The sequence below is a fragment of the Dreissena polymorpha genome, chromosome 1, assembly GCF_020536995.1.
Source record: "Dreissena polymorpha isolate Duluth1 chromosome 1, UMN_Dpol_1.0, whole genome shotgun sequence".
In the NCBI taxonomy this organism is placed as follows: domain Eukaryota; kingdom Metazoa; phylum Mollusca; class Bivalvia; order Myida; family Dreissenidae; genus Dreissena; species Dreissena polymorpha.
In genome coordinates, this window is record NC_068355.1 from 151,518,967 (window position 1) to 151,591,055 (window position 72,089).

The 72,089-nt window shown below is 34.1% G+C and overlaps 1 protein-coding gene across 6 annotated transcripts; it reads left to right on the forward strand.

The window, feature by feature from the left end:
* The first annotated feature begins 7,964 nt into the window (after positions 1 to 7,964).
* Positions 7,965 to 25,259, forward strand: LOC127856105 (uncharacterized). 6 transcript variants are annotated; one of them, XM_052392096.1, is made up of 7 exons: positions 7,965 to 8,066; positions 20,852 to 21,037; positions 21,741 to 21,940; positions 23,022 to 23,186; positions 23,621 to 23,792; positions 24,177 to 24,365; positions 24,498 to 25,259. In XM_052392096.1, the coding sequence occupies exons 1-7, from the start codon at positions 8,036 to 8,038 to the stop codon at positions 24,821 to 24,823; spliced, it is 1,269 nt and encodes a 422-aa protein (XP_052248056.1). In that variant the 5' UTR covers positions 7,965 to 8,035; the 3' UTR covers positions 24,824 to 25,259. The 6 variants fall into 6 exon arrangements, with proteins under 6 accessions (XP_052248056.1, XP_052248064.1, XP_052248073.1 ...); XM_052392104.1 differs by having other exon boundaries at positions 7,968 to 8,066; positions 24,180 to 24,365; XM_052392113.1 differs by lacking the exon at positions 7,965 to 8,066 and adding an exon at positions 8,223 to 8,362.
* The last annotated feature ends 46,830 nt before the right edge of the window (positions 25,260 to 72,089 follow it).

Here is a 72,089-nt window from a genome sequence, read left to right on the forward strand (position 1 = left end):
AGCACACTTGTCATTCCCGTTACGATAATAACATTCCTATAACATTTAAAAAAATATTTTTAAAAATCTCGTTATCAATGTGCATATGCTGTTTTTTAATGTTTTTAATCAAGTTCTTACTTTTTTGGAAAACTTATGTCCAGTTAAATAGTTTTTATTTAAAACGCATGCATAGTTACCATCTTGATTAAAATAATAAACTAATATTCTATAAAATGATCATTGTTGGAAAAAATCTTAATGTTCACACAATCATTGCTATTTAATCGAAACATTTTTCCATGCGAAATTAATTTGGAAAAGATTACTCCGTTCCGGTAATGATATTTTGTTGTGCAAGTAGGGTTTAATCAATTTATGCTGAATATATCGAATGCAAGTTTGCGAAGTTTAGAACACCGGAAACGTAAGCCTTGTCGAACGCTGCATATGTTCGTGCTAAGCGATACAATCTATTATCTGTTCGACACTACCATCGTATTCTATTTTAACATTATTTGACTAGTAGTAGTTGTTTGCACATTTATTAATAAAACATTTTTTATTGATAAGAAAACTTTGAAAATGAAGAATTTCAAAACGTTATTTAACTGTGCATATTTGCTTATTTCAGCATTTGCGGGAATAAAGCTTTGTCTATCCCATGATTGTGTTATGTGGAAACACAAGCAGAAAAAGACAAGCGCTAATATATCAGTCCGTTGGCCGGTGTCTGTTGGCACTGGCATCATGATACTGTGCGAGCAATTTGCATCAGTACCTAAAAAGCATGTCTTGACTGGATGGAAACTGTTGCAGTCCCTACCACAAAAGCATCTCAAGTGACGGGGTTGTATTGTGTATCGTTTAGTTACACATATCTGAAATCATACCAGTGAAATTATAAAAAGATCGTATATCGTAATATATGCAACAGTTGTATAGTGTATATGTTTGGATGCATGCATGTGAAACTCCGGATTCTATTTCAACAGTTTCTGATTCAACCTTCGATGATTCAAATCTAATGTTAAAATAAAATCATTTTCTTTTTCTATGGAATCAATTACGCGCAACGAAATACCCAATACTCATTTATACACACTAGAGTCCCATTCAAGAAAGCTGTCTATGAGTAGATTGAACCCGGTACCTCACCACATTAAATCATGCCTTGTACATATCTGATTCATATTAATTGTTTTCGGTACGGTCTTGATTTTTATTTCAATGAGTTGCATGATTACTTTCTTTTCGAATCCCCTTTCCTTAAAAAACATAAAAAATGTTGATACTCTATTAAACTTCTTAACCGGATGCCTTGATGTTTTTCAATGTTTTGATCGAACATTGTGTACGGTGTGTTTCCCCTGGATGCCGGTCTTTTGTTTGTATTGTGCTCTCTGTTATGACTACTTTTCAAACAGTTCGATTACAAAATCAATAAAAGTCGTTTGAAAAAAATTGACACATATCTTTTTCTCCCTTTTAACTTCAGCCTTGTCCACAGTCTACCAAAAACTACGCGAAGTAGCGTGATTACACTTAAGAGATCCCAAACAAATTGTTTGTGTGTGTCAATACTGACCACATATCAGTACGAAAGGCAGCCTTGATGTGTTGCGGGCCGACTCAGACTCTGTAAGATCGAGATAAAGGGCATAATGATCCAACTTACCTGAAAAAAAAAAGATTTTATTTTAAGAAGAGCATTTTCTAGTAGAACACGTGGGGATCTTGTCACGGGTTTGATACGGAATAACAAACAATAAACTAAAGGAGCTTGGTGCAGAATAATTTTTATTATTAAGTTAAATTCTCATTCAATTATGTAACTGCTGTCAGGTGGATTCCTTCAACGATGGACAGAGCATGTAAGCTCAGTAAAAATGAGTGCACTGGCAACAAATATAGAGAAAACCTGTTGTGATCGAGCGATATTTTAAAAATCGAAATAAGGTGATAGAGGAAATCGGTTTGTCTGACAAGCCGCAGTTAATTTATAATGTGATGATACCGGCATTCTACCAGAGCACCGCGCTCTAAACATTATTGCTCTGATAAATGGAAAATCCCAGTCTGTATCATCCCCACGGCTCCCCCGCACGCCAACACCACCTTTAATAGGATGCGCAAACACCGCGGTAATCACATTAACCCATATTTCATAAACAAAGGGAAACGAAAGAACGTATTCCGAAACAAATGCAATTTGCTGGGGACCATGATTATTTTGCTTGAATCGGAATTGTCGAATGCAGCTGCAATTGTTTCATTCAGTAACACTTTCTCCCAAACGTCTGGTAAATCGCTAACGAAACGCAGTCGATATTACTCAAATACGACCGACACTCAAGCGACACATTAAAGCAGATAATTGATTGGTCAGTAGAATACAACGTAATTCTATTTATTTTACCAGCGCGCATTTCACACCTTTTACAACCACTTCCAATGGGTATGATTATAAAGAATGTGCCTCTTTCATGAAAACAAACATGGAATGTCTGAGTTGAAATATGAAATGACGGAAATTGCTTGTAAAGCGTACCTCCGTGGCATGTGCCTTCCAATATTACGTCTGCCTTTAAAACGCCGGAATATTTGCCGTAGATGAAAACACGATGGAACGGGAGACATTATTCCCCTGTGAAGCATTCACATACACGAAAAGAAGATTAAAGCAATTTAATAGGGAAAGGATGATGTCAAAGCATATCAAAAAAAGAAAATTGAAACGATCGGGAACTCTCCCAGGAAAGCCTGCAGTTGTGCGTGTACGTGTGCCACAATTGAAAAACTACATAAAACATAGCAACGCCTGTTTAAACCTAAACCCAACACGAATTCATCGTGCATGGAATCATTGTCGCAGCATGATAAGAGAGAAGTAAACATGCATAACACAAGAAAGGGAAAGAAGATCCATGCAACTCAAAGCCATCAACCAACAGACTTACTGCAAAGGGAAACGAATCTGGTGATGAGAGCATTCACGTGATGAGAAAGTGTGCTTTGTCTGTTGACAGTTTTATCGCCAAAAAATGTACAACAGACACACGTGAAAATAGTAACATGGGCATATTGTAATAATGTTCCCGCTGCGTTCATTTTAGTGTTCGACACTTACGGAAGTCCGGTAGTCCGAGACTCGTGGAAATGAGACTCGGACTCCTTGTGTTTGAGTCAAGGTAACCAGTCGGACTCCTTCAAAATCGTCTTAGAATTATATACAAAATCCCTTCGTTTGCTTATTTGTTTCGCAAAATCAGAATGTATGCACAAAGCAAAAATTTACTCCGACTAGTTATTGTCGATCACTGTCCATAAAAACTTGTAGTTGCATTTGTTTATTTTCACATTTAAATTCTAATAATTTAAAATTCATACTCTACATATCGTAGAAGGAAGTTTTTAATACCAAGTCATGACTTCACACTTCAACCACTGCTTGAGAGATGTAAGAGTTCTTCTTAACAAGGAAGATTTTAGACAGCTGGTCTATTGATAGTGAACAGTGTTCAATCAAAACTAAGTGATGTCGGAAGCATATAAAAAAACAAGAACAATACCATTATTTGGACTATGCACTTGAATAAGTACTTTTTTTCTTTGCTACGAAAACCCCAGTCTGTTCAACAAGTTTGTTGTCAGATGATGTATTGTGTATACTTATTATTGTATTGTTATGATAAACATACTTTGTCAATTTTATAGTGTACATGTATGTATGCAAAAAATTGCATTTAAACAGATTTAATCCAACGACTTGGAACGCAAAGGACCCCAGTACATTAATAAAATCGTTGAATAAAAACCCTGAACACTGTGCTTTGTCATAGCTTACACACATGTACCCTTATTAGATCAAATGAACACAACCTGCTTATAGTGAGCGTTTGTGATTACATTTTGCTCATTGTTAATCATCGTTTCTGCATTGCCTGTTGTCAAAATGTACATTGATAACAGTCTAGAGAATATATGTATTTCCAATATTCACGAAACATTGTAAGAATTCGGTCTAAATTACAATTGGGTAAATTACAAAACTGCGTTCAAAAACTAGGCTGCAATGTCAAATTAAATAAAAAGTTTCAGAACTTTCCAGAAGTTACATATTTACCCAATCCTCACGAAACTTGATCAGAATGCACATTCTAATGTTATGGTTCAGGTTTACTAAAAACAAAATATATCTTTAAAAACGATATACGGCGTTGATTGTGGTTTGAGTTTGTGAAAGGTAAAGAGTTCAAAAAATGAGATCAAGGATAGCGAATGTCTTTTTCTGTGCAGTTCTTAGCTTGATCACACGCAGTACGGGATGTTACGCTGAGTTTTCGCGGCTTATTTTACATAATTACATATTGCTGGTTATATACCTATAGATTCAAAACAGAAAACCAAAAGAAGAATGGAAGTTAAATTTAAACATATGAGTCAACCGGCCACACGCGAAGTATCCGTACATATTTTAAATATTTATACGCGCGTTCTTCGAACAAACCTGTTTTAGTGGTTTGTCGGGCATTGCTATTTGATTCGATTATTAACAGTATCAAGAATCATCGTGCTCATGCTTAATGCATTAGGCAATATGGTGGAATAATTCTGGTTAAATTAATTAAAAATAATATTTATCATGGTATTGTTGAAAACACATAAAGAATATATTATTGCCATACCATAATTATATCGCTGAATATCTTCATTAAACATCTTTTGTGGTCTAAAGAAAAAATCTCAGTTCACCTAGTTCACGGATAGCGTCTATATTATATAACGAACTGGCCACGAACTCAGGTCAGCACATAAGCGTCTTCGAAGACGCAGCGATGACCTGTAAATAAACCCTGATACCTCGCGGGTTGAAATGCAATGCATTTAAGTGAGGCCACGCTTCCACTGCTCTTTATACTTTTACATGTTAACATGTTGATAGGAATATGAAAGTCAGTACTAAAATGAGAACATAGCCTTTAAGTAAAAACGCTGTTGCCTCTGAAAATAAAAGGTGGACGCACAAACTGTATTGATGTCAAAGTTGAGTGTAAAATTGTTCTATCTATTAAGCCTTTTCATTAGAGATAAAATTGTTTCATGCTGAACACGCAGTAAATCATTGTGTTACAAAGACGCGGACATGTTTCCAATGTTCTGATGGTATGCTCAAATCAGCCTATGGGATAACTGAAGTGTATTCATTCTGAACTAGCCGCGGGAAATTTTATTTGAATTTTATTGGACAGTTACAAAGGTCAGGTAAGGTGAAAAGCTGGCGTATACAGCTCACGCCGAAAAATGAGTGCCAGTGGGCTAAGACATTTTCCTTATGTGCGTGTTAAGAAACTTTGTTAACAATCTAGAAGTCAAATGTTTTGCTAAATCATAATGAAACTATCAAAACATTTGCACTCATGACATTTCAACTGAATTCAAAATTGATTGTGTCCGTTCGAAATGACGACTTAAGGGGAAAGAAGTTTAGGAAGGGATTATATAGAAGTCATTCTTGTTGATCGTTCGGTTCGTCCGCAGTTTTAAAAACGTTTTCTGAAATAATCCGTTTGGTTGAAAATTGGCCCCTCCCTGAGGGTTCTTGCTGTATATGTTTGGAGCAAACACTTTAAAAATGTATTCTCTGAAACCGCAAGGCCAAGAGTTTTGGTTTTTGGCATCTATCATTTTATTCTGGTCCTCTAAGGTTTTTTTTTATAAATATCATCCCTTTTGTAAAAACTGGCCCATTGATGATGAAATGAATGAAGACTTACATATTTGAAAAAAAAATCTCACAAAACGATAGGGCAGGGAATTAATTGTTGTTTAACATCGTATCCTGGTCCTGTAACAACTCATCCCTCTTTGGTTAAAATTGACCCCTCTCTATGGTTTACTTGTTTAAATATATATATTTAGTGAAAACATTTTAAGTCTTCTTCTCTGCATCAGCAGTGCCAAGAGGCGTGGTATTTGGAATTTTACAAAGCCCGGGACTCAAGTTATTTATGAAGACTTGTGTAGTTAATAGCGCAAGGGTCAAGGATTTAATATTTGGTGTATAACTTAAAATAGTTGTCCTCTTGTTTTCTTATTAGTTCTCTCAACTAATGTGTCTGGGGTCAAAACTAACAACACGGAAGTCTGTTGGACTCTTTCACAATCATATTTGAATTATTTAAAAAAAATGTATCGTTTCTCGAGATAAGAATGTCTGCACTTTTAAATATCCGAAAAGTGTGCCATTCATCATTCTGCTGAAACACATCGACAAAACAAAACAATCCGAAATTATTTATTTTGGTTTCTAGTCGCATTGCTTGCGAGGAGTGGTAATGGGAACTATCGAGCTCTGAAACAACTCGGTCCCTTTTTTATCAGATATTGCGCTTAAAAATAGCTTTCGCTAAAGAGTGTCTAATCACTATAAAAACACGTCAACATACTCGTTATTGTTTGCACACTGCTTGTTTTACGGTCCCAATGCAACGAATATGGGAACGACTGTGAATCAGTTGTGCGTTAATATCCCCATGTTACTAGCAATCGATAATTACAGGGGCTTTGTTGCAGTTTGGTGGCTTTGTTATATTATGTTAAATATCATGGGGAAAATGTAAAAAGCAATGGGCTGTTACGACCAATCCCGAGGATCAACAAGCAGTCATATATATACATGCATTATAGAAAATATTATTGTTTAAACTTACAATAATTAACTTGAATATTAATAACATATGTTAAATAATATTTTTTCAATCTTAAATAACAAATGACAACAACTATTGAACATCAGTCACTTTGACCTTCGATTTGAAGCCAAACATGAAAAAGGATGTATCAATTTTTGGTAAACATTTGTTATAACCCCCAAAACTACGGTATATAAAAAGTGTCATAAATTTTGGACTACATGAAGAATGATCGGACTCCTTAATATCAGAAAAGGGAGTCCAAAGAACTCCTTACTCAAAATAGTTAGTGCCGAACACTGCATTTGAGATTTTGTCATAAAAACTGTCATTAGAGGTGGTACTTTTTATGCCCCCATTGTTAATATACTGACCCTAGAGTTACATTTACGTTATATAGTTCTTGTTTCTTTATTGTGATTTTTTTAATTTAAACATCAGAATAATAGATAACGTTTTCTTCTAAGATATTATTTTCTCTGATTCTATTGACTTTCATTAAAATCGTATTTAAAGACAATTTTAATGAGAACTATAAACATTTTTTTCAGTGATGCATAATCGAGTTAGTATTACAAAAACAACAATGGGCCGTAAAGTAACGTTAGTTTTGATTATGCGCGACTTTATTACTTGATGATTTCATATGAAAAAATGGCACACATTAAAATTTAAGTGTATTTCCTGAACACTGGACGTTGTTTAGCTATTTCCAGCTAGTGTATACACTTTATCTACACCTCTGACTACAGACAACAGAGTTCATAATTCATTTTTATATTTACAAATGTTCTTCAAACGTTCTGTTTTGGACAGTTCGTTCACGAAAGTCAACTAAAACAACATATACATTTTTTTTAAACTAATATTCTGGAAAACAGACATCATTTATTTTATACACATTCCATGGCCTCGCTATCAAACACAGTGCACGATCTTATAGGGGACTTCTGTGTGACCCAGACTACGATTTACACGAATGTGTATAGGTACGTTACTCCATAATAGTAAAGCAAACTGATTCAATCGATTGTTGTTAAACAACAAACAAATATCAACGAATACATCACTTTTAGGTTTTGTTTACTGTGTTTTAACTATAATAAATGCGTTTGAAGTTTAAGATGCACGAATGTGTAGGTTTAGAGGACAGGGATTTGTGTTTGCGTTCTTGAAAATTCGAAAATGATATTTACTTACTGTACAATGAATTAAAACAACACACACGTTAAAACGGGGTAAACAAATAACGTTTAATAACTGTTATCATTCGGAATCCACCTTTGTTTTCGCGCATTTCTTGAACATGTACTGAATACTGCCTGTCCTGTTTACGTAGCTTGGTGATACCGCATCTTCAAATGGTATATTTTGATTTAAAATATCAAAAACGTAAGTTTGTTCTTTTCTTATATTGTTTGGAAGAAATTAAGTTGTACACTAGCAAACCTTTTACAGTAAACTTCGAGTAGTAAACTATTGCAAAATGTACTGACTTGGTTTCTTATTGCGGGTAACTACCTTTAATGTTTATGTAGAGCAAGATACGAAGTGTTTGTTATATCACATTGAACCATCAGCAAGATAGGATTGCTTGTAAACGGTGAATGAGTATCAACCGTTTTATGACTAATCGTATAAAGTTCGCAAGTGAATAAAGCGTTGTATTGAGATCGCTCAGGAGAAAGGTATGATTTTATGAATTACTTGTATAATCATTAACTTTATTTTAAATTTGGTGCTTACCCGTGTCTATTGTTAGAGTAGACATACCATTAAACCAAATGAAAGTACATGAATACATATTTATATGTTGTTTCACTTCAAAATGCTGTGGTGGACATGGTCGTACTTACATGCTCTACAAAATCGAGTTTGTTATGTCATTTAACTATGTATCCGATCGTAGTGTTTTAATTTATCAAACATAATGAATGTTTTATACATTCATTGCGTTAAACAGAGGATATAAACTAGCCGAATAATCAAAAGATTTTGCGATATATCGAGTGCACGTCCATGTACTATGGAACATCGGCAAGGACAAAGTAAACACATGCGATGGAAGGAACTGCACTTGTTCGCTATTTGATGCAGAACTTTCTTATCAGTAAAGTTAAAAACTTTAAGTAATGTTAAATTAAAAAAATAAACATATTCACATTAATAAGTAATTGTTTCATGCTCTAATAATTCACAGTCTACATATTGCACGCAATTCCAGTAGGGTAAAAACGGTTACATGAGCAAAATGTGTGTTCTATACACTGCGGCTAATGTTTCAATAACAATACTGGAAGCTAAATCAAAATACCTGTTTTTGTTGATTTGTTGTGACAAAATGTACATTAACTTTGCATTGTTTTTTTTTTCTTTTATTGTTAGATGCGATTTGACTTATTGTAAAAATCATTATATTTAACTTCATAATAAAACAATCTTAAACATGTGACTAACTAAATAACTGTGTTATTGTTTAAGTAACTGTCAATCGAAGATACTACTTGCAGTGTAAAGATCGACTTCATGATTACTATTCATGGCTTTATGTTCTTTTTGTGAATGCTGAATAGCTTCACGAACCATTTACTGCAATAATGTGACCTAGAAATTTGACTTATGTGATCTGTATCTTTGAAACCACATCGCTCACACTAACTACTGGCTCTCTTGGTAAAAAACTATCTTGAATTAAACATGTATATCATTTGATTCGCATACAAGTCTTTAATATATTCAATTGTTTAGGTAATCTGTACAAATGCATGATCCAATCACATTAACCTTTGAAATATTGGTCTCAAAATCGATAGGATTTTGCTTGATTGACAAGAATTTACTCGTATATTATGCTAGGTTAAAAAGTTCTCCAAATATTGTTTGGAAACGGTTTTCACATGATAAGATTATGTTACATTGAACTATAAATAGTTGACCTTGAAATTCTGTCTTGCTTCTAGAATATCTAGGATATTTGTTTGTATTATCGCAGGTCAAAGCGTCATCTTGGTACATTGTGGACGCAAATTGATCTGTTAATAGTAAAGCGTAATCGTTACAATCCCATTGATCTGTCACCAATTGACATCGAAGTTGTTAGAGGTCTACATGTCCTCACAAGCAAACGGATCCCCATTGTTGTATAGGAATATGCTGTGATAAAGTGTTAAACTAATTTTGATGATTAAAGCCACTACGACCTTGACCTTTGGCCTAGGGACCTCGAACATCTTCGTTTTCTTCCAGTTATCGGCATTCAAATTATTTTAGTTCAAAGCACTTCGTCTACATAGAGTGAAACCTCTACAAACACAAGCTTGCTGTACACCTCAGTTTTTGAGAAAAGCGAGCTCTCAGCCAAAAGTAGTAGCAAGAACAAAAGCACTCAGCGAAAATTAAAACCTGATAAAAAAAACATGTCAACTTTCGTCACTAATGCGAAAAACGAAAATCGCGATTCAAGTAGAATATCAATAGAAAAACGTCTTGAAGAAATTCTAAAATCGCAAAACGCAGCTTTAGAGAATAAACAGCAATGTGACATCATTAACCACGAATACGCAAACAACACCGAGCAGTATAGCCGACGGAATAACATCAGAATAGCCGGTGTTCCAGAGGACCAGGACCGTCAATCCTCGGTGTCTGTGACACAAAAATTCGTCACGCTTGTCAATTCGCATTTGGGAATCCCAATTCAGCCTTATGACGTAGACATAGCGCACAGGCTCGGAAAATTCAGACCCAACTCAAATCGGACCTTACGAAACTCAATGCAGAGGTACTGGCATCCGTGCGACTAAAGCAGACTGACAGCGTTGAAAAGTCGTGGTCTTTCGAAGGAAAAATGTTTACGTTGTTTAAAGGAAATCAAAATGCAACGCAAATTAAACACTCGGAGTTCAAAAGCATGTTTGGAAAAGCATTGGTCAAAAAAATCGTACGCCGAGTGTGTTGAAAACCCCGATAGTCAAAGAAACAGAGTACCAACAAACCATAAATAGTTTGTAGAAACTGTGCACCGGTTTATTATATTTTTCCATCACATCCATGTATGGAGTATGTCTTTCAAAAATTAATACTGATTTATTGGGCCTTAATTAACATTTATTTTGGCATGATAATATACAATATACAATAATATAAAATAATATATAATTATATTTAATACAATAATATACAATTATATACAGTAAAGTAAACTTAATATTATAAAATTATAATAATTAATGGAGTATGCTCCAATTATGTCTTTCAGAAATTAATACTAATTTATTGGGTATAAATTAACATATATTTTGGCAAAATAATATACAAAAGCGTTAAATATAATACTATAAAATAAAAATAAAAAAAAACGTTTAATCGATACATAAAATACTGTGTCTTTTGTTTCAAGTCTAGCTACGCACATGCTTAAGAATTTTTCTTCTGCTAACACGGTTTCGTCCCTTGTTAATAAAAATATCATGGTATACATGTAAATAAAGCTTCATTTATAGGCCTTAATCTTAAACATTAATGTCCGCTTTGTTGGCAAAACGCTGTTTACTTACAGAGGTTTGTTTTATCTTGATGTTGACTTTTGTTCTATATCTTCGTTATGCTGGCTCTTAGTTTTTTAATTTGGATCAGTGGGAATATTACCTGTCTATTTTACTTTTCTAATGTCAAAGTAGTCAAAAAATCAACTCTACCTCAGTCATATAATAGTTTAATAATAATATTGTAATAAGAGATGCTGAACCAACATAAACTGATTACCTATATTCCTTCTGATATTCCTGTTAACTGATTTATAATAAAAAAGTGAGTTTTATATTAAGAATGTTCAAATAATTTTCAAATATGTTCATTGTTGTGGGTTATATTGTAACACATAAATAACCAAAATAATGTATATAATAAACTTGATTTGTGTTTCTATAAATTGCCTGTTTGTTTACATATCATGCCGAGTGTTCTTGACAACACTTTGCTATCCTAATACTATCCTCTATGCATACATGTATTATGTTTTTGTATTTTTGAAACTGACTATGCAAACAAATTTGATAATCTGATTTTCATTGCTATCCTTACATAATCCTTTATGCATATGATGTTTTTTTAGTACAAACTTAATGTTTATTTATATGCATGTTTTCATGTGTTTGTTTGCTGAAACTGAATATGCAAACAAATTTGATGATCTGATTTTCATTGCTATCCTTACACAATCCTTTATGCATATGATGTTTTTTTAGTGCAGACACTCTGTTTATATATATGCATGTGTTCATGTAATTGTTTGCTGAAACTGAATATGCAAACAAATTTGATGATCTGATTTTCATCAGAGCAGTAATTGTTGGGCACTTGGCAGTCAGGTTTATACATTTTGTTATTCATGTAATTAAACAATAAGTTTCCCATCATGCAAGTACTGTTTTAAGATTTGTGTGTGTGTGTGTTTGTGTAAAAAAACAATACTTATTTTTTGTGTAAATATTATATTATTATCTGCATTGTAGTGGTAACAATTATACTCATACATCATCTAATGTATGTAACAATAAATTCAGGGAAATTACTTAGTTAAGACAAATCAACACATTTGGAAAGATCCATGTATATGACCATGTAATGTATGATGACCGTATTCATAAATACTATGTCTCCATGAACAGGCTCCAAAATTTATATTAATCTGTTTATTGTAAATCTTTATTTCAATACCAAATCATTCAGTGTCCCTTTTAATAAATAATGTATGCACTTAGATACCTTCCATAAAAATGGTTCCATTTAAGGTGTTATTGTGATGAAATATTAAGGTTTGAAGGTATTAGAAGTGGTAAAGTTAAGATCATCTGTTTTATTTTCATTAAATACTATTCATCTAGAAATTATTTCATCATACTTCAAAACAATGGCTTCATTTTAGCTTTCACATGAAGCGTTTTTTAAGTATTTTTTATTATTTAGCTGTATTATTTAGCTGTTAAATTAAATTTCACTGTTTGATTAAACATAATTGGCCAGAGTATCTTTTTCTTATGTATACTAGCTACACATTTATTAAAGAAATGTGTTTTCTTGTGAAATTATTGTTTTTGTCTGAAAGAGTATACTATTATATTTAAAACAAACACCAGAAATAATAAATGGCTTATAAAATTGTATTTAGGCAACAAAAGTAGCATTGTTGTCACACTTAAGCTTTGTCAGTAAAATGAATGTCATTATATTTCTTGCAAAAACTAATCAAGGCATTTTTACAAATATATTAATGCAAAATAATCAATAGTATCTACATTTTTAGCTCATCTATTTTTTGAAAAAAAAATATGAGCTATTGTCATCACCTTGGCGTCGGCATTGGCGTCTGCGTCGGCGTCAGCATCCGGTTAAGTTTTGCGTTTAGGTCCACTTTTCTCAGAAAGCATCAATGCTATTGCATTCAAACTTGGTACACTTACTTACTATCATGAGGGGACTGGGCAGGCAAAGTTAGATAACTCTGGCGTGCATTTTGACTCAATTATGTGCCCTTTTTATACTTAGAAAATTGAAAATTTTGGTTAAGTTTTGCGTTTAGGTCCACTTTTTTCAGAAAGTATCAATGCTATTGCATTCAAACTTGGTACACTTACTTACTATCATGAGGGGACTGGGCAGGCAAAGTTAGATAACTCTGGCGTGCATTTTGACAGAATTATGTGCCCTTTTTATACTTAGAAAATTGAAAATTTTGGTTAAGTTTTGTGTTTAGGTCCATTTTATTCCTTAAGTATCAAAGCTATTGCTTTCATACTTGAAACACTTACTAACTATCATAAGGGGACTGTGCAGGCAAAGTAATGTAACTCTGACTGGCATTTTGACAGAATTATGAGCCCTTTATACTTAGAAAATTGAAAGTTTGGCTAAGTTTTGTGTTTTGGTCCACTTTACTCCTAAAGTATCATATATATTGCTTTCATACTTGGAACACTCGCAAACTATCATAAGGGTACAGTAAAAGGACAAGTTGCATAACTCTGGATGTCATTTTTACGGAATTATGGCCCTTTTTTGACTTTGAATATATGGTTAAATTTTGTGTTTCGATCCACTTTACTTCTTAAGTATCAAGGCTATTGCTTTCAAACTTCAAATACTTTCACGCTATCAGGAGGTTACTGTACCTGCCAAGTTGAATTTTACCTTTACCTTTGAATGGCCTTGACTCTCAAGGTCAAATTATTAAATTTTGCTAAAATTGCCATAACTTCTTTATTTATGATTAGATTTGATTGATACTTTGACAAAACTACTCTTACCTGACATACCACAATAGACTCCACCCAAACCATCGCCCGTGCCCCCCCCCCTTCCCCCCCGAATCCCCCCCTATTTTTTTTTTTAAGATCATCTCACAAATGACCACCACACCCTCACACTATACCCCCCCACCCCACCCCCTCCCCAAATTTTTTTTTTAAACGGGTAAAAAACAAAACAATTTATTTTTATTATTTTATGTTTGAAATGCCGTCCAACCATCGCACCCAAGAATCCCCCCCACCCCCCCCTCCCCCCACCCCCACCCGAATCCCCCCCTAAATTGTTTCTTTTTTTTTTTTTCTTTTTTTTTAAGATCATCTTACAAATTACCACCACACCCTCACACTATACCCCCCCACCTCACCCCCCCCCCCCCCATTTTTTTTTAAACGGTTAAAAAACACAAATATTTATTTTTATTATTTTATGTTTGAAATACCGTCCAACCATCGCACCCAAGAATCCCCACCCCCCCCCCCCGATTTTTGTTCCTTTTTTCGCATTTTTTGAAGATAATGTAATAAATGTCCACACCCCCACACAATGCACCCCTCTTCACTCCACCTCTCCCTCCTTTGTGATTGAAAATGAGAGTCCCTTCACCTTTAAAAAGAAAATAGATGAGCGGTATGCACCCGCAAGGCGGTGCTCTTGTTTACTTATGCAACCATCTCTATAAAAAGCAAAGACCTATCAATATACATGTATATTGATAGGTGTTTGATAAAAAGCATGTGTAATTGTTTCATTAAAAATCAGAGTCTAAAATAGATTTTGCTATTTCTACTGTTAGTTTCCATCAAATAAAACTTTAATTATACCTTTTATGCTTCTGATTATGTCTATCATATGTAAGCCTGATTCTATTTGTTTGTCTAAAAACTATTTACCGGCTTTTTGATAAACACTGCTGTTGTATATGACCCTGTGTAAGGCATACAACCACAATTTAATGACTAGCTTTAGTTACCTTATTCAATTTCGACTGTAATTTCCAATAACAATTCTAAATAATTAATGTAACTTCCTGGTGTATAAGAACAATTTTATCATAATTAAATCCTTATCAAATTATGCTATTTCTGCGTTAGAGTTTTGATAAGATGCAATGTATTATAGTGGCATGCTTATCATGCTTATGATTATGTTTATTTTATGTCTGTCTGATAACATTTGTGCAGTATAATAAATATGTTTGTCTGCTTCGTTATAATCACAGATGTTGTATATGTCATTGTCCAAAACATAAAACCAATTTTTGTTTAACCAGCTTCATTTTTTATATTCGCTTATAAACTCTTAAATATTATACATTTACTTTTTGAAAAATAAAATAATTCAAATAATAATTAATTAATTTGTAACATCTACTTCTAAATATTGTTAGAAATTATACGATCGCTAAGCAATAAAACATTAATTTTCGAATATGAAACGTCCTAAGTTAACTTTACACCGAATTGCATATGTTCTGTTTTATTCTTGTAATGTTTAGCCTAACGGCTGTATCATATATTGTATTAGTTTAAACCTATTTATTTTAGCTCGATTGCATTGAAATCCTAAGGCTTATATAAACGCTCTCGAGTGTCCGTTTCCTGGGCCTATAATGTATTCAGTTTCCATTTTATGTTTGTTTATTGATTGTTTATACTTTTTAGTCGCTTCCGTTCCTGATATGGTGATCCTTATAATTGTGTGCAAACCATGTTACTTGCTTCTACATTTAACTATAGTTAACTTCTTCATACTTCTTGATAATGTGTTCCCTTAAAATATTATCTTTAAACTGCAGAGGCATTCAATGGTAAAAAGAAAAGACTTCAAGTATTTCAATATCTAAAAGATACAAATTGTGACATATTCTGTATTCAAGATACGCATTTTGTTTCCGATCAATATAATTCTATTTATTCAGAATAGGGGGCGGAATGTTTTATGAGTCATGGCTCTTCCAACTCCCGTTGTGTTGCAATTTTACTTTCAAAGAAACTTGATTACAAAGTACATAACTTTTATAATGGAATAAGGACATTATATTTTGCTCGATTTAAATCTGTCTGAAAAAGGTCCAGATCGGTGAAAAAACATGGCCGCCAGTGGGCGGGGCATTTTTCTCTATATGTATATAGTGAAAACATGTGAACACTCTAGAAGTCACATTTTTGGCCCAATTTTCATGAAATTTGGTCAGAACATTTGTTTCCTTGATACGAGAGTTGAGTTAAAAAATGGTTCTGGTCAGTTGAATAACATGGCTGCCGGGGGGGACAGTTTTGTTATATTTATATTGTAACAAAAGCTTGTGAACACTCTAGAAGACACATTTTTATCCAATCATCATGAAACTTGGTGAAATGATTGGTTTTATATATATATCTCAGATGAGTTCGCAAATGGTCCCGATCGGTCAAAAAACATGGCCGCAAGGGAGGGGGGCAGTTTTCCTTATGTGACTAGAGAGAAACCTTGTGATCGAACACTATAGAAGTCTCATTTTGTGCCTAATCATCGTGAAACTTAGTCAGTACATTGGTTTTATTGATTTCTCGGACAAGTTGGAAAATGGCTCAGATCGGTGAAACACACTTTTTAGCTCACCTGATTGCTCAGGTGAGGTTTTAGAATTGGTCTATGTGCGCCGTCCGTTCGTCCACATTTGGTTTGTAAACACTCTAGCATTCACACTTCTCAAGCATTCTTGATGAAAGTTGCTGAAAGATCTCAGTCAAGTTTGATAATGAGCAAAATCACAATTAATGCCATAATTATTGCCCTTAGATTGTCCAAATTTTCATTATATTAGACAAAATCCTTGTAAACACTCTAGAGGTCACAATTTTGTTTCAGATTTTATGAATCTTGGTCAAATATTTATTTTTGTAAGCAAAGTTTGATGTTTGGTAAGGGGGGTCAACTGAAAATATAGGTCACCAGGTAAAATCTTACAAAAACAAAAACACTCCATACGCCAGAGCTTTGGTTCAATAATGATAAAACTTGACCAGGATGTTTGTATGGACAATATCTAGGTCAAGTTTGACGTTTGGTAAAGATTAAATGAACCGACACCTCTCAGGTGAGCGAACTAGGGCCATCTTGGCCCTCTTGTTTGACAATATTTTCGCGAAAATTGACACAATTGGTAATGGCGCTTTCTTTATTTGTGGGGACTTTAATTTAGTATTGGACCCAACTCGTGATTATGATAATTATAAAACTGTTGATAATAAAAGTGCACGTCAAACGATTTTTAAGTATACTGAAGAACGCAATCTTTCCGATCCTTACAGAGTTAACTATCCGGCTTTAAAACGATATACATGGAGACGAACAATTCTTTTACAACAAGCTAGGCTGGATTTTTTCCTTTTATTACCGCTTCTATTACCAGTATTCATCGATGTTAATATTCTGCCAAACTTCCAATCCGATCACTCAATTGTAATTATGTCTTTACAATTTACTAACTTTAAACATGGCAAAGGTCTATTGAAGCATAATAACAATCTCCTAAGCGACATAGAGTACTTAAACACTATTTATAAAAACAATACGAAATTCAACAACAATATATAGTCCCTGTTTACAATTTCGACAACATGGCTGATATAAATGATCAGGATTTATAATTCATGATTGACGATTAACTTTTTTGGATACTTTACTCATGGAAATAAGGGGCAAATCGATATCTTACAGCTCATATAAAAAGAAATCGACTAACAATCGTGAACAACCTTAAAATCTAAGAACTAGAACAAAGTATCAATTATGAAAATGCTCAACATGTAAATATTGTAAAATCCGTACTTAAAAACATATATGATGAAAAATTAAAAGGGTCCGTTTTTAGGTCGAGAGCTGAGTCGATTCACAACGGTGAAAAAAACTCAAAACTTTTTTGTAACGTTGAAAAATATATTTTTACTACAAAAACTATCACCAACTTTATTAATGAAGAAGGAATTGCATTTGTAAACGAATCAGATATTCTAAAAGAACCCGCAATATTCTACAAAAATCATTACCATTCTCAAGAAAAAAAACTTTGACGATGAAGACTTTAATAATTATGTAAATGACTTAGAAATACCCAAACTTTCATTTGAACAATTAAATAGTTTAGAAGGACTTATCACATTAAAAGAGGCGTCTACTGTTTTCAAAAATATGGCAAATAATAAAAGTCCTGGTTCACCCGGTTTTACTACTGATTTTTAAGGCATTTTGGCAAAAATTAGGCACCTTTGTTTGCAGAGCCTTAAATCACGCTTTTATTAGTGGAAACTTATCCGTAACTCAAACACAAGGTATTATTACCTGTATTCCTGAAGGTGATAAACCTCGACAGTTTTTGCAAAACTGGCGACCAATAACGCTATTAAATACTGTATACAAAATCGGATCTGAATGCATTGCAAACAGGTTGAAACTATGCATAAATAAATTAATTAGCAACGATCAAACTGGATTTATCAAGGGTAGGTGCATAGGAGAGAACAACTGACTCATTAATGACATTCTTAATTACACATATAAAAATGACATTCCGGGTCTGCTGTTGCTCATTCATTTTTAAAAGGCATTCGACTCTTTTTCATATGCATTTGTAAATCGGACTCTTTCATGGTTTTATTTTGGTCCTGACATAATAAAATGGTTTAATGTATTGTATAAAGACGGAATATCAGCGGTTACGAAATGTGGATATTTTTATCAGATTTTCTCCTATAAAACTTTGATGCAGACAGGGAGATCCGCTCATTTGTTACATTTTCATATTTTGCGCTGAAATATTGTCTATTAAACTAAGGTCTAACCCTAAAGGAATCAAAATTAATGACATAGAATACAAACTGTCACAATTTGCCGATGACACTTCTATACTTCTGGATGGCTCTGCAAAATCACTTAATGAAACTTTAGATGGTTCGTAACTCTTTTCACACTACTCAGACTTAAAAATTAATTTCGACAAAACTAAAGTAGTCTGGATAGGTAAAAACAAGTTTAGCTCCAAAAGCATCAAAACTAGATGGAAATTAAATTGAAACCAACAAACATTTGTCATCCTTGGCTTAAAATTTCACGTTGACCAGAAAAAAGAACTTAATTACGTTGACGAAATAGTTAAAATAAAAGCCTTGCTCAAAAAATTGGTCTAGAAAGATTTTAACGCCGATAGGAAGAATTCAAGTTACTAAAACTTTATGTGGAACGGAAAAACACGAATTAGTAAACAGATTTTGATAAAAGATTATAGAGAAGGAGGTTTAAAGTTGATAGATTTGTTTTCCTTGGTTAGTTCTCTTAAGTCTGCATTGATCGGTAGACTTGTCACTGGAAATGGTAAATGGAATCATATTGTTAATACAATGATTGATTTTCAAAAATTGTATAACTGTGGCAGTCACTATCCTGAAAACTTAATTAACAGGATACAGAATGAATATTGGATGGATACATTGAAATCATTTGTTGAACAGAAAAAACTTCTAAAAATCAGCTTTTGCTTCAGATATCTTCTATAATCAAGAAATAACAATTGGTAACAAAAGTGTATTTTTTAAATCATGGTTTGAAAAAGGCATCCATGTTGTTGGGAACTTGATACGCAATGCTGAACTCTTAACTTTTTTTAAATTTTAATGACTTTTGCCAAGTTTACCACTTCTAACCAAATTATTTGCTTTTCCAAGGCATTATTAATTCAGTGACAAGATACGAGAAACTGAATTGCCCTACTGACAACTGCTTTATAAAGCCGTTTATCCCGACAAGCCTACGGTCCATCCTAATTAAAACAAAGGGTTCAAAACCAATGTATGATATTTTTACCAAAAAATGAGTCCTCTCCAGCATGTTTAAATAAACGGTCAACTATTTGTAATTGTATTAAAACAAAAGATTGGTTAAATATCTTTTCTATGCCTTTTCATATTACACGAGATACCAATTTACAGTGGTTTCAATATAAAATTGCACACAGAATCATAGGTACGATCTCCTTCTTATTCAAAATTCGATATGCAACAACAGCAAACTTCAACTTTTGTCAAACTGAATGTGAAGCAATAGAACATATTTTTGGGGAATGTAAGCATGTAAATAAGTTGATAACAGATTTGTTTTCTGGATGAAATCTTTATTCAAATTGCCTGAATATACCTCCCTTTCTATTGGGACATGCAAATGCAAATGGACCCTTAAATTTTATATTTGTTTGATCAAAATGTTTATTTACAATTGTAAAATATATATATATATATATATATACCCTCTATTAAAGCAGCTAAATCATACCTGCCCTTGCATTACCACGTATTAAATGAAATTTACTGAGTTAATAATTTGCATCAAAGTTAAGATATGGATTTATTGAAAGCTCTTTTGCAGTAGCCGTGATAAGGGATTTAGATTTCGTGTACATGTATTGTCAATTATTTGCTAAGCAAATATTTCTTGTATTATAATGAAGAAGTTACTGATGATCAAATGTTGAAAATTTGTTATAGTATGTATATATTGCTTGAAAACCATGTACTGTGTGGAGTGGGATGCCCCCGACCCTCAAACAAAATTGGTTGTCACAAAAAGTTCGCTAAAAATGTTATTGAGTGATAATCTACCTTATTACAAAATTTTATTTTGATTGGTAAATAAATGACTTCCTTGATGAAAAGCAGTTTTCTTTTCATTAAAATATAAATATCGTCATAACTCTTCATCTGTAAGAAACTTACGATAGGATTGAAAATTTAAATTAAAAAAAAAAGAGTTTCCGTCTATCAAAATTTTAAAATATTAGTTTTTTTATCAAAGCTGTTCATAGATCACTCTTAGAAATATGTATCCTCGTTTTATAGCACGTGTTTCCAGTATGACCAAGAAAGCACTAATTGTGGTAAATAAAGTTGTGAAAAATTACACGGATAGGAATGGTGCAACAAAAGATATGAAGCAGATGTGTTGGATGTTTGGGGAACTTGGGTTCGATGTGATTCCGCGTTTGGACCTTAAAGCCCGTGAGATAGAAGAGGAACTACGAAAAGGTACACATTTTTTTAGTAACAATCTTTATATCAGTAATGAATCATTCACTGCACATTTATACATAACATTTGAATTAAATAAACTTAATTGGATGACATTCTATAAAATCATATATTGATATTAATCAATACTAATATAAACTCTTGCAAAACACATGATCCATGCAAGCTTTTTTGCAGCATCCGTGTCGGATTAAAAATATTTTTTCCTGACAATGTGTATCGCATTTATTTAACAATTTAGGGTCTTAACGGTTTTTGCGTTTACAAAAACATATACATGTTAATAATCGCAGCTTTCGTCCGTCTGACCGAGGCTTTTTTTCAATATTTAATATGAAGGGTATTCTTTTCAATTCCATATTGTGTGAATATTATCATACTTTGGTGTGTACTTAAAATAAACACGGCTTTGCTGTCAACGTCTCCGCGGGGTCAAGAAACCCTTTTGAGCATGTGTGCAGTATTCTCCAAAATCTACGGCAGCCGGCAATTTCACTGGTTACATTCAATCGGCTACTTTTCCCCCAAAATAGCAATTGAAACTGCACAAAAACACCCATTTATTGCATAGTCGCCGGCTACTTTGAAAATATTTTTGGAAATTTGTCTAGAAAACACTGATTTGTGTATCGCAATCACTGCGTTTCGAAATTGATATCAATTATCAGTATAAAAAGAAATGATTATCTGAATGTTTTAGCGTGTTCCAAACCCTGCGACTGCTTTGTGTTTGTGATAAGCTCACATGGTCAAGAGGTTCTCGTGCCTGGGACATCAAACGTGTACGTGTATGACCAGACCGTTTTGGGATCGGACGGAGAGGCTGTCTCTGTAGATGCTCTTTTCAAATGCATGGATAACGAAGTGCTGAAAGGAATCCCAAAGTTGTGCTTTATTCAGGTAATTACAAACATAGTTCAGGTATTCTGACTTTGAACAGGAATACATGTGTACTAAACTATTGGTAGCAGTAAATCGAAGAAGGCTAATACACAATCGTGTGGATGCATTTGATGTAAACACATATATGTGCATGAAAATAACAGCTGATTATGCGTATCTATTTAGTTAAAAACTAATCAAATTAATATGTTTGATAACACAAACAATAAATGACGTTCCATAAATGTCACGAACCAGTGTAATTATTCCGTGATATAATAATGTAGACCTTTCCATAAAAGCAAAGCCCCCATTCATTTCAAGGGCCATTCGTTGCACTGAGAGTTACTGTTGTTTATTTCGATGCTAATTATTAGTTTGCATTTTGTTATGTTGACGTTCGAACGTGCTCTTTGCGGATGGAATATACAGTGTACGAACGTAATTAACTAACTCGCTTTTACTGAAGATGTATACACGATGTATCACGAATAATTATGAAGGAATTCGTAATTATTTGACCGATTCATTTCGGTTTTGTTGATTTAGGATTTCAAAAAGGTTTATAAATTAAAATAAAGTACAGCATTTCGAGGGTTTAACTATAAATTACATTTCTGTTAAAAATAGTGTCATATTAAGTCGTTTTAGAATCACATATATCAAATGTGACACGGTGAATACGAAAAGCAGTTGGCAGTGTACATATGCTACCTTTTCACTTACTAGAATAGTAGACATTCCAAATATAAGTAGCTGAAAATGTCTGCAAACTTCTTACGCACTGTTTTCAGTATATTTGCATTTCTTTGTTTCTTTCAACAAAATATATATACACATATACAAGGTGCGACTGAATATAAAATTATTCATCATGTGTATTCCAAGTTTGATTACCATATTTTGGATACTTTTCATGTTAGAGTATTATAAAGTATCAATGTATTTTAACAAACAGTCACCCGACCTTTGGCGTCTGGCGAAATAATAAAGAATGTTATGCCGATATGTCATGATCCGAAATTTATTTTTAACTGCTCGCATTAACGTTGTAGCAAAACATTTGTATTAAACAATATGCTCTACTTTTTTTTCCAAGGCATGCCGGTCAAAAGCACAAATACAAATGTCATCGAGCGCAGATAAAGTTAAAGCAGAACTTCAAAGGCTCGATGAGGGTATTCCTGTAATGGTATCTCAACCGACAATGACGGGGAGACGTATCACACATCAGTTGGATCAGTTGGATTGTAAAACAACGCAGGTAACTGTTTCCATTAGAGAATATCCTTTCAAGCATAACAGAGTGGGCATCTGTTGTGTATTAATACATTATTATAACATCAAAACGTTCACATGGACATATAATTGAACTAGTTTTCACTAGTTGTTATTAACCTCTCCGCATACTGATTTGCCCAAGATGCAGAGCTTTTATAATAAGTTTTCTTTCTTTCAAATGAACTCGAATTAGTTCACAGACTGAAGGCACTCATGTGCTCTTGCGCAACACTTCCGTTCAGAAAAATGAAAGAAAATACTTGATTTCGTTGAAAATTCCTTACCACGACAAACGAACAATATCATCCCGGAAAATAAATCCAAATTTAAATAAGCTCTGTCGCAGACTTGATTTTATTCAACGTCTCAATACTTTAATGTTTAAAAGTAATGTGAAACGTATGTATTTGTTTATAGGACGATTGTTCACTGTCGCGAAATTATGAGCTGCAACGCTGGTACGACGATTCTGTTATTGACATGTTAAATACGGAGTCCTACACTGATGAGAATAGAGACGAATTCAATGACGTTACAGCAGCCGTTGGCGATGCCACTGCCATTACCGAATCCAGAATTCGGTTGATAGGTTGGTTGAGTATCCAACATTAATTCAACAGCCAATCGATTATATAGTTTACAATTGTATATAATATTATATATGCTGGGTTCAGGTGATTGCTTTATTGTACTGAATTAGTTGCATACATGTAACTGTATAAAAATAATTCTGATAAAAATGCTTTCAGTATTAAACCTTTATAAGTGAAAATTTTAAAATTGGTGTTGTTAAAAATACATAACGCTTTTTGTGATAAATCATGTTTTGACCATTTCAACGGCGATATCAAGTTCGCCGACATGCATTGAAAAGTTACGAACAGAAATGTAATATTTCAAAATTCCAAACAAAGCATTTGAAGGTTTAATTATATATTTTAAACTGTCCGTCTTATCAAATCATTGTTCTAAGCAGACAACGACAATCCTTTCAATCTGACTGATTCTGATGACGAAGACACTGACGATAAAATAGATGCAGGCGGAAGTGCAGGGGGTGCAACAGGTGGAGGCGATTTTAACGCTATGCCCGAGCTTCCTGTCGATGTTGCCCCAGTAAACTGTCCCAGGGGTTGCCTTGTCATGTACTCGGTTCAACCGCGTACGTAGTTTTGTTCTTCAGTAGATTATCAACACAAACATTACTCATAATTGATATTCATCATCTGGCACACCATTTAAGTTGTAAGAAAATTAATTAATGAAATCAAACTAAAACATTTTTTATCTTTAGATAAGTACGCTCTACGAAGTGCAACCAGTGGTTCGCGGATGCTTCACTTCATGTTCCTCAAACGTAAGGAACTAAAGAAGCAGGATGGAAACGTTCTAGCTTATTTGACTTCTGTTGCGAGGGCCATGGCAAACCATACAAGCAACTTCAAAATCGAGAATGATGTAAAAGAGGTGAAGATATGTGGAACAATATACCACCGACTGACAACCGATGTGATTATGAAAGCTCCAAGCCAACCGACGAAACAAATGTTTGCTTTCAAGGCAGCGTTCAAGAGATACATGGATGCAATCAATCGCAAGATGAATTTGGCACGCTTTTAACATTGTTAACATTGTGGGACTTGGTGAAGTAATAATTTAGAATTGTATAGTGCGTTGGTTTAAATTAATGCGTGTTTTACGTATAAGTAGACGATATTTATTTTTGATAATATTGGTTTAAACAAATATAATGTTATTTGTCTAGATCAGATAGGGAAAACAGTAAAATTGTGTAAATATTATTATTCAATCAAGCATAAACATATTCACTTTAAACACATAAAATTAACGTATACTTCAATAATAATTAAGACATTCATGAAAAATGTATAACCTATTAACGACAGTGTATTATTATTATATTGAGTTGCATTGGATGACTATAAGTTAACGGCTCATTATGCCCACGAAAGAGGTTATGTTTTTATTCCGTTGCATTGTGTGCTTGTTTATCTGTTAATTGGTAATTCTAAAATAATAAAAGCAAGTGCCTGTAGACGTTTTTCTTTGTTGATGATGAAATGGTTACATAATGTGGATTGCAAGAATCCAATTGCTGTTGTTGTTTTTATTGCGATGTTGTATCTGAGCTACCACGTCTAATACATCTTGCACGGTGCATATTTCTTCATTGTTAGTAGTCATCAATTTTGCATTCGTAAAATTAAAATGGTGAAAGGCAATTAAGAAAGTTAACCCCGTTAATCTAAACAATATCTAGTTCTATGCTTATGGATTAATATCAGGCCATTTCGACGTTTGTTTTCGGCGACGGTTTCATGGAATTATTACTTATAATAGTATTTATTGTTTTATAAAAACGAAATAATTATTAAATATCTTAAATGAATCAATTTTAGATGAAACTGGTTTTTCATTTTATCATCATGTGCTTTCACTTTGGATTATTCAAACTGCCAAATTCAGCACACCAATTCATATTTCAAAAAGATAAAATAATAAATATATAATTATTGTGAATACCATATGGTCTGCAAGTTACTCCAGGATACTCCTATTATTTTTTTCACATTCCCGGACATTTGGGGCATATAAACAGAAATTAAAATGAAAGGATATTAAAACATTTCTACAACTTACTACAATTAACTTTGATAATATTCACGAAAGTGGACTTCACAAGAATATCTTGCATCTTAAACATTGATCAGACGGGCGAACAATGCGATTCTAAACAAGTTTTATCCTTTCATAAACAAAATAAACTTTATGACCCACATTACTTTAGGTGTTATAACTATATCGAGTATACGCTTATTAACTATCTAAATTGACTAACTGTTAAACAGATGCCTTCGTATGTCATATTTGGTCTATATCGCGCACATTGAAACTTTGCTTACAAGGATAAAATATTGTTATTGTAAATAACTGTGGACTGAATTTGGCGACTATATTGATGTAAATGCATAGTTCTTTTTCGTTAAAGAGGTTTCTTGGTATTCTATTGTTGATCTTAACTTCCTTAATGCGAATAATTTATACTTTACCGTGTTAAAGGAAGTGTGAACGTTTTTCACAAGTATATGTTGTCTTGCTATTTAGAAAATCCACTTTACGTTGTAAACATATCTGACTTAAAGGTATCCGTTTGTCCACCCTTTTTTTGTTCGTTGTTCCAATATTTTTATCTACTCATCGCAATTACTTTGTAATTTAAGCTTGATTCAATATTATACAGTCACAAATTTTAATACGTTTCGTCTAGGGAGACCCTGACATGAAAGAAACTGCTCAAAAGTTGGCATTAACCTTGGTTTCGCGTGCCTGCCATACAGTATTAGCAAACTATATATTTATTCAAAGGTATTCGAAGATGTTACAGAAGGCAAACGGATGATGGGAATCCGTAATCCCCTTCTCCTTCGTTACGGAGGATTAAACACGTTTCAGACATTGAAGTTATGAGTGCCAACTCGTTGCATAATACTCGTAGGCCGTTTAAGGCATGCATACAATTAATTTGTGAAGGATATGATAATGTGTTGCTGAAATGATGGTACATGCAATAATATAGTTGCCAGAATATGTTCACATGTAAGACACAATTGCACACAAATTCATTGCAATACATCAATTCATATTCGAGTTATTGAGAGGGAACTTTTTTATATGTGAGCATCAGTTACTACCCCAAACAGCAATCCAAGCAAGTTTGTATATAAGCTTTGTAAGAACGCCATCCGTATGAAACGTCATGTTCAAAACAAAATTTATTGAGTCGAATGTTTTTATCTTTGCGTAACTTTTACCCTGACCCGACCGGCCCAACATTTAATCCTTAGCTACGTCTTTTTAGCGGACATCATTGTCATCGGCACCGCCCTTCATTTGCCGCACGCCGCAGGTGTTCCTGTTATTCGGCCCTTTTTAACGGGCTTATAAAGATCCAAATATACAAATCATGTCTTTGGTTATATGTCACAAAGGAGCCAAAACGTATTTAATTTGTGTGTACGTATATACGTTACGAGTGTCGAAAACAAATTGAATCAATATGTAAAACCTATTAAACAATTTATGCTAGTAGTAATACAATAATTAGAAACTACCTTTTAAAACCTGAAGTGTCATGCTACACTTGCCTGGGAGAAGCAAATACTTAAGTTACCTACATACAGAACAATATCAGGTTTATTGCAGATGAAGTTGCACAGATAAAAACAAGTGAGAACGCAAATAGGCAGGACACATTTGCAAATAAGGTTAATCAATTGTATGAACGTATTTCTGTTAAAAGCATTTTTCTATTCAGTTTTACTAGTGGATATATATTTAAAACTTTAACAAGTTTGCTAATTTAACAGTGGTTGCTGTATGCTCGATTTCGTTTCTGCAACACGGTCATTCTTTTTACGCTGTACAGTGTAGAAGGTTCTAGGTGTATTTATCTAAATATTTTATATACACATCCTTTAATTGATATTTGAAACAATAACAATATATCTTATTTTCACTGTTTAAATCAGTAAATAGATAAGACATGTTATAAATGACATTAACAACGCTCAGTGAAGTGGAAACTTGATATCAGTGCATGTATTTGAGGTTTGGTGAATAGAAAAAATCCCTTTGCGTTACCATTATGGTTAAAGTATTTGTTGTGTTTGTCATACACGTCTTTAATATAAATTTATGATACATTGTAGCAGCTTAAATCAGCAATAAAGACGTGTGTGAAAAAAGCCTATTTAGCTTATTCAGAAAGTATATAAAATAGATTTTATAAAGTAATACAACATACAACATAAAGCCTTTTCGGCAGCCTATTTAGACTTTTTATAAGTTTACAAAATATGATAAAATGTAAAAAGCCCTATTATCACATTGAGCCTATACAGCGACTTATGATCATATTTTGAATAATAAATAAATAAGATGCAAGATAATGACTAGTTCGCCTACTCAGCAGTCTAGTAGCATTTTAACTCATTGTGTAAGTTTATGAACTTTCCGCTTTTATGATATGGTTCGTTTCAAGAAAGTCTATTCTTAGCAAAAATCCAGTTTAGGCGGAAAGTGTCGTCCTTGATTAGCCTGTGCGGACTGCACAGGCTAATCTGGGACGACACTGTTTCACAGAGCACGGTGCATATTTGTTTTTACTTCTTCGAAAGGACAAGCTTACATGACGTTTTGTTTATAACAGTAAAGAGTAAATTCTAAAAAAATGGAAACGCGAACGTTCGAAAAATGTGTTACAACCACATGCGCAACACACTGTCTGAAACCAAAGATATTTTAAAATATATGTTTATATACTACAATAAGAGTGGCTTTTGTGTCTTGCAACGGTCTAATGAAGATATAAGGATAAGTTTACATTGTAATTATAAACGTATGTCCTCGTTTTCAACTAAATGGAACATACATTTTCCGAAATATACATCTAGGGTTAATAAATACTTAAATGGATTAATATTGTTTGCTAGTATACCAGTTATATCAGGCTACACCTGTATGGCGCACCAAAGGGGTCGAAACTTTAACTTCTGCTCGAGCAGAAAAAAATGCTGCTCGAGCAGCATTTAATGCTGCTCGAGCAGCATATTGCTGCTCGAGCAGCAATTTACTGGTCGAGCAGCATTTAAGCAGCAATTTACTGGTCGAGCAGCATTTAAATGCTGCTCGAGCAGCAAAATCCCTGCTCGAGCAGCAATATGCTGCTCGAGAAGCATTTATTATTAGAATAAGCCATTGAACCCGTCAGCCAATCAAATTTAAGCTTTCAAACGGACGACATAAGCTATCTCTACGGAAACGAAATAGACCGGTGTAGCGTGAATATTGTTTGATCGTGAGATCTGTCACATAAATCGGAAATCTGACGATTTTCATAGTACCCCGTGAGATTTCTCCGATCAGTCGCCGTGAAAAATGTCAGATTGATGAAAAATAATATTTAACGCAATGTTGTTTCAATTCAACTTAATTTCGCGTTTTAACAGCTTGCAGTTATTTTCGGACATCTTTTTTTCGGACGTTGAACCTAAACACGTTGTTCACAACAAAGATATCAAAACAGTAGTTCTAACACCATGCAAACATTTGAATTTTAAAACGATTTTCGTTTTAAATGTTATATATATCGATGATGTACATGCATTACGTTGTAACGAAATATGGTAATGCCTAATTTACAGTCATGAGTGTTTCAGTGTTTTAATACAAAGATATAACATTGATTTAAGAAAATATTTTCAGATTATATATATATATTCCAGAAATGTATAATCCCAATCAGTGTTTTTATCATTATTTTAGCTAATTCACATGTACACTCAATTCAGGAAAACTATTGTATTATATTTCACACAATCATAATTACCACTATCATCATTTATTTATTTGTCAATAAGCTTGATTGGTAATTGTCGGTTTGGCTCGGGTAATGCTTTAAAGTACCCCGTGTACTCTAAAGTATACTTTAATGTACCCCCGGTACGCTAAATATACTTAAACGTACCGTCGGTGTGTCTGTCAGTGCAGTCACTCACAAACTTTTCAGGGCTTTATCTCAGAAACTCAATATAAGTTTTCAACATGAAACTTTATGGGTGTATAAATATAGCTGAAGAGAGGTGCCATGCACAAGAACCATAATCCGTCGCTTTCTGAAATAAGAGTTATTGCACTTTGTTGTTTTTGTATGATGTAACTAGTGCTATATCTCAGATACTATACAAGATTTTAACATGAAACTTCATGGGTGTATAATTATCAATGCACAAGAACCATAACCGTATACTTTCTTACATAACGGTTATTACCCTTTCTTGTTATTGTTTTTTTTTATGATGTAACTTTTCAGGGCTATATCTCATTTATAGAACCATGCATAAGAACCATAACCCTTCACTTTCTTAAATAAGAGTTATTGCCCTTTGTTGTTTTTGTATGATGTAACTTTTCAGGGCTATATCCCAGAAACTATTAATACAAGATTTCAACATGAAATTTCATGGGTGTATAATTGTCAATGAGAATAAGTGACATGAACAGTCTGACGTTACTTTTCAGGACTATATCACAGATACTATACACAATTTTAAGATGAAATTAACTGGATGTTAAGATATCATAAGGAGAGGTGTCATGCACAAAATCTATAACCCTACACTGTCTTAAATAAGAGTTATTGCCAATTGTTGTTTTTTTTATGCTGTAACTTTTAAATAAGTGGGATAAGGGTACAACCCTTCAAATAAACTTTTCTGTTAGTTCTGCAACCATCAATAATCAAAATTTATTTGGCGGGGGATATTAATTTAACGAATTTGCTTATTATTAGTCTAAACTTTGAAATGGACTTAATATTTTAAGTAGCATTGAGAATATAAGACACAACAGACTCATCAGTCATCAGTATTATGTTAGCATATCTTTAGTCGATTACTGAACTAGGGCAAATATAGTTGAAGTTTATCAGGTGGTCTAAAAGTCCTCACCGCCTAGCAGATAAGTCTACAAAGTATTTTAAAACCGGTTCATAAACATGAAATGATTAGTCATTTCCGCCATCGCCATTATTTATTTTAAGTCAAAATGTTTTTGGAATCTTAAGGCACTCATTGAAAAATACATCACTACATAAATAAATATCTAGGTCAATTGTGATTCTGTCAAGCAATGATTATCATATCAATAATTATCTCCAGAGTTATTCTTTTTGTCTTGCACTTATCATAATCTAACCATCTGCATTATTTTTGCCAAACAGGTGGTTTTGCAATCTGAGCACCACAATCATCAATTTTTGTGTGTGGATATAAAGATTTTATCAAATTTATGATTTTAGGACCTTAAGTTTCATTGTGCTGTACTTGTTTAGGAGATGTGTAATACCAACTGGCTACTTCTGTTTTCAGAACTAAAAGGCACAGACGGATTTTATTAATATTTTGTTGAGTTCTCAGATTAATCGAGCCCAAAGCACTTCCTGCTACAAAAACATATTTTCGAGCAACAACACATATTGATAATATACTCTTGGTTTATTAAGACATCAACAATAAGCAACATGTATGCATGAGCACATGATATAGTAAATATGATTTATATATAAATTAACAAATGTTTCAGTTGAGAAATGCATTTCTCAATGAATCACATGTTATTAAAACCATCATTTTGAATAGAAATTACACATGCAGTAACAACCAGCTGCAAACAAATTGTTTCTTACATGATTACTTATGCATGTCAAGGATAGGAAATTACACACATAAGGAATGAAATATCCATGTGCAGGTATCAACAGTTGTCTTTGATTTAATCTATCTTGAATAATGCATACTTTTTAACATGAAAATCTCATTTTCCACAAAACACTAAATTAAAAGTAACAGGAAGGTGGTAAAAAATTCATTATTTCAGTTACAAAGCAATGAATTGAAAACTATCGGTACATTCAAGTTATCTGTATAAAACATGGCATCAACTTAAAATCAGTATCAATACATGTATCACCTTAAATCCGCAGATGTTGAGTAAGATTGCCTTTTTAAACAAAAAATTATAATTGCCCTAAAATGAGTGATTTAACAATATACAAAGAACTATCATGAACCATTTTCAACATTTACTTTGTTGTTCTAAAATTTAAATATATATGCAATTTCAAACTATTTATGCAGGTAAACCATGTACACACAAAATTTTAGTACTCATCTTTACCCTTTTTTTTATCCCCATGTTTTTTTTAAAGCGTGGGGATATTGTGTTTAGCTCCGCCGTCTGTCTATCTGTCCGTCCTGGACACTATTATCTCCTACACTATTAGCACTAGAACCTTGAAACTTACACACATGGTAGCTATGAGCATATATACGACGGTGACAGCGACAGAATTTTGATCTGACCCCTTGGCCAAAAGTTATTGGGGTAAGGGTGGGGCCGGGTCAGTTATTTTCCTGCGACCCCGATTCGAAAAAGGCTCATAACTACTGTGTCCCTTCAGATATTGCTTTCATATTTGGTATGCATGTGTATCTAGACACCACCTATCCATTCGCATACAATTTTTTACCCTTGACCTTCAACTTTGGGTCAGTTTTAAGGTTTCGAAATCTGTGACCGCGATTCGAAAAAGGCTCATAACTACTGTGTCCCTTCAGATATTGCTTTCATATTTGGTATGTGTGTATATCTAGACAACACCTATCCATGCGCACACAATTTTTTTACCCCTATGACCTTGAACTTGGGGTCAGTTTTCAGGTTTCGAAATCTGCGACCGCGATTTAGAAAAAGGCTCATAACTACTGTGTCCCTTCAGATATTGCTTTTATATTTGGTATGCATGTGTATTTGGACAACACCTTTCCATGCGCATGAAAATTTTTTTTCCCTGTGACCTTGACTTTGAACATTGGGCCAGTTTTAAGGTTTTGAAATCTGTGACCGCGATTCGAAAAAGGCTCATAACTACTGTGTCCCTTCAGATATTGCTGTCATATTTGGTATGTATGTGTATCTAGACAACATCTTTTCATGCGCATACAATTTTGTACATGCTACCTTGACCTTGAACTTGAGGTCAGCGTTCAGGTTTCTGAATCTGCGACCGCGATTCGAAAAAGGCTCATAACTACTGTGTCCCTTCAGATATTGGTATAATATTTGCTATGCATGTGTATCTGAACAACACCTTACCACGCGCATACAATTTTTGACCCCTGTGACCTTGACCTTGAACTTTAGGCCAGCGTTTAGGTTTCGAAATCTGCAAACACGATTCGAAAAAGGCTCATACCTACTGTGTACCTTCAGATATTGCTTTCATATTTGGTATGCATGTGTATCTGGACAAGACCTTTCCATGCGCATTAAAAAGTTTTGACCCCTGTGACCTTGACCTTGAACTTAAGGTCCGCGTTTAAATTTCGAAATCTATTTAGTGGTTATCTACCCAATCAGAAGAAGTGCAAGCATTTTCATCGGACAAAGGAATTATTCAACAATGAAGCTTGTGTATTGAAAACATATATAGAGTTACACAGTAGTGGCGCAGAGATGTATTTAGTAGTCAATTATTTGTGTTTATTCATCTGTGAAATGGTTTAGCTCATCCATCTAATGTTTATACAAGGGATTATAAAATATTGGTGCAAAGGGACACCTGTATTTTAGAGAAGAGATAGAATGCAGTCAAGCATAAAAAGCATGAGAAACTCATGGCCTCAAGAATCTATAAAAGGGCTGAAACTTTCAATTTGTTCAATCACACTTATAGACTCATTATGAAAATCTTTCAAAATGTTCAAGTGTGAAAAATGTGACAAACAATTTAAAGCAAAAAGGACTCTTGAACAGGCACATCAATGACAGACATGAAATTCAACATTTTCATTGTTGTGTACAAGATTGCGATATAAAATTTCTGAGACGCTACTATTTAGTCAACCATTTAACCTCAAAACATAACTTTTCCAAAGCAGAAGCATGAAGATTGGCTATAACAGAGCAAGTTCAGCCATCTCATTCCAATGAGGATGATATGTACATAATGGACGTCAGTGAAGTTGATTCAGTATTAGATTTTTTAGGAGAGCAGGATGAGGACCTAAATCCAAGTGAATTTTACTCTTTTATTAAGGACTTCGATTTTAACATTTTCACAGCCACCAGAATCAACAAAGCCTCGACTATGCATGGCCCCATTACCAAACCTAGGGCGCCCCTGGGTCAAACATGCGGCGTGGGGATACTCATCGGCCTCTGCCGCGCCATTTCTAGTTTTAATTTTAAATTGTAGTTGACCTTGATTTATTTTTAAAGCCTGGTTTCAATACATCAACTATATTGTGCAATACAAACATCACACACAAAGCTATCTTGGGATGTAGGTTGTGAGACGCAGACCTCATGCAGCCATCGTTTGCAAACGTCGGATGATATCCATTTTAATGCCGTGCGGGTCTTTACAGTGGAGTGAATGAGTCGCACAGATATGTTTGCCGCACTCCATGAATCAGAAGTCTGTGTTTCACGACTAGTCTCGATAAACTGAAACATGGGCCTGTCGCAACATTGTGGGATGCTTTTTCCTGACCAAACATTCGGCAGTCTGGAAATAAAGTAAAAGTCATTCATACATAACGTAAAAAACAACAACATTTGTTTGCAATAAGAAAAGCATTATATTCACTAGATTAAGTGTTCACAAAAAATACTATTTCTGAAAATAAAATTGCAAGAACGATAGTTTGACAGTGAAAAGTATTCATGTTTTATGCATCATAAATATACAATCACATTAAGACACAAAAAAACTACTTTTTATACAAAATAATATAATGGAGCAAAGAGAATGCTGTATTTCATTATATGACACATTAATAAATTAAAATATGAGTAATCTTCTTGTTTAACCTAATTTTCAGGGTTATTTGACAAAAGTGGGACTCTATAACACAGTTTGAAATATCATGACCTTTATAAATTAAAGGAAAATGCAAGGCTCTAAAAACCAATGCACCAACAGAAAGGTACGATGATTATATTCTACATTCTCCCATTATTTTGTTGAACAAAAGTTAATGAAGATCTTTACTAAGCAAACTAGAGCTTTGTCACAGACGTGATGTATACCCCCACGTGCCGCATTGACACAGACTATTTTGCATGCTGTCTTTACAAAACAAGAGAATTAAATTTATGGCGATTTTTTAGAATTATAATGCCATTATCATTTATGACCATTTCGACTTTTGAAATCTTGAATTCTTTCGCATGACATGCCGTCCAAATTGATGGCCATTTTTTTACTTGTGAACTCCAAGTGTGACCTAGACCTTGGAGTTATCGACATAATTCTTTCGCATGACACATCGTCCAATGACTGTGAACAAATGTACCAGTTTTTTTTTAAATCTCACAATAAATGACATAGTAATGGCCCGGACAAGATCATTTATGGCCATTTTTGACCTTTGAACTCACAGTGTGAACTTGACGTTGCAGATATCGACGTAATTCTTTCGCGCGACACACCGTCCAATAATGGTGAACAAATGTGCCAAATGATTTTAAAATCTCACAATGAACAACATAGTTATGGCCCGGACAAGCTCATTTATGGCCATTTTTTACCTTTGAATTCATGTTTTAAAGGCTTCATTTCCATCCCAGAGATACTGATGAGCAGCAAACAGCATAAAACCTGAACAGTCCACAAGTGACTCGAGTTACTCGCAAGCTGTTCTGGTTTATGCTGTTTGCACACAGCCATTTTCACTTTGCTTCTGAGTGGGAAAGGGTAAAATAATTTATCTCCATCCTAAAAGAAATGTACTTTAAAAATGTACTTTACAACACACATGAAGTAAATGCATGAAGTAAACATTGGACTTTCATAAAATGAAAGTAAGCGATTGAAACAACAGCATGTGGTTGGTTGATAGTTGCCAGGATAAAGCATTAGACATCCTTCTTTAACATCAACAGGCACTAAATGTTTATGTTACCCCAGTTCAAACAAATCTTAAGTTTGCTGATGACATAACCAAGCCATATCAATACATCCCAAGAGTGCAGTATAGACATAGAAACCTATCAAGTCCATACATGCCATAATTTTTCAGACCAATTCCGGGACATTGAATTAAATTGTCCGGGACTTTTGCCGATTTTCCGGGACATGTATAAAATGTAGCGATATTAATAGACATATGCATTTTGGTACGTTTTTTTGTTTCGCATCGTTAATTGCAAAAGTTCGAAAACCTATCCGAAATACACTTGATCTTTTAACGTCAAATTAAACATTACTACTTCTGTTACTTGATACAAGCCACGTGTTTTCAGTGTAAGCATTCTAAACATAGATGGTGACGTCACTGCGTTATTGTTATTAAGACCGGTGTGTAACGCGTAGTTGTTGATACGTCTTTATTCATTTATAACATTTATATAATAAAAAATACAACACTACAGTACCGTTAGATCGTCAACTCAAATCAATTCACAATACATACAACCAATCACAATAAAACAAATACAACAAAACAGTGCCGGTATACTTCTTTGTCCGTTAAACGTGCGAACATAAACTGCTTTTTTTTTTTTTACTCAGCGATGTTGGACTTCAGATGTGTGAATAACTATCCTTTGCCCTTACGCAGCGGGAAATAATGACGTAGTAGAGTAAAGTCCATTAACAACTACATTATACAATGCCGCCTTTTCGGTTTTACCGCGAACGTGAGACAATCGATATGATAACAGGACCCCTGTTAATTGATCAATTTTGACACGTAGCGTAGTCTGCACGTCTGCCTATTTGGGTAGGCATTGTCATGGAGACGCTGCAGATATACACAGATTCGAGGTGCAGTTAAGCATAAGATAAGGTACATGTATATATGGATTTTGTAAATTCCGGGACATTTGACAGATTTCCGGGACAGCGGGACAAGTTCTTTATTTCCGGGACTGTCCCGGACAATCCGGGACGTATGGCATGTATGCAAGTCAAAGAATGGAAGGTGATAGATAAATGAAGCCAACACAGAATCCAGACAAACAAATTGTAATTAATCCAAAGAATAAAATTAGCAAAATGATCTAAGAATTAACCCAAAGGATAAGAAATGAAGCCAAAGACTACTAAGCTTACAGATTTAAGAAAACAAATGAGGAATCCGGCTATGTACATTAATAAAGTATATAGCATAAACAAGAAATTCAGTAAGACAGTAAAAAAACATATAATAATACATAATCCAGTCAAATAATATGGGAATTCAGACAAAAAGGACGGATTTTAGATTCCATTGAAAGAATAGGGAATCCAATCCATGAATCCACTTAATAAGAAATCAAGTCAAAGATTAATAAAACCAGCTAGGAGTCACAGAATATGAAATACAGAATACAGTCAAAATTGCTAAATTGTATGAGAAATCAAGTCAAAGAATAAAGAATCCAGTCACAGAATAAGAAATACAATCTTGCCAAATAATGAGAAATCAAGTAAAAGAATACACACAATTAAGTGTCATTCAATAAGAATCCAACCAAAGAAAACAGAAAACAAACTGGCAAAGGATTAATGTAAACTACAACATTTACACTACTGGCATACCATACAAATTAACACAAACATCAATACCTATACTATCATAACCCAATCATTATACAAAGTAATGATAGAGTCAATAATGCAATACTTCAATGGAAATTGTGACAGGGTCATTGTATTATTGTCATAAACCTGCATAGCTGGGTTATACAAACCTCTGCTGGGTCATGATACACCTTTGAAAAAGTGGTTGATGGTTTGTTTGACTCTTTCAGTGCTGGAACCAAATTTTGAAGGCCTTTGCAAACAGTTTGGATCCAGATGAGACGCCACAGAACATGGCGCCTCACCAGGATCCAAACTGTTTGCTATTTTGATAGTATTTTTTGAAAAAAATCGAAGAAAATGCTAATTTAAGAAATTAAGCAGACAACATTTTAGCAGACGACAAATTTCCCAGCATGCAAAGGGTTGATCTTAAGTGTGTCATTTGCTTGATGGGACACCTTGCTCATACAAGACCTTTCATACATAAATTAATTACGGTTGGAAATAGATTAATTATCTAATTAGCGCTGACATATGATGCTCTCACATGCTAATCCCCAATTAGACAGGGTAGCGCATCAGTTTGGTTAGCTGATGAAGGCTATTTGTTGATGTAATGTTCTCAATCAAATAGTCATTAACCCATTTATGCCAAGTGGGCTCTCCCATCCTTCTAGATTGGATCAATTTATTTCCAAAATTAGGGATGTCTAGTATATTTATTTCTATATTTAGAATATTTCTTACAGAAATTCCTTAAAGCAAACAGCGCAGACCCAGATGAGATGCCGCATCATGCGGCGTCTCATCTGGGTCTACGCTGTTTGCAAAGTCCTTTTTATCAGAAGGCTAGGCATAAATGGGTTAAAATTTTGTGTCATTGACCTATAAAAAATATGTTTGATATTTGAGAAATTATAATAAACAAAAGTTATGTGTTTGTAGGGTATATATTTAATTTAATGTGATTGACCTAGAATATGTTTTAACATTTGTTCGGAAGAAATGTGTTTTAAATTTGATATATTTTGTATCATGTTTTGATGTATGATATATATTTGACGGTCGGCTACAAATGAATGGATAATAAGATATGATATGTTAAGAATTTCATTTATTTGAAAACGTTGAATAAATTAAAAGTTGCATAAATTTCATATATATAACGGATGGTTGCAACTGAATGTCTGATGATGGAGTTGTATGGATTGGTGAATTTTAGCTTATGCAATTTTATACCACTATGACATTCTTTACGGCCAATATGAATGCTGATTTTGAGGGGAATAATGAAAAGTGAGATGTTTGAGACTGCTGAGATAACTGATCACTATATCAGGGTTACAAATTGAAATGAAGTTCACAGTGTATGGTTTCTATGTAGTAAGAGAAGCATTAAAATTTGAGTCGCGTTTTGGGAAAACTGGGCTTTGAGCATGTGCATATAGTCTTGTCCCAGAGCATGTGCGTATAGTCTTGTCCTAGATTATGGTTTGAGGGTTGGGTTGGAGCGTCCTCATGTGCGTATAGTCTTGTCCCAGATTATGGTTTGAGGGCTGGGTTGGAGCGTCCTCATGTGCGTATAGTCTTGTCCCAGATTATGGTTTGAGTGTTGGGTTGGAGCGTCCTCATGTGCGTATAGTCTTGTCCCAGATTATGGTTTGAGGGTTGGGTTGGAGCGTCCTCATGTGCGTATAGTCTTGTCCCAGATTATGGTTTGAGGGTTGGGTTGGAGCGTCCTCATGTGAGTATAGTCTTGTCCCAGATTATGGTTTGAGGGTCGGGTTGGAGCGTCCTCATGTGTGTCTAGTTTTGTCCCAGATTATGGTTTGAGGGTCGGGTTGGAGCGTCCTCATGTGAGTATAGTCTTGTCCCAGATTATGGTTTGAGGGTCGGGTTGGAGCGTCCTCATGTGTGTCTAGTCTTGTCCCAGATTATGGTTTGAGGGTCGGGTTGGAGCGTCCTCATGTGAGTATAGTCTTGTCCCAGATTATGGTTTGAGGGTCGGGTTGGAGCGTCCTCATGTGTGTCTAGTCTTGTCCCAGATTATGGTTTGAGGGTCGGGTTGGAGCGTCCTCATGTGAGTATAGTCTTGTCCCAGATTATGGTTTGAGGGTTGGGTTGGAGCGTCCTCATGTGCGTCTAGTCTTGTCCCAGATTATGGTTTGAGGGTTGGGTTGGAGCGTCCTCATGTGCGTCTAGTCTTGTCCCAGATTATGGTTTGAGGGTTGGGTTGGAGCGTCCTCATGTGCGTATAGTCTTGTCCCAGATTATGGTTTGAGGGCTGGGTTGGAGCGTCCTCATGTGCTTCAAGTCTCAAGTGAGCTAAAAATATATCATGCAACGTTTTATCAGGCAGATATCAATGTGGTGGTATGATAAATACTAATACACTGTGCTTCATGACTAAAATATCAGTTAATTACACATAGTTTGCATAGCATCTTGTTGAGATTTTTTCAAATCATATTATAAGTTAACAAATTGAATCTCAGCTCAGATATCCTTAGTTTGACCTATTAACAATTTTTCGACTCTTCGATGCCATCTGATCACAAGAAAAATCTGATTATTGAAAATAAAACATGTCCATTTTAGTGAAATAAGGGCTACACAGACCAAAAAATTGTCCTAAATTAAAAAAAACATTCTCTTTTTCAACACAGGTTTCAAGGTTATATGAAAACATACTTTTATTCATATTTCCTGGTTTAGCATTTGCAATAAGTACACTGAATACAAACAAAAAAGAAAATTAAGAGTATTATATCAATATTTCTTTGTCCATTATAGAAAGGCATTACAGAAATAATACCGGTACATGTTTGTTTCTGTCTTTTCTCATCAAGATCGTTTTTTGTATACAGAGGGTAAACAGAATAGAGCTATCACTACAGGTGATACAAACATACCCTGCAATACCAAATACACAAATATAGACAAACATGTTTCATTGTGACTATAAACTATGTGAAAAGTGATATTTCATTTGAATGTGACATTTTAAGATGCTATCCAGCTTTTAATGATATACAAGGCGCCTACCAGGCTACTGAACACCTGAATATATGCTATCCAACTGAAATAAATCCACCTATCCTAAACGAATTAACATAATTGATGTGGTATGTGATATCAAAATTATATGACAGAGTTGTTAATGGTATCATATTAACACCAAAAAAATGTCATTTTTTAATTCACCACATGACATGGCAGTAAAGTTTTATTCGACTGAAAAGAGATTATAGCTGACATGGTTACGAAATGTTAAATTTTTATATCATTATAAATGTTAATTTAGTTACCACGGGAATATCATGTTTCTTTGTATGATAAATACCCTGCTTTGGAATTTGTTAATTCCATCTTTCAATTGAATCACATAAAATGAAAATGAAATACATAACAAAATATTAAGAAAAAAGCAAGTGTTATACAGAGGATAAAACCCCTTTCCATAAACCCCTTTAAAAAGCTATGTGCACTAATAAGGTAAAGTAATTATTACTTGGCATACAGGATGTAAACACTGAAAAGGGGTGTAAACAAACCAGAGCTGTCCCAAGCCATCTTTGTGACCTTGACTGTCCCATCAAGCTTTTTATTACTGCCATTAAGTTAGCATAAATGTAAAATTGTACTCAGTCCATTTTTGGTGGACAACTTTATGCTTTGGATTAAGTCTGATGTTTCCTTATTTCAGCCATTTCTCAAACAAGTGAATAAAAAGGAATATGAAATACACGTACAATAAACTATAACACTGACAAGTTGACATGAACACGCTATTATTATGCAAATCACATAAACTGGTTACTTAGCTGACATTGCATGTTGAAATGAATTTGTTTAAATTAGCAATAACACATGATCTATCTGACATCAAAATATATCATTTTTGCAAACCTGAAAATAATACGCTGTAATTATTATTAGGGAGACATGCCTTATGCATGACCATTTTTAAGTTTCGCCAAGCTGTATAATGCTCAAATATGACAACTGACATCTAAGTGTTACCTTAACCTTTAAGGGAACATGAAAGAGGTTTCTACATGTAACTGTTAAACACATTTGGCAAGTTATTTAAGAAGTGCATAATTACTATTGAAGTATCAGTTTGGATTGACCATTGACCTTTTAGTCTGACTTTGAGCCGGGAACATGGGTCTTAACACAAACTGGTGAACATTTGTTGTCAGTTATTGCTCCATTAATGACAAAGTAACAGTTTGGACAAATTTTACCTTCGACCTGTAAGTGTGCCCTTGACCTTTAAGTAAGGTAGACAGGTGTTACATGTTAAACACCGCCTCCTAATGATGGTCTTTTGTAATTATTAATTTTAAAATTGCATGCTGAATGATGTGCTGAATGATGTAGTTACTGTCTGTTCAAACCCGAACACACACATACATACAGTAACAGACACACAAATGTGCACTCATACACTCAACCATTTTTACAAATAATTATCGTTGTTTCTGAAGATGTCTCAAATAAAAAAGAAAAGAAAGATATGTCAAAGACATTACCCACGTAAACCATCTATTGCTTTGTCAGAGGCTTTGCAAATCTGCCATGGTTTAGTGCATGTGCAAATAGTTCAGAACATTTACAAACTTCGATTGAAAATTGTGTCATTTTACATCTACATTTAGTGGTAATTACATATTTTAAATCAAGCACTTAACAAATTTAGAAATAGTTCACTTCACAGACAATTGGATGAACAGTAAAACTGCCATATTCCACCCTACTGGGGGCATACAAACAAAAATTGCACTGGGGGTTCAAAACCCAGGACAAAAAGAAGCAAATACTAAAACATAACCACTAGACTTGCCTGCCCTGAGGGTTCAATACCCAGGACAACAAGGAGCAAATACTAAAACATACGGAATCCTGATAGTGCCATATATAATCTTGCACTTCTTTCATCAAGGGCGAAACTAGAAACACGAAGCGATACTTGATATTTTTCTTGACAGTCGCGGCGACCCACGATATTTTTCTTAAAAGTCGCGGCGACGCACAATATTTTTCTTGACAGTCGCGGCGACGCATGATATATTTAATTCGATATATCGACCTTGTGTAGGTGATGATGATGTGGTCGATCTGGTTCTGGGTCATGCTGTCTGGTGATGTCCATGTAAGTTTGTGGATCTCCTTGTGCGCGAACAGGGTCCCTCCTATGACCAAGTCGTTCTGTTGGCAGAATTGACTAGTCTTTCCCCGTTGTTGGTGATCACATCCACTCCATGTCTTCCCATGGTCCTCTTTTTGTCTTTGTTGTCGCAGCAAACCTTAGCATTGAAGTCGCGAGCAACATCAGCATGTCGTGTTGGGGGATGTCCTTCTTGACAGTCGCTGCGACCCACAATATTTTTCTTAAAAGTTCGTGGCGACGCACAATATTTTTCTTGACAGTCGCGGCGACGCATGATATATTTAATACGATATATCGACCTTGTGTAGGTGATGATGATGTGGTCGATCTGGTTCTGGGTCCTGCTGTCTGGTGATGTCCATGTAAGTTTGTGGATCTCCTTGTGCGCTAACAGGGTCCCTCCTATGACCAAGTCGTTCTGTTGGCAGAATTGACTAATCTCTCCCCGTTGTTGGTGATCACATCCACTCCATGTCTTCCCATGGTCCTCTTTTTGTCTTTGTTGTCGCAGCAAACCTTAGCATTGAAGTCGCCGAGCAACATCAGCATGTCGTGTTGGGGGATGTCCTTTGAAACACTTTGAAGGCGTCGTAGAATGCATCCTTGTCCTCTTCTTCTGCGTCGTCTTCTTCATATATAGAAACTTAATAGCATTGATTTTAAAGGTTTTGTAAGTATGATTTAAATTACAGTAATTAAACAATTGCAATATCAAAGCTACTAATTCACAAAAATCTGACATGCAAATTGCACATAAAGTTATACAAATAAAATGTTGATAAGTTTCCAATTCTTATTGGAATGGGTTAAATAAACCATTGGCTAATTTGCTTAAATATCATATTGAACATTATTCAGCTTAAAGGAAACATAATAAAACAAGAAACCGTCGGAGATCGGTGATCAATGCTCCCCAAAGGTTTTTTTTCGTCACAATATTGCACTATTATTCAGATAAAAGGAAACGTCTTGAGGGCACAGTAGTTGGGGGGACAATAATTGCTTTATAGAAAATTTCAAAGGGCGATAACTCTGTGAATATACATCCGACCAGACCCCGCTAATAATACGCACATCTCTTCTTGGTAGTGAAGCTTCCCATAAAGTTTCATTGAATTACGGTCATTAGTTGCTGAGAAATAGCCCGGACAAGAATTGCACTATATGTACAGTTAATGGAAAATTTCAAAGGGCCATAACTCTGTGAAAAATCATCCGACCAGAACCCGCTGATAATATGCACATCTCCTCTTGGTAGTGAAACTTCCCATAAAGTTTCATTGAATTCCGGTCATGAGTTGCTGAGAAATAGCCCGGACAAAAATTGTGCACGGACGGACACACAGACGAACAGAAGAAGCGGCGACAATATGCTCCCCCCAAAATAAATTTTGGGGGAGCATAAAAAATGTTTGTGGATATTTGAGCATGTCTATTTCACACAAAGGAATCTTCTTTAGGTGTAAAATATCTCATTTGTTGAGCTATTCAAAATCCTGTGGGGAATATTGAATAGTTTTAAAACATTATACAAACTGGTTGGACCATAGAACATTATTTTTTTCCCCATAAAGCTGTTTGAAATGTTTCTGAACTAAAGGATTACAGTAGCTTAAAGGGGTATACATGTAATAACGCTGTTTTTAATTTACTATAAACCTTACTTAAGCAATACATATTCTCTCTTTTCAAGCAGAAATTTATAATGAAACATTGTTATATTTATGAATTTTTTTAGACAAGATTGAAAAAATGCGCTTTATCACTCACCTGGGTAATCGGGCATGGCCAAAATTTACCCCGGGGGCATGTTTTCAACAGTTTTTTTTTCCTCAAAAAGCCAAAATCTGAGGCCTACACCATTCATCAGAAGTGTAAAGAGTACAATGCATTATGGGACACAACTTTCATTGGACGAGCAAATTTTATTTAGATTAAATGCAATACGATCATGTACAAATAATGTTTTATTGTGTCATACAAATTATGAAAAAAAGTGCTTCCTGGGGACTTTCTGATAACCGTAACGGGTAAAAATGAAAATGAATATCTGTTAACAGTTACACTGCGTTAGCATGTATATAAATCATCTTCATAATTTCATTTATTTTTCGTACACATACAGCTCTGATAGGGAATACATGTAATAAACACTGACTCTTTAGTTTTTCACAACTTTATTGGCATTACACAACAGATAAACACCAATTAGCTGTCGAAAGTGGTTTAACCTCTACACAGTTAAAAATCTAAAATTGGTGAAACGGACAAATAAAGCAATGAAGCTGTGATCGTCGCTATCTTTGTACCGGATTGCTGAATTTTGAATTTCAGATTGTCAGTTTGCGAAGTCATTTTTTGCCATTTCCCCATCGGCCGAATATTTATTATTTATTTATTATTTACAATGTATCCTAGTTTGCGGAATGCATATTTCCAATTCCCATGTTGCCGACTCCTTTTCATCGTGAAACAAGGTGAATGACGGCCAAACAACGCGGTAAGTAGCGTGTCCATCCCCCGGGAATTGTCACCCATCGAGAAAAAAGAACACTGCTGACGGGCTTTTTGTTTAAGTACACTGTGTCTGTACTGTAGTCAGGCAAATATAAAATATGGGCTCTCAGTTGTAGTGACAGCCATTTTGTAAAAATGTTTTTTGTCACTTTGGCCTTGACCTTTGACCTAGTGACCTGAAAATCAATAGGGGTCATCTGCGAGTCATGATCAATGTACCTATGAAGTTTCATGATCCTAGTCATAAGCTTTCTTGAGTGATCATTGGGAAACCACTTTACTATTTCGAGTCACTGTGTCCTTGACCTTTGACCTAGTGACCTCAAAATCAATAGGGGTTATCTGCCAGTCATGATCAATGTACCTATCAAGTTTCATGATCCTAGGCATAAGCCTTCTTGAGTTATCATCCGGAAACCATTTTACTATTTCGGGTCACCGTGACCTTGACCTTTGACCGAGTGACCTCAAAATCAATAGGGTTCATCTGCGAGTCATGATCAATCTACCTATGAAGTTTCATGATCCTAGGCCTAAGCATTCTTGAGTTATCATCCGGAAACCACCTGGTGGACGGACCGACGGACCGACAGACCGACAGACCGACATGTGCAAAGCAATATACTTCCTCTTCTTCGAAGGGGGGCATTAATATGAAATGACATTGAAATCCTTCTAGGAATGCACAAATTACAGAGATGATACTAATTTCATACAGAATACTCACACACATACACACACAAGAACTTAGAATTAGATGTAAGGTGTGACTAAAATATGCCCTCCTCAATAATGGCCAAATGTTCGAACAAGTTCGTTAAATTGCTGATCACCAGTGGATTTTAAATTGAAAGCTTCAGCTATGGTTCTCATATTGCAGCCATTACTAGTCAAAGGCTTCGAGTGATTTGGAAGGTATGATATGAAAGAAATTCAATTTATTGTAGATCTTTTTCAAATTGCCTGACACTACACTCACACAAAGAAATTTGCGGAGCGATTATATCTTATAAATATATTACAATGTTCAGGTATTCAATGGGTAGGGTAATCTGATTATACGAGCTATTGAAGCATGGGTACTGAATAATGTTTAAATGTCATAATTGGACCAAAGAACATTTTTAAGGCATAGCATGTCCATTATAATTATTTAAGAGTGTTATCAATTCAAGTCATCAAATAAGCAATGTCAAGTTTGTGCCATTAGTATTGTCAGAGAGAAATATGTTAATAGATCTGTTATTCAGCTTTTAAAAATGTATTTCACATTCCAATAAATCTAAGTTAAATTTTATACTCCATGTACATTTCTGTTTTGCAAAATTATTGTAAAGCTATTGGTTGGTCACAAGTGATACATTATCTTGTGCTTCTAAATTTCTTAATTTTATAATCATACATGTACTTCACATATTTATACATAAACCATAAACTGCAATAATGGGGTTAGACTTTACCATGGTTTTAGATAGAGTTTACCTGTCCGAATATTGCTGATCTAACAGTAAGTGGTTATTTGTTGGAAGAAAGTGTCAAGACAAGGAAAATAAATGAATGCCAGAATTTGTGTATGGATATCAGTATGTAATATCTGAATACTATAATGATAACTATATAAATCAGTTTTGATAGCCGAGATATTAAGTCTTGTTTGTATATTCTTTTAGCAAAGATCTTTAATAAGTAATAAGTCATATATAATAACTGTATATTCAAAACAAGAGGGCCATGATAGCCCTGTATCGCTCCACTGTTTTTTCTTTGCGAAAAACAAACGTGCAATGCGCATGGGTTGAAATGTACTCAAGCATGTTACTTTCTCTTTCTATCCCTCGTCCCACTGGGGGTTTAAAGTTGGAAGGGTGAGCATTTTTATAAATGGAAAAAGTTACTAGCGTGTTAACTAAACAGACTTAAAAGCCCGGGAATTGTTGCACAGGTCCTTTGCTTATAACGTAGGTACATTTATCTCTCCAAAAGATATTGTCGTTCTTTCTATTTCACATATTTTTAGACGCCGACGATCAAATCTACGCATTTGATTTGAAACAGATTCTCAAGACCCATAGGAATGAAAATGCCTTAAACCTTTACCAAACAACACATTTTGGACTTTTCCAATTTGAAAGAGGTTGCAGATGTCAATTAAATTAAAATGGAATATGAAGGAAATGATCAGGTAGGGTAGAAATAATTGTGATAAAAGGAGAAATTGCTCATCAACCCACACATCCCTTAGACCAACAGGCCTGAGAATATTATGATAATCTAAAGATTATTTCTTTATATTTATAAATGTTTTTAATTAAGTAATACATTTGACTTCTAAGGTCAATTCATAACTTATATTAAGAAAATTATAAAATGGTCAGAAATATATATGGATTGTTGAGCAATTGACAATCATATCCACAATTCATGAGTCACGATTCACAAATGGAACAATGAATCATTAGTTATTAAAAAGCAGCATATACGATAGTTAAGAACATTGCACTTCATTAATTTCAACACCTTCTCTTGGATACAAAGTTTGAGTTTACCTTGCAGTATCATATATTGACTTTTCTTGAAATAATTATGTTCATGGAAGTTGTGTTTTTAAAATCAATGATATATTATTAAACTGGTTTTAACACTACAAACAAAGACATGAAATTAACATGTCATCCAAAATATTTTCATGCAGATATATGGTCACTTTCAACATATTTAAATAAAACCCGACTTTTTTCAGTTTGTAAGAAAAAAATTCATAACACATATGTTCTTACTTCAATGCCTTTGTAAGCAGTCACCATCTGACCTAAAATGGCACTAAATTACAGGGTTTTATCTCATGTTTACAAGATGTTGATGTTGTTGTTGGTCACAGCCAAACGGCCGCAGTAATCTCTACTGGTAAACGTCATATGTTCAGTTTTGTGACCCCCGGGGTCGGGTCAAATTTGAGCCCAGGGAAATAATTTGAACAAATTTGGTAGAGGACTATTAGATATCACTACATACCAAATTTAGTAGCCCTAGGCTCTATAATTAAGAACAAGAAGATTTTTTAAGTTTGCACACAATAGGCCTTATTTAAGCATATGTTAATTTTTGTGACCCCTGGAGCAAGGTCAAATTTGTTCCCAGGGGCATAATTTGAACAAACTAGGTAGAGAACTATTATATGTCACTACCTACCGAATTTAGTAGAAATAGGTCCAATGGTTATGGACAAGAAGATTTTTATAGTTTGCACAAAATGGGCCCAATATAAGCATATATTCAATTTTGTGACCCCTGGGGAACGGTCAAATTTGATCCCAGGGGCTTAATTTGAACAAACTTGGTCGAGGACCATAAGATATCATTACATACCAAATTTGGTAGCCCTATGCCATACGGTTAGGACAAGAAGATTTTTAAAGTTTGCACAAAATAGGCCTTATATAAGCAAATTTTCGATTTTTGACACCCCCAGGGCAGGGTCAAATTTGACCCCAGGGGCATAATTTGAACAAACTTGGTAGAGGACTATTAGATTTCACTACATACCAAATTTGGTAGCCCTAGGCCCAATGGTTATGGATGTAAAGATTTTTTAAGTTTTCACAAAATAGGCCTTATATAATAAGCAAATTTTCAATTTTTTGACCCCCCAAGGCAGGGTCAAATTTGAGTCATGTTGGTAAAGAAGTATGCACAATATTAAAGCAATATGTCAAGGGACATAGGAAATATTTGGGGTGGTTCGCAAACTTTTACATAGAGTTATTAATAATATGCATATTCTAAGTGGAAAAAAGGCCATTATTCTTATAAAATGATTGATACAGTTGTCTGCTCTTGTTTGTAAGTTGGGGTCATGTTGGTAAAGAAGTATGCAAAATATTTAAGAAATTTGTCAAGGGACATAGGAAATATTTGGGGTAGTACGCAAACTTTAACATTTGCACGCTTACGCTTACGGGAAGCCGATCCCGGGTTGAGTAGGATAGCTCCACTATATATATTTCATATACAATAGACAAGCTAAAAATTAATGTCTTCTAGTGCATCAGGGGCATCACCAGCCTTACCAGCTGTTTCACAAGAAAGAGAGCAATCCTTTGTCACAACTTCCATAAACTTGTCCGCGTTGAAGTTTTACAAGAATGGTTGAATATGAGCACCAAATATTTTCTCTCCCAAGTACCTTGGTATGTTTTGCTGGTTGTGTGCATGTTGCAATGTTGGTGGAACTCTGGTTGAGCCAAGTTCTGGACCACTGTTACCGTCATATCTTCTAATGGTGAATCATTGGCATCATCTCCTGCATCACAAAATCGAAAGCTTAATCACAACATCAATCTACATAACTGTCCAGTGTCCATCTAATTATTGTATTCAAGAAATGATTCATAAGACATGCTTGCCAAGAATTGTATGTTAAGAACTCATTTTGATGAAATAAAGAGTTTTTGGAGGTTAATTCTTATTTTCAAAAACCCTAATTGAAGGGCAAGTCATCTTTTTGATAAAATGAATTGTGTATCAAGTCCTCACTTTTATGATAAATCAATTGTATGTCAAGTCCTCACTTTTATAATAAAATAAGTTTTGTGTAAAGTCCTCATTTTGATTGATAAGAATTTTTTTGAGAAAGTTCTTATTTTAAAAAACTGGAGTCATCATTTTGATAAAATGAAGTGTGTATCAAGTCCTCACTTTTATGATAAATCAATTGTATGTCAAGTCCTCACTTTTATAATAAAAAAAGTTTTGTGTAAAGTCCTCATTTTGATTGCAAATAATTTTTTTGAGAAAGTTCTTATTTTCAAAAACCTAATTGCAGGGCAAGTCATCATTTTGATAAAAAGAAGTGTGCATTAAGTCCTCACTTTTATGATAAATCAATATGTGTGTCAAGTCCTTACTTTTATAATAAAATAAATTTTGTGTAAAGTCCTCATTTTGATTGCAAATACTTTTTTTTTTAAAGATCTTATTTTGAAAAAACTAATTAAAGGGGAAATCATCATTTTGATAAAATGAAGTGTACATTAAGTCCTCACTTTTATGATAAATCAATCTGTGTGTCAAGTCCTCACTTTTATAATAAAATAAGTTCTGTGTAAAGTCCTCATTTTGATTGATTAGAATGTTTTTGAGAAAAATCTTATTTAACAAAAAAAAACTACATTGTAATTGAAGGAAAAGTATTATTTTATCAAATGAATTGTGTATCAAGTTCTCACATTTATTTGAGAAAATTATTATTTTCCAAAAAAAAAATTGTATCTAGACGCAGGAAATTTTATTTGAGTATTATTGAACACTTACAAAGGTCAAGTCAGGGTGAAAAGCTGGCTTAATACAGCTTACGCCGAAAAGCTGACTGTGAACATGGGCTCACATGGCAAAATCTGTTAACTAATTATTTAAGTAATTGCTTGAATGTTAACATTACTGACAATATGATGAATATCTAAGTGGAAGGAACAATTGTCGACTTGAAATATATCTGCATACTATGTACTTGTTAAAAAGATCGCAGAATAATAATTGAAAACAAGGGTATGTTATAATAATTGTGATGTGTTGTTCAATGTAGAAAAAATCATTTGTTTGTGATTTGAGTGGTTAATAAAATGTAATTATGTTTTATATGATATGGATATACGATGCTTTATTATATGCATGTTTAATGCTTTTAACAAAATACAGGTTGTATCAATCGTTGAAATAAAAAAAATCCCGTATTACGCTACTCGCTGTTTCCAATTCCGTATTATCATTCAGCCGGACTACTTCGACCCATTTAATGACGTCACATTACACGCACCGAAAATAGAAATATCGGTGGTCACATGACGAGACTTACATATCCTATTACAAAATATGTTACGCAGTACATCGTGTGAAGTCATTTCTGTGACAAAACACAATAGTTTTATCTAAACTCTGTAAGGACATGTCGGACCTGGTGTTTTTTAGCAGTAAACTTTGTGTTAAAAACGTTTTTTGGAGTGTGTGTTTATCATGCATAAATGTATATTCCGATAGGAAAACAATAAAATAGTGTGGTTTAAACTAAGTTTCGATAAAGACATGGAAGATAGAAGTGGAAATGCATATCGTTTAAACGTTTTTGTTATAAACATCGGATTAAAGTTGTCAACTTAATTGTTATAAAAATTGGATTAACGATAGCATTAAGGTAAGCGTGTCGGAAACCTGTGTTTACCCGGTTCGAATGTTTACACGTTAATTTACATAAACTGTATTCATACGCGTCTTAAATAAACTATGGCGTACCGTGTTAGTCAATGTTTTGTCAGTTTTGTTAAAGTAAAAAATACATTTGTTAACTGTTTTCGTTAGATGTTGTATATAATAAAAGAAATATTACGCTAGTCAATTGTTCCAAGAGTTTGTATCACTCGAGTGGCTTGTGCTATTTCGCATCACACGAGAGGCGAAGCCACTCGAGTGACACAAACTTGGAACAATTGACTAGCGTGATATTCCGTATATATAAAATGATACCATACTTGAAAAAATGGTAGTGTTTACTTAAACATGAACCATTGTCATATTTTCTATATTGGCTACTGTATTAATTATGGATGTTTTTATTTGATAAGCATTTTATGCAAACGAAAAACGCAAATATGTAAGGCAGAACAATTAAAAGTTGACCACAATCTATTTAATAAACCTATGGACATTTAGTAGTCAGAACAGAACACAACTGTATTTACATCTAAGGTATACAGGTATGCAGTAAGAGGAACAATATATATTTCGTTATACAATATTTAAAAAGACATGTGCCTCACGGTTAACGTGGTACACTCATATGCAAGTAACAACAACAAAAGCAATAAACAAAATAATTAAACCAAAACCAAAAGCAGAAAAAGACAAAACAATTATATTCTCTGGGACAGGTTGAATCTAAGAGACTCATTGTTTTAAATTTTGGGTCATAATTACAACTAGGTTAAATCGAGTAATTTGATATTTCTCAAAAGGGTATTAGCAAATTTACTAAATTTTTGTAGAGATTCCACGTTTTCTATAAACATTATATACTAAAGTTTATTTACGCTGCAATTATGTCTTGAAACTATGGTTTTATCGATTCTATCGGTAGTAAAGTGAGTACATTTAAAATGTAATTTTCTTCATTGCCAAGGAAGCCTTCGTTACATTAAGTGCACAATCTATTTATTTCGGGTGTGCCGTTCCGTCTGTCAGTTTTGATTGGGAAATGATGATTAGCAGTGCGGAGCTTAAATATGGGTAGATACTTAGATTTTGGATGCAGCTTAAGGTCATTCTTAAATTCAAGAATGCTTTTAAATGAATTATAAAATTTACCTTTAGTTGATTGGTTCATGGCTTCATGCCACTGATGGATGTATTGATCAATTAGAGTACGTTTAATTTGTTATGATAGTGATTTCGTGCCGGGCGAGTTTTTGTTCGTGCCACACGATCGATTGTCCTTCCATATCTAATATTTGTTTAATTTTAGATATCCATTTAAAGTTATGCAAATTGTTATTGGTGAGATTAATATACATTGTTTTAGAATATTGGTTGTTATTATCTAATTCTAGCCCAGAAGCCTTTTTTGCTGTAAATAGTGCCATATAGCTAGTAGCTCCCACGTTCGCCACATAGCATATATGACGGAGTATTTTTACGAGACATAGTAATTTTTATTTAAAATTCCATATCTACGCGTTCAATATTTGTTTGTGGGAGCAGTGGTCTAATGGTAGGACGCTGGATTAGGGATCGAGATGTCCCGGGTTCGAATCCCGCCCTGACCACTGGAATTTCCTTGAGCAAGAAATTTATCCCACCTCTGCTCCTCTCCACCCAGGTGTATAAAAGGGTACCTGTGAGGGAAATACGCGTGCCGTGGCTGCATACTGCGCCAAGATGTTAACGGACGACTTATGACCCAGTGATCAGGGGGAAATGTAAAGCGCCTTTGAACGCACATCTCGAGAATGAAAAGGGCGCTATATAAATGTGGTATAAAAAAAATAAAAAATAAATAATGTCTTTATTTTCATAGCCCCATATTTCGCATACGTTAGTATAGAAGGTTAAGCCCGCCAATAATATTCATCACTACAAAATGTTGCATGTGTTGAATACTCAGCTCATTTTGTTAAACATAATACTTTTATAATGCTTAAATGAAACATTTTAATATCTGTTGTATACATTTGTAAAGGCTAGAACATTGTTTGTTCCGATTCTACAAAATTGATATGCAAATAAATAAATTATTAATAAAGAGATATTTTCATTTTAATTCGATAGATGTCAACAGTACACATGTTTAGACTTACTTCAACAGGTTTAAATTTTTAAATACAAACATGTAACTTCTAAAACTACAAATCAGAAAATAAAGTAAGGAAGTCGAAGAAAAACTACATTCACATTTATATTTTCTAAGATGTACAATCGGTTTAGTAATCTGCCATAAGTCAGCATCTAACAAGTGTACACAATACAATTGTACAGAATACAAGTTGACGAATCACAATTCAACATTTTACAACGCATTTCCATATTAAGCAGTGAACCACAAAGTCAACCGGTGTTAGGGTACACATTGGCGTTATTCGTAGCTTGTGTTCTGTTATCGTGAAAGAACTTACTGTCATAGTCTCTAGAGGTCCAAGGTAGGGATTTATTAATTTTTCTCTAAATAGTCATCACTATTGTTATATTCATGGATGCAGATAGGTGTTAGGCACATTGGACCACACAATAAGTGGTTCTCGACCACCTTCTCGATGTAATTTGTAAAAAAATTACTTGGTAACAAAATGTAAATGCTCAATTCACATGGCATTTATTAATTTAGATTTTTTTCTTAAACGTTTTGGTTTAAACATTAATTCTGTTTTGATTTGGAACTCTGACCCCATTACTTATTGATGGTGTTTGTATGAGTGACATTCCCAATAGATGGAATATTAATGCCCTTTGTATTTTTACAATCTAACCTAGTGCAGTTGTGTTCTCTCTTACCAAAGACGTAAAATAGAGACAGGGCTTTCATCGTGTTTAAAGTACAAGGGACCACAAGACAGAGATTGTGTGTGATTCATAAGTTCGAAGAGGAATCATGTATTGGTCCCCTTATCAATGTTTATTTTATAAAATAGACTGTTTGGCATCTGTGTGATATATTGTTTAATTAATATTTGATGGTTAGATTATAGACATTTATTTAAAGTCGCTCCTGAAACAAGTTTTGGCCACTTATAAGTCACACTCGACACCTTATTCCCGATGGAATCCATCACCACGAGGTTCTCATTACTTTTTTTGTAAAGAAGCCAATGCTTTCATGCAAAGTGATAAGCGTTAACCGCAGGTAGAAACTGGTACCGCTACTGTGCGTCTTTGGTATGATGCGGCTAAGAATTGAAGCCACAACCTCATGCACTTGAGGCAAACGCTCTACCACTTAGCTGTTGAGGCAGTTTTAAACTGTTGTTTCTTTTTTATAAGCTTGTAGATATGTATATTACCTTACAATTACCTATATATGTGTACACGTCGACACTATTACAAACAGATCAGATCGTGCTTAAGAATGGATCCTTGATGTGTAGGAAACTGGAAAGCAAGGCCCTTTTCTCAAATCAGAAAAAAAGCATGGTATAATATTGGTAACTAAAGAAACTTCAATAGACAACCAACAAGGATCATTGGTTTATATTGTAATTTGGTGTGAAACCACTGTTTTATTAACATGCATAATCTGAATTCATATGGATCTAATCATCATTAGTAATAACATAGAAACAAAAAACAAAAATATATACCTCTATTAATGCATTCACGTTGTATTGATTATGCAAAAATAAATCTTAAATGGTTTGCTCTAGGTCGTTAAGAGAAAAAGCTTTATGTAAACACCACTGAATTAAGCAAAGTCTCAATCCCTATCACTGCAGTTGTAATATTAAACTTGCTGCATAACAACACCATCTGTGTCGTTCAATGGTGTTAATGGTCTTCAAACACAGCCTCGCACCTATAAACTGGTACAAATCCTTTGGCGAATCCGTTTCAAGTCTGAAAAATAATTTACTTTTCAGACGACTTCATACAGTAACGTAAAAATGTCGTCTTTTGGACGTCTTTTTAAAGACGTCATTGTTATATCGCTAAAAGACGTCTTTTTGACGTATTTTAAAAGACGTCATTATCATATTGCTAAAACGAAGTAGAAGAGACGTTTATTTTACAATTTTCTCAGACGTCTTTGTAGTGTTACGTTAAAACGACGTACTATTACGTCTTTTAAAAGATGTCATTATTATCGCGGTAAAAAGACGTCTTTTCAACGTACTTTAAAAGACGTCATTACTATCTCGCCCAAAAGAAATCTAGTCGACGTCTTTAAAAAGACGTTATTATCATGTTGCTAAAAAAGACGTTGAAAAGACGTTTATTTTATACTTTTTTCAGACGTCTTTGTAGTGTTACGTTAAAACGACGTATTTTTTGCGTCTTTTAAAAGACGGCATTATTATCGCGGTAAAAAGACGTCATTTCGACGTATTTTAAAAGACGTCATTACTATCTCGCCAAAAAGACGTATCGTCGACGTCTTTAAAAGACGTTATTATCATGGTGCTAAAAAAGACGTTGAAAAGACGATTATTTTGCAATTTTCTTAGACGTCTTTATAGTGCTTCGTTATAACGACGTCTGTTTTACGTCTTTTAAAAGACGTCATTATTTTATCGGTAAAAAGACGTCTTTTCGACGTCTTTAAAAGACGTTATTATCATATTGCTAAAAAGACGTTGAAAAGACGTTGTTTATTTGGCGGCGACGTCGCGACCGCAAAACAACAAAATAAAGACATCTTAAATACGTCTCATGTTTGCTAGGTTACATTTGGTTAAGATATGGGACTTGTTAAGTGTACTAAGGGTGTCTGGATCGCTACCCTGTAAATCTTCACAGAAATTATCAATACAAGAAAATTGGACAGCGTGGCAGTTCTGGCATTCATATCTCCAATAAGAATTGTGACTTTAAATTTTGTGCACGTTATGTTTATTTCGTGGTCTAATTGTAGAAAATCAGTATCGTTTAGCAAATTAGATTTTTCTGGCAGAACATTAAGCACACCAAACATAATGTAATCGTCAGTGCTTATTAAAATTTGGGAAATATTAAGCCTAAAAACGTATACAATATTAGATTTTTTAGTTTCTGTCAAATGAAGAATGTCATTTTTTATGAAAATACATATGCCACCAGAGTTTCTCAGGTAAGTTGTATTTCTATTTTTTTGTTATAAATTTGTAATAAGGAACATCTACAATATCAGTGTTATCTAAGTGTGTCTCTGTGATACAAATAACATCATAACTATATATAAAGTGAATTAATTCTGGAAATTTGAGTTTGTGTTTCAGGCCGCGAATATTAAGAGTAGCGATTTTAAGCTTACTGTAACTCACTGTTAATATGTCCGCAACAGCGTACCTCTCATGGTCCTACTTGAACGTGCGGTCATATCCTGCCATGGTTGAATCGCGCTAGTCCCTGAACGGTCTAAGTGCCTGTGAAGAGTGACTGACCGGATGCTTCCGATCCTGTGGATATGGTACAAAAGCCCGACGGCCCATTGGTGCACGCGATCGACTTTTTGATCTACCGCTGCGTTCGCAGCGAGGTCGAGGGCTGCTCCGTCGATCTGGCACGGTGTGGGGTCTTGGGGACATCTCCGTTGCTGCACCTCGCGAATGATGAGTGCTAATTTGATAATCAGGATAGTTTTGTTCTGTTCCGCTGTCGATGGATAGTCGGTTTATTTGTTTATTGTCGTGGTTCGGGACTACCCCTGTGTCGCCCATCTGTGTCGCGTCACTCGGGCTTGCTCGCGGAAAACGTGCCACTGTTCCGAAATTATTGTTTGAACTTTTCGTGTTCTGCTTTTGGGACATGGTTGTAATATTTAGACGGTTTCCTTTCATTATAGTGTTCCAATTTGAGAATAAATCACGGATAACTCTGTTTCCAGACATGTGTTTTGCTGGATATGAGACGCTGTTGGTTCCGTCTGGACAGTCCGAGCCTATAAGCCCCACCAATAACAATTTGCTCGTGTAGCCTCATAGTGTCACGCTGAAAAGTCTTAATTTGCCCAACACTATTCACTGATGCGCTTAGGATATCCGCCGAAAATAACGAGATCTTGCTTCAGCATCAACGGGCTTTTACTCAAGTAAGGTTATTATAATGTTCTGTATTCTAACGAATTTTCAATTTCACTCACTTTGTAGCTGAGTTGTAGCACACTGTCAATTTTACGCCCAAAGTCGACCATGTTTGATTCGTTTGTTGACAGTTCTGAAAATAGTAGTGACAGCTTATCTTCAACACACAATTTTTTTTTTGAATTTGATTCATCTCCGGTAACCACACGTTGTCGTTTGCTGTTTCGGACAGTCTCAGATGTATCATTTATTCTGATTGCGCTGCGGGGATTCTCTTTTCGATCTCACTCCGTTATTCATTGTTGTTTCACACAAAACAGAAAATCGATTTTTCGTCGAAATATCATGCACATTAATGTTTATCACTTCCTCAAGGCTCTCAATATACTCCTTATTTCGTTATTAATACCATAACATATGTATCTAAGCATAAATATTGTACGTATAAACTAATTGCTCATGTAAACTAATTTTTGTTATACAGTACTGTAAGTAGCATTTTGCTGGATTAAGTCCAATTATTTATTAAATGCTTTTTTTCATAAATGCTTAGAATTTTTTAAACAGAATACATTATTGTGAGCATTGTTAATGTATGTCTTAATTAAACAAATGCATAAACATTAAAAACCGTGAATAATCCTCCGGGCAGTTGTTCATCAATGTTTTTTACATAAACCGTAGAATATTAGCATCTCATGGCACTCGTGCGTTGGGTCTAAATCAACCGTATTGAGAGGGAAATGTATGCTTTATCGTTCATGAGAAAACTACTTCTTTACTCCACAGACTTAACTCATTGGGCGACTTAGGTATCTCTAATGTTGTTGTTTTTTCGAAAATATGGGTATTCTTATTTTTTAAAAGGCTATCATAAATATTCTTTTACGTGCTTACTGGTTTGAGTAAAGTTATTTGAAATTCCGCTATCCGACTGACGAATGTGCACGTATCGCCTGGCCTTCTGGGTAAATAAGCTTACATGCAGACTTGCGGACATGCATGCAGAAGCACGAACGCCGCGACAGATACAACTACGTAAAATTTGGTTTAAAATAGTACATTTGTTCATTGGTCTACAGTATGTACAGCAAACGATGAAATCATTCAAATTTGACGATCGGATGCATCAGAAATTTGGGAAGGTAGCCTGCAATATACCGATTGCGCTGTTTCGCTCCTTAAATGTTAGACGAGACGCATTGATTTTTCAATTAATGTTATGTTGTTTTTTCTGGTATATTAATGCAACGCAAATGAAGAAATCGAAATACAATTAGATTCATATCACGTTTCACCATGTTCAACTGCAAACCGATAAACCCACATCTTCCCCACGTGCAAAAGCGGGTTAATGATTTTATCGTTATCATGCACGGAATATAGTAAATAAATGATCAAATGTGCAATGTTTAATCAAAATCTTAACTCTTTATTGAGATATTCAAATTTGAAAATTGTTTCGTTAGAAAAGTCTCCAAGTGTATTTTTACAATATAAATTTTCATATCCAAGCTATATTAATAATAAACAATATAAATTTATTGTATTTATTTGAATACGTTCTAACACTTTAAAAAAACTTAGTTTGACATACTTACAAACCAGGACATGCATTTAATTAAGATGTAAGAACTCATAAATATAAGCATGTAACGTGCATGTAATTTGCTCTAAAACACCTTATTTCCTCTTCCTTAAATAGCGTTGTTATCAGAGTGCATTTAAGAAATTAAATTTCAAAAGTATGTATTGTTATATCAAAGAAAGAACTTGACACGCATCACTTTTGTAATGTTTTTGCCTACTTTTTAGTTAAGTGTTACCCGCCTGCGCATAATTTTCCCACTGTTATATCCACCAAAATAAAAATAACAGTCATTTATTAGCGAACGTTAATGCTTTCCTTGCTAACAGGTCGATACAGGAAAAATGTATTGTTTTCCCTTTTTTAAGTATGGCATTGACTATATCAATTATTTAGAAAACTTTAACCACAACAACGTAACGCACACACACAAACGCACACACAAACACACACACACGCACACGCACGCACACACGTGCACACACACATATATATATATTATATATCTTTATATTTATTAATGTATGTATATATACATTTACCCAGGAAGAATGCCTTATTGTTTTCATCATATCAACAAATAAATTGTTGGTATTTTAGAGTATTTAATTTAAAAATTATTATAATGTCTACAGTTATTGTTTACTTATTTTTGTTTATTTATCTACAGCGAATTGCTTACAATATGTTTAAGCATGCAGTTATTTGTTGTGTTTTATGCTCCCCATATATATATATATATATATATATATATATATATATATATATATATATATGGGGAGAATATAGTTGCCATGTACTTTCGTTTTTCCGTACTTCCGTACTTCCTTCCGTCACATTTTTGTTACAGTTTCCAATAGCGCCTTCAATATTTTACCAATATCTTACATATTTGGCACGCAGGTACCTTGCATGGACCTCTACCTTTACATGAGGTTTGACGTCACTTGGGTCAAGGTCAAGGTCACGGAGGCTATTAATAAGATTTTCCATCAAAGTGTTGTGACAGTTTCTCATAGCGCCTTCAATACTTTACCGATCTCTTAAATATTTGGCATGTAAGTACCATGCATAGACCTCCACCTTTTGATGAGGTTTGAGGTCACTGGGGTCACGGGGTCAAGGTCACCAAGTCTAATAATAGATTATCCATCACCATTTTGTTACAGTTTCTCATAGCGCCTTCAATATTTTACAGATCTCTTACATATTTCGCATTTAGGTACCTTGCATAGACCTCTACCTTTTGATGAGGTTTGACGTCACTGAGGTCAAGGTCACCGAGGCTAATAATAGAATTTTCAATGTCACACGTTTTGTTCCACAAAATTAACCCATATGTCGACAAAGCATCACTCGGAAGCATCCATCAGTTTTACTGATTTCCTTGTTCAATTTAGTGCAAAAAAAAACACAAATTGTTTCCTTGTTATGTGTCTGTTCTGTTGAATGTCCTTGCAATAAACTTTCATAGCTTGAATCATATTTTATCACATGCTATACCTTGATTTCAATAAAATACAGCCATTACGCATTTTGTTTATATTACCATGTGTAATACAACATTTTTAAGCGTTTTTATTGGCTACTAAATCAATAACTTATCAATCGCATGGCTTTATTTTGGTGAAATGACTTCGTCAACATGAAATGACGACAGGATAGTAAACAAATTTTAGATCTACCTAAATTTGTTTGTTAATTTAAAGGGGCCTTTCAGGTTTGGGTAAATTGACGAAATTAAAACAAATTGTTTCAGATTCGCAAATTTTCGTTGTAGTTATTATATTTGTGAAGAAACAGTAATTCTGAACATTTACCATGCTTTAAAATATCCATTACAATCATATGTTGACGATTTAAAAACCTGAAAATTATAAAGCGTTGCAACGCAATACGATTTAATTATTTGGAGAGATCCCTTATTGTCGTTATATTTTGTTAAACTATGAGGATTGCTTATATAAAAAATAAAATACATCATTCATAGTGTGAGCAGGAATGGCCTAGTGGTCTAAGCGCTAGACTTTCTCTCCAGGGGTCAGTGGTTCGAGCCGAGTAGAGGGTTACTTTTTTGCTTTCTTTATTTTGTTTATTTTTTAATGGAGTTTTTTTTTATCAAATGTTTACATTTATCAATATAAATCATTTTATGACAAACTTCAATACATTCCCGAATCTGTGAAAAGGTCCCTTGAAGATGTATTTAATATAGTTTAAAAGCGTGTGATACTCAAAGCGCTGAAGGTGCTGCAGTTGTTCGCTCTTTTAGTGTATGCAATAGCAGTCAGAGGAAATGAAGTTCGACCTTTTATATTAAGCAAATCGAAAGGCCATGAAATGTAAACATAAATATAATTTCACTAAAATTGTCTACAGGGTCGAGATTTTGCTTCTTCGGGGTGAGAAACAGCAAACACCTCAACAGAGAAAAAATGAATTTACTTGACTAACGAAAACTTGAGTAATAGTTGTAATTTACAGCTGGTTTAGTTGTTACTGAACGATTTTGAACTTTGAGTACCCGAGGCTAGAAACCCTACCAGTCCAGTAGGGTATCCACCAACAAAACTCAATGCTTTCACAGCCTCACCATCTACTTAATCGTTCAGTCTCTTACAGTGCGATACATTCCATATCGCATAGTATCAAGGCCAGTAAGCGGTAAGTGTGTCAGGAAATAACAAAGCTATGGCATATGCTAACGCGATACAACAAACATCGTTCGGCGTATGCTAACATTTCATGCACACTAGGGTACATCAATAAGACACGTGCACTTTACTAGATAGTGAATGTTCTTAGACAATTAACATGATAGTCATCTTTTTTAGTTCATTTAATAAAAAACATTCTATAAACTTAACGAATGTACTTATCATAATATTATTGATTAACGATACTGTAAATAATATATAAACCAGTCAAATAGTATGGCAAACAACTCAAACATTTATGTTATGAACGCGCGCGAATACATATGTAAAATATGTATGTGTGATTCATGATAGTGCGGTAACCTAATGCTTTTATTGCATTTTACACATAGTATTTGTGCATTTTAGCTATGGATAAATTTTAATCAATATATACTTTTGATAAATACATATTAAAATATAGCTAAACAGCTCGTACAGATATGGGTGGGATTCAGTTTACATTTATGAAAAAAAAACATCCGCAACATAAGTCACCACAATTTTAATTGACCCACTGTTAACACGCTTGATATATTAAAGCTTAAAAACAACTGTACAAACGGATATTATTCAAATTCATAGACTGTTTTACCATACGCCTATATCCTGTATCAAAAAACAAACAACCAAACAACTTATACCCTGTAATGAAATCCCAACAGCGAATTGAAATCGCTACAATTTTAGCTTTTTAATATTTATTTTAATTTTTCAGTAAAAATATTTTTAAAGTATGAAGTTTAAAAGAATCTTTTTCTATCATGCCTTAACATGGAGTACGAGCTAGGTAACATTCTCTTCTTATATGCTTGCAGACAATTTGCTGATAATGCACTTGTATACAATGTCAGCGTAATGTCTGTATTAATGTCGAGCTTATTGATCAATGTCTCTATCACACAAACATATAAAGTCAAAATCTGTGCATGATTACTTAGTTGTAGGAAATCAAGTAAAACATAATATCAATGAAAGCTTCTTTTTTTATTCAATCAGTACATGGTCATTAAAGAACATGTTGGACGGTGTCCTTAGCTCCAAATAACAGAAAGGTTTCGGTGTCTATATGTAACACTGATTGTTTCCTTCTCTTGTTCTTCCTCTAGGTCGGTTGGTGGAGGTTTCAGAACTTACTATTGAATTTGAACTAATCTCGCGGTGCTATTAAGGATTTCAAAATGAATTGCTGCAAATATAAGCCTATTTTAGAATGTTTGTCGCTCAAACTATTAGATAGAGTCTGTCAATGTTAAATCATTAAATTTAAGGTGGCGCATGACTAGCCCAACCTCTTACTGTTCATTGCGTATTGTATGCAATATCATGAACTTATAATACTCTGCTCCTTTAAATGCTTGGAGGGTTTAAACGATTAATATACTCTTTTTTTTATTTCACCGGATTGAAACGTGTGATGCGCACATTCCCCATACGTTTCAGATGAGTCAATCACATGAAAACAACTATTAGGCACATATTTATGTAAAAGCGTCATTACCAAACTTCAAAAGCAAGGACATTTAATGTGATGAAAATCATCAAAAACAAATTAAATATTTTACATCCTAGTTTATTGAAGCATACATTAACTCGTTTACTCTCAATGGACTCAAAATTTCCGTTACCAAGCACGTACAGTCCCAAGCTCATTAAAATAAAATCCTAACATTCACTCAACGATTTTTCGTTGTAAGCCGGATGTTATAAAAGCGTCAGATCGGGGATAATTTAAAATTATAATATTGAAACAATAGCCATGGATTCTTCGAATTAAAAACCTCAATTTTCTCGAGTTTAACATGATTATATATGTATATTGTTCTTGAGCGAAGCATATGTTTCACTTTAATTGTGTGATATGTGCAAAAATGATTACAACGCCTATCTGAGAGAGTCGTGTACTTCATATTCATAATGCTTACATTAATAAACGTAATGCTACATACAATATATGTTGGAACGTTCAACTGGTTTATAGCTCGTGTTATTTTTGTTGTTGTTGTTAATGTTGTTAAAGGCCTTTTAGGCCACTTTGAAATATTAATAAAAACGTACAGCAATTGTACAACATAGGCCAATAACTGCTGCAATTTTATTTTGTTAATGTTCACAATTGTTAAGATAAATCGGGTGTAATAGGGTGTATTACTTTAACAAGTACACACTATATTGTGGTACATGTATGTATTTCGTATAAATTCAAATCACAGTAAGCCTAACGTTAGTGTTTATTTATTTAATTTCTTTGTAAAACTAGTACCTTCTAAAAAACTCGGATTTTGTAAATTATTTGTCAATATTTCTATAAACAGCGCATGGTTACGATCTTATAAGTTTTTATAAAATTAAAAAAATAAATATGATCCTGGTAAGCTTAATATTGCGACTTGCTTTGAAGATTTAATTTTGTGAAAAACTGATAAGGCCAAAACAAAATAATGTTGTGGTTCAGGTTACGGGCCAAAAAATATTAGGGTAGGTAGGTAGGAAAAACATTTTATTTTTTATTTTACTTTATTTTGTTGAACGGCTTTTTCCAATACATACATAGGCAATCTAGCACAAAAACCATTTAACTGCTGATAAGGATGAATGGCCAATACATGGCTTCAACTTGGCTGTAGCCTTGCATTGACTTTTTATCCATATTAAAAAGAAACTTCAGAAAACTTTTTATATAGAGAAAAATACTGTAAATGTTGATGAATAATAACCCGAAAATACTTTGAAAAACATAGCTTAATTACTAAGGCTAACACCTTTTTGATAGTCATACCTAAACTGAAGGCTTTAAAAGCCCTGAACTCAGAAGCATGGTCGCACTTTTTATGTAAAACATTAAATAAAATTGACGAAGAAGATGATTTCTAAATTGTGTCGCAGAAGCTCTATGCATTTAATACGTAAAGCGCCTCCCCGATGAGTCGGAGTAAGTGAACTAGGGCTGGCCCAAAATTTCTCTGAGCCAACTTGTTTCCGTCTTTCGGTGCGCAAAAACTGGTTTTGAAATAATTATATATATATACTATCAACTTGCTTATATTTCTGTTTAATGACAACAAGGGCATAGTACATATCATAATATAATATACAGTTTTCAATATAGAAATAATTAGTATGGTACTTGTCAAAGTACAAACAGAAGTTATTTTATAGATGTACATTTAATAGTGGTGTCGATGGTCCCAAATTTGAAATCCTGAAAATTAGGCTGGGGGTATTGGAACCGCAGCCGCAGGAACCCAACAGGAATGAAGGGCAGTGCCCCGCCACCCCATCAAAAGCCCATACTTATTGTGCTTTTTTTTATAGTCTTTCCACTTGTATTTTCAGGTGAATACAATTCGAAATAGTATAAACCACACCGTCGTATCACTGCATGTGTATTCGTCATTCTATTTCTTCTATAATGAACTTCGAAAATAAATTATAATGGACGAAACACACAATGTATCCGAAAACGACAGTATGAAAAATTGTACGCGTTTTGCACATAAAATAGAATGTGCATATCGTTTTTGACAGCAGAAAATGAAAACCAGAAACCTTGCAAATATCGAATTGGGTTGATAAATTGCTTTACACTAGCACATTATGTGGGTAAAAACAACTTAATTATCACCTTTTAATTTCAAACGTTAATCGGCAGAAAGGTGTAACATCATCGAGATAGAACTAATTATTTAATTATCATCCTTTAATCGATGGATTGATAGTCAGGAGAAAGGTGTACAGTAATCAGCTTAAAAATAATTTGTTTATTGTTACGCTTCTTTTCATTTGTTTATCTTTAATTACGACGTTTGCCATCGGCCGCTATATTGTTTGCGGACGACAGTATCAACTGTGTATTCCGAGTAAACAGTGTATGCGCATAAATGACCCAATATAATTTGTGAGCAAACTCAATGCTGATTGGCCAGCTACCACGTGCACTTCAATAACAGTAAGGTCAAGCGATGTTTAATGCTCTGGTGCAGACTGGTTTTCGTTTTTTGTTGAAATTGCGAACACTTTCATTGATAAAAAGACAAAATATTGTAAACCAGTATGTATTTAAATGGCGGATGTTTTCATTGAAATTTTACGAGATGTTAGCATTTTCGCAAATCAGATTTTTCTTGAGCCGAATTCTCAATACTTTTGCAAATGGCTGAAATGGCGAACGACAACGCGAGCCTCACCGGACGAGGCTAACGGTGCGGTGCGCTCGTAAAACGCACTCCGTTAAAAAAAAGTCGGCGTGGCTAAAAACCGTTCCTCCGGAGTCCTGTAGGCTATAGTTTTAATGTTACCGCGATTTTTTTCTTTTGGCTTTTAATTTCGAATAAAATGTTGTAGGGTCGCAGCAAAATAATAGGCTCGGTCGGGTAACCGTAACCACAACATTATTTTGTTTTGGCCTAAAAAGTCTATGTTTCCTCAAGATATAAAGTTAAATTTCCAAAACCACTTAAAATCGTGATTAAATAACTAAACACCAACGCATGAACAACCCTGAATAGTAAAATGACACTACATAAAATTTAAGGGTAAACGTAATGTATGCAAGTAAAATATGTAAATTCTCTCGCAAAACTGTGCATTAAACTTAATGGAAATTTATATTAAGAAGATAATATTGTAAAACCATAAAATTTCGTGTTACGAATTTTTGTGGATTTCGTTGTGCCGCTGAACCACGAATTCAAGTATCAACGATTATTTTTACATTTTTAATCCGAAATCGGTCCTTTCCGAATGACATTGCCGACATTCTCTATTGTTTTCGGTTATCTGAGATATTTGATTGAGATATGCTAGGTAATACAATATGTTGTTTTCTTGATAAGTGTTTGGGTAATACTACTTTTTAAATCAAGCACGGAATTCAAACTGTACTTCAACGATTGTTCTCTTTTACTTGACGTCGTCAAATTAACAGTTTTCAGATTTATCACATATGTCAATTAGTGCCAATTTAAGTCAAAAGAGACATAACGGTTTTCACACCTGTATTTTGGGGACCTTATTACTCAATTGTTACTACTAGGGGACCGATTGAGCAGAGAATTGCAAATTTGTTTATGATGATGATGATGATGATTGATTATAATGATGATGATGATGATGATGATGATGATGATGATGATGATGATGATGATGATGATGATGATGATGATGATGATGATGATGATGATGATGATGATGATGATGATGATGATGATAATGATGATGATGATGATAATGATCGAGCACATTCTTAACATAACCTGAACATTATTAAAGCAGTCAAATACTTATCGTTAACCGTTATTAACAGATTTCTTCTAAATAGCAAGTAAATGGTAATCGATGTTTTACCTTATTTTTTATTTCAATTGAAACAGCTTATCCTTAATGGTCTTTAGTACAGGAATTCAGAAAAAAGGACAAGTAAGTTCGGTGCAGGCTCTAACCGTCGACTAACGGACAATAAACTGTTTGGCTTCAATCACTAAATGTCACCCCAACCCAAACACACTCTGTACACACAATGCGATAATTATTTATAACAACAACAACAACAAAAAATCGAGTATTATCAGTATAAGTTTGTATATGGCTGCAGCTATCGACAAAAACTCAGGATCGCGATAATTTCAAAGATACAAACTTCTTTAATTTTGTTTACCCAACATTATTGATTGAAAGACGATTATCTTACTTTCATCATTAGTTATTCACAGGCGTTGTTGAGCGGAAATGTAAGAGCGTTGAATAATGAAAAAGTCAGCAAATAGACGCTACATGAAGCGTTTTTAATTTCTGCTTATAACACATTCAAAACCAATTTTCTACTGAATTATATGACACTTAATCAAATTTAGTTTGAAGTGTGTTATACTTGCGGACTGAAGTAAACGCCATTGAACGTTGCTCACACGTCAAATATATTCGATCACCTCGTTTGCATTTAACCTGTAATCGAATCGACATATATTACAATAATTATGATAGACTATATCTGTGATTAAAAATCTCTATATAGTTGAGCATATGCCATGTTTTGATTTAAACATTTAAATATTTATTTTGCTATTCATATTCATCATGTTACCAATATAATACAATACAAACATACTAGCAACTTTCAACGAAATATGCTTTAACAAAATGAATGCAAAGTGTTAATTGACAGAATTGAGAAAAAGTTGCGCATATGCCATGTTTTCTGAAATAAGTGAAGTTATGGTGGTTTGCTACGGCACTCGAGTGAGTGTTTTATACTAGCAATAGTTAATTTCTTTGTAACGCATTGCTGTAGATTAATGAATGTTTGTGATTTTCGACTGTTATTCAATCTTATAAAATAACTTTTTTTTTGACTGGTGAATTTTTGTATTAATATTTTATTTTTGTGACAAACAATAATATAAAATTATCGCTTGATACTATGATCGAAAATAATCAATATAAAGCCCAGTCATGATCTATTTAATACTTTAAATATCTTAATAACGCATGCAATTTTGTCAAATACTTGTTGAGTGCGATTCGTAAACCGACCTATAACTTTACACGTATTACCACTTTTTGTAACTACTTTAATGAGGTATTGGATTATGGAATGTGAGTCAATCGGGACGACACCCTTATATTCATTGTCAGTTTTTCAAAACGTTGTTAAGCAAAAATGTCAGGGCGTTGAATTATGCATGGATCTAGTAAAATATCTGCGCGGAGGTTGTATTTGAAGGCTTTGAAGCGTATCGAATGTCTGGTTTAAATCAAATTACATTGTAACTGTGTTATACTTGTCGACTGATGTACAAGCCATCGAACGTCTTGTTTCATTCAAAATGTTTGCGTTGCGCACAAACTCGAAGTCGTTTATTGTGGGATTCTGTACTTGTGCATTTCTCTTTTTCTTCGTGATGATGGTTTTAAGGATTCAACCGGGCAGTGTGTATAGCTCAACAAACCCACTACGGAATTCGAACCCAATCGGCTGTAAGGCAGATGATAATGAATCTTCAAACAAAACAGCAAATTCCGCGGGGACAGCCAGCGATCACGCAGGGAAATTCAGCGATCGCATTCAGAAGGTAATGATTCATGGAAACGGCAGTTATAATTTGCGCCCAGGCCTTCGTAACAAGGATTCTTTTTCGCAGTATGGGCAAGATAAGTACATTAGCAACCTCACTGAGGGGAAAAGAAACGGGTTTTTTATTGAAATCGGAGCGCATGACGGACAGTCACTCTCGAACACATTACTACTCGAAATGAAGAATAACTGGACGGGACTTTTAATTGAAGCCAATCCCAACATGTTTCCATTCATAGCTTCTGTAAACAGAAATTGTTATGCTATTAACTAGGGATGGCAAAATTATTCGAATAATCGAATATTCGATTGAATGATCAGCATTCGAATAATAAAAATGATATTCGCATATTCGCATTTTTTTTTTCAAACATAATTTCACCAATATTTAAAGACCTGCGAACCGCTTACTAAAAAGCAACCGAAATCACTTGGGAGTAACATGTTTGACGTGACGTTCTTCGTGTCAAACTGATAACGCGGCCCGTATCAGTGTTTATTGCGCTATGCAATATACACGTTCTAAGAAAGGCCCCGACTGTTGTTTGCCAATGGGGTGCCAATTAACGGTTTCAATTGACTGGCGAATAATTATACAGTTTTGTGATCACAGTATGTACAGGCATTAAAATGTGTGAATTACTCAAATCGAGCAATGCAATATACTTACTATAAGAAAGGGCCCGAACTGTTGTTTGTCAATTAGGTACCAATTAAGGGCTTCAATTTACTTGCGAATAATAATTTAGTTTTTGTGATCACAGTTTGAACAGACATTTAAATATATGAATTACTCAAAAGTAACAGATGATATAAATTAAACAATCATCAAAGAATCATAATTCAAATCTGAAAATGCCACCAGCCCTTTCTGCAGTATGGAATACTTTACACGGTCTGTGGATAAGAAGACCGCAACAAGTAATGTGTGTAAACTTAGTTTTACATATGCGCGGTCTGCTACAAAACTGTGGAATCATTAAAAAAATAAAATTCTATGACACGATTTGTTACATTCTAGTTGTGCCCGATCACAGTATCGGTCATAGTATTAGTCGACAGCGATAGCAACGTTAATTAACAGCCTCGTATTTAGCAAACGGATATAACTTGCAAACCAATGGAAATTAACACATAACAAGGTAAAATCAATCCAGCCGTTTTATGCTAATATTCGAATATTCGATTGAATGAATTTGCGAACATTCGAATACCGATATTGGTATTCGATGCCATCCCTACTATTAACTGTTGCCTAGGATATACAAATACGTCCTTGACATTTACGCTTTACGGGTTTCTTACCAGTGCAGATGTTGTCATAACTGCACAGCACAGGAAAAGAATGGGAGGCGCAAATGAAAAAGTAACAGTTGAATGTTACAGCCTCTTGGATGTTCTGAACGTGATTGGAACTAAAAAGGTGGATTATTTCTCATTGGATGTTGAAGGCGCGGAATTGTACATCCTGGAGGCCATAGACTGGAATCAAATTGACATCGATGTCTTCACCATAGAAACGGATCAACACAGAGACAAAATAATGTCGTTCATGAAAGATCACGGATATAAATGGCTTAAACAATTGCAAGGAGATGACATTTTTAGAAAACGACGCGACTAACAAACATGACATTTAAGCAAAAATAGTTCTGGCTTCCATAACTTTAAATGTTGCTTTTTATGATTTTTGACTGGCGCGCCTTTATAGTTATGGATTAACCGCATTAGGAAAGTCAACCAGAAATTCCCGAAAAGTTGACAGTTAACAAAGACCGGTCCAAAACAGCTTTTAAATGCAGTTGTTGGCCCAAATCAACCACTTGATTGGAAAGATTGACATTTTTCTCATTTTACTGATATATTCTTTCACAAAATACTATCTTAAACATTTAAAATGTATCTATTCTGCTCTTACATATCGAGAAAAACGGCGATCTGACAGACTTTCTTGAAATGCGAATCTCCAGAGATTTCACGGTCATATGACGTCATTTCCATTTTTAGTAACAAACCATGTGCTCAGGTATTTTCAAATTCAGAATGACATTTCCCGGTATTTTAATTATTCTGGCTTATTTTGTAAACAAATTGTAGTGTCAATACAAAGTCAAAGTAAATATTATATAAAACTACCTGATTCACAATGAAATCAGTCTTATAATCCACCAGACGTAAGTTGTTAATCACAAATAATAGGTTTCAGAAAACGAAAGTATTGTTTACAATTTCAGCATAAATGTCAAGGTTTATTCGAAAGTATCCAAATGAAAACTCGTCACGTGACAAAGCAACAATGGCGTCAAAATTGTGAATTTCAGACTGATCAGAGTTATTGTCATCTATTGTAAGATGCATTTGAAACATTTGAACCTTAAAATATTCCTCGATGCAGAAATTTATATTCATTCACCAATATATGTAGAAATGTATCCAAGAAAATGAGCTTTCTTTGATTTATAGCATGACATATATATGTTACGACTCTGGTTGACTTTCGATACGGGGTTAGCTTCAGCGTACAGGTCTGTCAATACTATATAAACTGTACGCTGAAGTTTCTTTAGCTAAAGCAAAAAATGAGTATAATTACGGTGACAGAAGGTGTTATTCACATCCTCGAGAGGCTTTGGTGATATTTTGATCACCTTGTGAACATAATGATATGTAGGCAGTTTAGCAGATAAAACATGTTGAACCTTCTTTATATTAGAGTGCGAATACTCTACTTGTATTATGCTCGCCATAATAACGTACATTTTGCATGTTTGAGTCTAAACAATAAAAAAACATTACCGATTATACGTTTTTATGTACTCTGTTTAATATAAACATTTTATTCTTCATCTATAAATATCAGATATATGTATTTTTCTCTTTGACCGCTTCTACCACTTTTAAAAGTACACATCAAACACGTATCGATACAAATGAAAACATTTTATACATTTGCGCAAGTTACGTCCGTTTCTGTAAAGCCGCTTTTCGTTTTATTAAATCTTGATGTAGAATAGGCATACATGTACAGTATTTCCTACCAGAACCGTTCGCTTTAAGTCGAAATCCTACCTTTTAAACAGAAGCCTTAAAATTTAAATATCGCAAACGAAGACATGTTTGTACTTAAGGTTGCGTTCGCATTCAATTGAACTTTTAAACAGTCTTTACTGAAAATTCTATACACATTGTTTCATTAGGATTTTCAAATAAATATTAAATTGTACATTCCTTAAACAATTGTTTAACATTTGAAACTCAACTTTCGTGGCTTTTATTTCAATTATACAATGCTCGGTTATTTACAATAAATAATAATAATAATTTTGCAGTTGATAATTCCTTTGTTTTTGTTTTAACAAATACTTTATATTTCTTTAAATTTAACAAAATCAAAAATATTAACGTATGTGTATGATATATTAAGATTTATTTCA

Bases quoted from the DNA above. Each gene is read 5' to 3' on its own strand.
- LOC127856105 (XM_052392096.1), top strand. From the start codon at position 8,036: ATGGTATATTTTGATTTAAAATATCAAAAAC. The intron at 23,187-23,620 runs GTAACTGTTTCC...ATTTGTTTATAG, and splicing joins TGGATTGTAAAACAACGCAG to GACGATTGTTCACTGTCGCG. The intron at 24,366-24,497 runs GTACGTAGTTTT...TTTTATCTTTAG, and splicing joins CATGTACTCGGTTCAACCGC to ATAAGTACGCTCTACGAAGT.